Source organism: Diceros bicornis, unplaced genomic scaffold, assembly GCF_020826845.1.
Source record: "Diceros bicornis minor isolate mBicDic1 unplaced genomic scaffold, mDicBic1.mat.cur scaffold_78_ctg1, whole genome shotgun sequence".
NCBI lineage: Eukaryota > Metazoa > Chordata > Mammalia > Perissodactyla > Rhinocerotidae > Diceros > Diceros bicornis.
This window is the reverse complement of record NW_026691667.1, coordinates 1,574,038-1,646,126: the sequence shown is the minus strand read 5'-3', so window position 1 is coordinate 1,646,126 and position 72,089 is coordinate 1,574,038. Positions and strand designations below refer to the sequence as shown.

Genomic DNA, 72,089 nt, shown 5'->3' with positions numbered 1-72,089 from the left:
CACATTCCCTTCTGTTTCCTATACTTGCAAATCTTATGGCCATGTCCTTGAGTAATATGAACTTTCAGTCACAGGAATCATTTCCACAAAGGCTGTGCAGATTCCATTCCGGTCCATCTCTCCTCTCAATTCTGAGAGAAGCTCAACACCTTTCTTGTCTTCCGAGATGATCAGCCCCACCCAGATCCAACTGAAATGAAGCAGCAAAGAGTTCATGCCAAGGGCTACAGATGTGTCCCTGGGGGCCATCTAATAGAGAGATGGAAACTGCTCATCATCATTCAGGATAAGAGCAAAAGGACCATAGGTAAGCTAAAAGGAAAAGACAATTGGAAGCAATATGAGGAAGGGGATTGGCAAAAATCACACTCTCAGTCCTGAAGGCTGTTCAGCAACACCTGGAGTGGTAGAAGGGGACAATTGTTCATTTCATTTTCTAATCATTTTCCACTCCCTGAAAGCTTTCTATAAAATAAGATCAGTCAGAGTTCCAGGAAACTGCTTTGTCTCCTTCCACCTCAACCTTCTCTCTACTTCAAATAAAGGAAATGTCAGACTTCATCGAGGTCCTGTACACGGACCCTTTGAGATCATATCCTTTGAGAGATGCACAAACCCAGTCTCCTCCTCGCTTCCTTTTTAGGGCCCTGAGAATGGCACCAAAGGAGACGTGGTTTCATCTCTCCCCATCCCACCCAGTCTTACCTGTGGAAATTTGTACATTTCCAGCAGTGTTCCAATCTCCGCAGAAATTGCCCAGGTGGTTCCTGTTAGGACAGCTAGAGACTTACTCTCTCTCCTGCAGTCGTAATTAGGGATGTCCTTGCCCAACCCTGAGAGCCAAATCACGGAACTCTCCAATGTCCTCATTTCACTGGGCAGGGCATTATAGAGATCAAATCACAGAGACATGTTGGGCAAGATATGAGGGTTCCTGTTGATTTCCTCAATGGCAAAAACCAAGGACAGAACATACTGGTAGTTCTTGTTCTGAAACCTGCATAGAGGGATAAGGATCCTTAGGGAAAATACTCAAAATGATTTCCTTCAAATGCAATACAATGACTTTATTAAAATGAATTTGCTATTGACTCGAATGTCTGTGGCAACAGATGGCACTCTTGAAGCCTTAGAATTTATAACGAAAGAAAATAACATGACTCCAGCTGTGGAACTTCCTTACTGAATTCCACACTCATGAAAGAAACTGGTTAAATACACAGAAGAAAGTACAATGAATGGAAAAACAGATCACATTCAGAGTAGACTTGTAAATGGCTCTTTGGTTCAGGATCCGAATTGCTTGTTTATATGAGCACACCATTAAAACCTTCCTAGAAGAGCAACAATATTAGCATGAGATTGGAGAAAGCACTGGGAAGGAAGAATAATTGCAACTGAAAGATACATGACAAGCATAGACGCATGACATGTGCACGATGAGAATGGTGCAACAGAAGGCTGTCAATCAAATTGCCAACCTGTGTCCCCTCAAACCTGTGCGTCTGCCACCATCAAAACCAGGAAACCAAGGTGAACTTCAGAGATCCAATGAAGGAGGAATCATCAACAGGCAGGAAAAATTGAAAGAATCAAGAAGGACTGAAAGGACTAGCAACACTTAGGAATCTAAGAGACACAGCATTGTAAAGTTTAAAAAGCTTCTCATCCATTTCTTATTTTTTTTTTTTTTTTTTTTTTTTTTTTTTTTTTTTAAAGATTTTATTTATTTTTTCCCCCCAAAGCCCCCGTAGATAGTTGTATGTCATAGCTGCACATCCTTTTAGTTGCTGTATGTGGGACTCAGCCTCAGGATGGATGGAGAAGTGGTGCCTCGGTGCTCGCCTGGGATCCGAACCCGGGCCACCAGCATCGGAGCGTGCGCACTTAACCACCAAGCCACGGGGCCGCCCCCCATTTCTTATTTTAAAAATATAAAATTAAAATTAATCATTAACATCTTTAACGGTACCTATTCCTGATAGCCCATATTGTCTTCATCTTTTCTACAGATTTTCTACACACAAATAACAACTAAGCCAAAGAAAATTCGCTGCATTTCTATTGCCTGGTATTTGTAATAGCATCAGGAATAAAATAGAACAGTCACTTGTACTTATTTCAAGTGTTCTATTATTTGAGGATTGATTAGTACCCTAGTTCATGCTCACTGCTTGTTAATGCTCCCCGTGTCCCTGTGAAGAATAGGTGTTCTTCACTTGTTGGGTATAGGGTTCGATGTGTATCCATTATTGCTAATTTGTTTTTCAAACACTGTATTATTAGATATATGTTATTCTTTGTCTCAGAGGAAAGTTGAATTTCTTCACTATGATGATATATTATGTCTACCTCTCCTCTTCCTCTGCCTCCTTCTCCTGTACTTCCTCCTCCTCCTCCGACATTTTCTTCTTGTCTTCTCCTTCTTCTCCTCTTCCTTCTCCTCCTTCCTTTCCTAGTTGAGGCTATATTATCTTCACATGACATCGTGTGTAGTATAACGACTATATCTTCATGATAAGTTGAACTTATATACCATTGGGGATTAACCACTTAATTCCTAATGATGCTTTTTCCCTCATCTTTTTTATCTCATATTATTATAGCTACTGTGGGTTGATTTTTGATTGATATTTTCCTAGCATATCTTTATATCTTCTATTCTGTTTTGAATTTCTAGTTTTCCATGTTTTTTAGTTTTCACAACTCTTGTAAACAATATACAGCTAAATTTATCCTTGTCGCATCAAATTTAAAAATCTGTATTTAACTCGAGAATTTATTCCATTTACATTTGTTGTGATTATTTATATCCTCCTTTTGCTCCCACTATCTATATATTTTCCTACTATTTTTTCCACAAGTTTTATTATGTTATTTCCCTTTGAAATTTGTTGATTTATACTTGTTTTCCATATTCTATTGTATCTCCTCTTTTTGGGTGAGAGTTATATTCTCTACTTCTATTTTACCAGCAGTCCACATTGCCTGAAGTGGATATAGATTCTCATCTCCTGAGAAGTTTATAGACCCTTTAACTTTCAGATTTACCCTCATGACTCACTTGTTTTTGTTGTACAGTAATTTATTTCTCCTTTTTCTTTACTCTCTCTCATCATCTCCATATCGAAATTATCTTTCATGTTTTTTAGTTCCTTGTCTTTCTATGCTGCATTCTATTTCCTTCAGAATTCAAATTTGGTTTTCTATTCTCTCTTCTATTGTAGGACCTATCTATGAAGTTTTAAAACTCAACAGTTATGTATTTTTAATCTCTTAAAGTTCTTTAAGGCCCTCTGCCAAATATGTCATATCATTTCTAGAGTCTCCTGTTTGATTTTGTTATTCCATTTTTTGTTGTTCCATTTTTTATACACAGTTATTTTATATCTTGAAGTTGGAAAGTCTAATAGTGAAGGGTTTAGTGTTTAAATCTATTGTTTTGTTTTTAATTTTCTTATGTCTTATGACTCTTATCGACAATGGCATGTATTCCTGATTTGTTTGGAGAACTTTGATTATGAGCTCATATTTGTCTGATTTTAATGTGTACAGAATGTAAGGCTTTTGTTTAGATTTCGTTTAGATTCTTTCCTCCAGAGAAGAATGTCACTGGTTTCTGCTCACAGTCATGTGAGATGACACCAAGCTAAATGCCTTTTTTGTGTGAGTCACAACTAATCTGTGAGTCCCATATTCATTCCCTCAAGTCACTAGTGACTCAAAGACAAATCCTTTCATTAGAGGATCATACTGGCCTTTGACCACTGGGTGAATCCAAATTTGTCTAGTGCTTACAATGTCCTTCTTCTGTCCTTTGAGACTTGGCTTACATCATGTGAACTCAAGAATGCAATAACATTATATTTTATGCAAGATAGTGTTATGTGGAGGGAAACCCCTTTGAGGTATCTAGTCCTCCATACTCCTAGTGTTTCATTCTTTTGGATACTTCTCTGCATTTCTTTCTTTTAATAAAAATTCTTTCTTTAACTTGAAAAGAAAATAAATTTTAAAATCAAACGTGTGAACTTGGGGGTATAGAAATAATTTACACGCTATTCAACAAAATAAGTTTAAGATACAGAAAATTTTACAGTAATGTATGTATGGATTAGGTACATTTAACTGAAACTAAGAACCTCTATTTAGAACATATTTAATCAAGTTTTAGGAGAAGAATCATTGAGATGCACACTCCAGGAACATTCTGTTTCTGTGAGGTGCACACATACTACACATATACCTGATCGTCATGTGACAAGCCATGATATGGCCAACTTTAGTTCAACTTAGTTCAGGTGTGATATGATCAATTAAATTTGAAGAAGGGAGAGTGTCCAGAATGTCCTGAAGCCCCATCTGTTTCCAATATTAGAGCATTAAATACTGAGAACAAGGAAGAATGGTGCAGGTGTTGTATAAGTAAATTACAGGTGTTGTATAAGTAAATTGCAATGTCTAAAGAGCAGAGAACAGCAGCCACATTAAACTTATTGCAGATTGTGTCACATTTTGAAAATAAAGCACTCCTTTCAGAAGATAAATGAAGAACGTTTTTGTGTCAGTTGGGGCCTCCAAATGCTGAGGTGTAGTTAGCAGTACAAGAAGATTATTGTGGCAGAACACCTGTGAAAAATCAAAGGATTGGGTAGGGACAGCCTGCACACTCAAATACGGATTTTACTGCCTCTGAAATGAAAAAAACAAGGAATATTAGGCAGAGCAGCTTTGAATCACAATGTGGAGATGCTAGTCTCCCCCCGAGACCTACTGAATCAGAATGTTTGGGGTGGGGTACAGCAAACCTTCTGTGTTTTAACAAGCCTTCCAGATAATTCAGATCCATAATCAAGTTTGAGGTTGACTGCTTTCAAAAAAATCACCGTACCAAAGAAGTGAACACTGAAAAATTAAAACAATTGTCTCAGTACTTTGTGTTAATGTGATTTTTAAAAATTGCAAAACACAAACTACTTTAAAGAATGTGCATATAATTTAAAACCATCTTGAACCAAGAGCTTAATCTATACTGGATTAGGAGAACAGAGACACAGGATTTGGAGAAAAAGATAAGAAGTAAAATCCTAATTAATTTTTCATCTAACATTGAGGAGGCAGTGAGGCAAGACTTCAGATTCTGAGTTCTTCTTATTTCTCAAATTAAAAATATTGTAAAATAAGGGCCAGCCTGGTGGCATAGTGGTTAAGTTTTCACGCTCTGCTTTGGTGGTCTAGGGTTCGTGGCTAGATAAGGAAAATTACTTTAAATGGAACAAAGCAAGGAAAAAAGAAAAAAAGCAAAGTACAAAATTTAAAAATAGAACCACAGAGATAATGCTACATATAGCACTTATACTATACTGAAGTTACTTAAATCACTTTTTCAATATTGTATGTTACTCTACATTCCACGAAGACATAGGAAACTAACACTGAACATAGATGCTGAAAGAAAGGGGATTGTCAGTGATATTCCATACACGTGCTCACAAATGTAAAACCACAACTAATATGAAACTTTTATATATGAATGTGTATAATGGTAAACGTATCTGAAGGCAAAATATTTAGGGACTAAAAGGTGGTTAGCAGTCAAAATGTATATGTTCAATTATAGTATCATATATTTAAAAAAGGATTTTAAAAATATGAAGTAAATTGAACCTAACTACAACCAAAGTAAGAGTATTCAATTAACTTCTCAGTATTTGTCCAAAAAAAGTCAATATAGGAATCATATATATTGTTAATCTTGATTTATCATTAAATATGTTTGTAGCATACACACACACGTGCCCGCATATAAATGTCAAACTTCATACTCCAAAGCAAAGAAAGCATATTATTATAAAATTAGGTCCTATCCTTGTCCAGCAAGCAATTTCGACACAGCAATCAATTTCTGAAGCCGCCAGAAGAGAAATACATGGCCAACCACAGACATTCTGACTCAGTAGCTCATCAGAGGAACGGGCAGATTTGATTCCAGTTCATTAACCAACTTGCACGCAAAAATGTTCATTAACTGCCAAAATATCTTAAACAAATCAGACAATTTATAAGCCAATAAAGACTCTCATGAATAACTGTTTGGTCAAGCAGGAAATCAAACCAATGATTAGAAAGGAGTGGTGATGGTTTGTAATTGGTATTTGAGGGGTGAACACGATGTAATCTATGCAGAAATAGAAGCATAATGATATACACCTAAAATTTATACAATGTTGTAAACCAATGTTACTACAATAAACAAAAATTTATAAAAATAAATAAATAAATGAAGGATTAGTGAGGAGCCCTGGGGAGTGAGGAGACAGAAAGGAAGAAGATAAGAAAACTGTCTGCTCTGTGAGAAAATATCTGAGCAAGGGAAGGGGAGAGAGAGGGGGAGGAAAGGGGGAGAGAGAATCCCCCTCTGCCCTTTCTCTGCAGGTTCTTAGGGCTGGCCAAATAATTAACAAGACAGGTTGGCTGTAGAAAATCAGATACAGCTGAAGAACATGTGTCCATGGGAGAAACCCTGGAAACTGAGTCAATCCACACAATAGCAGAGATTCTCAACTTGCATCCTCTTCTGAGCTAACGACAAAGGTGAATGTCATGAGTGGGCCTGTGGAATGGGAGAGGGTATGAAGATGATTGTTATGCAGAGACACAGATAAAGGTTTGTCCAACCCGTTTCCCCGGCACTATGGTCAGGTCCAGAAGGGACGGCACAGAGGTGACCAGGAACCTGTCTCTCTGTGGCTGGGCTGGCCCCAGGGCAGACGTGGGCGTGATTGGTGGAAGTGGGGTGGCGTGTGAGTTGGCACCAGACAGCGGTGGAGGCAGAGACTCAGAGTTCAGGGATCTCTCTCTCTCTCTCTGCCTTTCTCTCTCTCTCTCTCTGTCTCTGTCTCTTTCTCTCTCCCTCGGGGACATGAGGAGTGTAAGGTGGCGCCACCTGCACACCTCACTTACCTCTCCCATGGGCCCTTCTTTCTCTGGCCACTACGGGAGCCCTGCGGGCTTGGGTTCAACCCCCCACACCCCCGCACAAGCCAAGGGCGCATGCGCGACCACCGGGGCTTGGGCTGCCCTCAGGGGTCCTCAGTGAAGGCCCCGCCCTCTCTCCAGGCTCTGACCGCCTGGCGCCACCTAGCTGCAGCTGTTCCATCGCCGCCCTTCTTGACTTGGCTTCAGCTGTTGTCTCCCTCCCCTCCCCCACTCCTACTCAGCTTGAAGGCTGCTTCTCTGCCTTGGAAGCATTGCTCTGGCCCTGATGGCCACAGGCGTATTGTGCTTCAAACTCAAGGCTCTGCCTGGGCCAGCTGCTACGTCCAGGGGCTCATTTCTTCCTGGAAAGACAAAGCCATGGCCTCACCCCAGGTCTGCACTTTGCCACTGCAGCCAGCCCAGGTGTAGGAAAGGCTCTGTGGACTCAGAAGTGCCGAGACAGGCAGATGGCACCACAGGGCTTGGGGGCCAGGGCCTAACTGTCCAAGCCCTTCCAGCCACAGGTGCCAGCCTCCTCCCTGGAGACAGGAAGGCCTGGTCTTCCTACTGCCTAGGTCATGGCTCCGGGGAGAAATCCGCCATGGAGGGTACACAGGATGCCCTCTCCCTGAGGTCCCAGGTGTCTCGCCAGGGCCACTGCAAGCATGGCTCGGCTTGCCTGCTTTCTCCAAAGGAGCCTGGCCAACCAGCCGAACCTGGCACCTGGACCAGGCCCCTTCCAAGAGGACGAGTTCTAGAGGATATAGCTCTGGGGACGAGTGTCAAGTCTCCTGGGGTGTGTGCTCGGGCCCCGTCAGAGGAGGAAGCAGCCTGGCAAGTGGTGTGCCAGACCTGAGATCTGGAGGCCTCCCACAACTGGGTCCCTGTCCTGCCCAGGCCTCCCGATGGAGGACGATGGTCGTGGCAGTAGCTAGCGTGGTGGGGCTGGCGCCGAGCCTGCCCTTGGATGCCCCGGGAGAGGGCGCCGGGGAATATGCTGCCTCTGGCCAGGTCTCAGGGACCGACCCAGCTCGGGGTTGTCGGCGGCAGAGAAAGAATTGTCCTCCGCCCTTTCCCTTCTGTTCTTAGGGCTGGCCAAACTCTTAAAAAGACAGGTTGTCTGGAGAAAATCAGACACAGCTGAAGAACATGTGTCCAAGGGGAAAACCCAGGAAACTGAGTCTCCTCACACAATAGCAGAGATTCCCATCTTGCAACCTCTCCCGAGCTAATGACAATGGTGGATGTCGTGGGTGGGCCTGCAGAATGGGAGAGGGGAGGAAGTTTATTGTCATGCAGAGGGACATGTAAAGACTTGTCTGAACCTTTTCCCCTTCACTGGGTTCAGGTCCGGAAGGGAAGACACAGAGGTGACCAGGAACCGGCCACTCTGTGGTGGGGCTGGCCCCGGGCAGGCGTGGGGGTGATGGGTGGCAGTGGGATTGCGTGTGAGTTGGCACCAGCCAGCGGTGGAGGCAGAGACTCAGAGGTCAGGGATCTCTCTTCTCTCTCTGCCTTTCTCTCTCTGTCTCTGTCTCTGTCTCTTTCTCTCTCTCTCTCTCTCCCCCCCGGGGACCTGAGGAGAGTAAGGTGGCGCCACCTGCCCACCTCGCCTGCCTCTCGCATGGGCCCTTCTTTCTCTGGCCGCTCCGGGAGCCCTGCGGGCTTGGGTTCAATCACCCACAGAAGCCAAGGGCACATGCGCGAATGCCAGAGCCTAGGGCTGGCCTCGGGGGTCCTCAGTGAAGGCCCCACCATCGCTCCAGGTTCTGCTCGGCTGGCGCCACCCACCTGCAGCTGTTCCATCACTGCCCTTCTTGACTTGGCTTCAGCTGTTGTCTCCCTCCCATCCCCCACTTGCAGTCAGCTGGCCGGCCGCTTCTCTTCTTTGGAAGCAGTGGTCTGGACTTGGTGGCCAAAGGCCGACTAGGGTGCCAGGTCAAGGCTCTTCCTCGGCCAGCTGCTTTTTCCTGGACCTCATTTCTTCCTGGAAAGGCAAAACCACGGCCTCACCCCATGCCCGTACTTCTCGACTCCAGCCAGGTGGAGGAAAGGCTCTGTGGAATCAGAAGGGCTGAGACAGGCTTATGGCCAAGCAGTGAGTTTGGCCCCAGCAGGCCGCCGGCTTGGGGAACCGCTGCCACACGGTCAGGCCCTTCCAGCGACGGGTCCCAGCATCATCTCTGGAGTCGGGAGGGCCTGGCCTTCCTAGTGCCAAGGCCACGGCTCTGAGGAGAAATCCGCGATGGAGGGCATGTGTGAGGCCCTCGGCCTGAGGGCGCTGGTGCCACGCCGGGGGCGACTGGAAGGTTGGCTCGGCTCGCCTGCTTTGTCCAAAGGAGGCTTTCCAAACAGCCCAACCGGCCACCTGGGCCAAGCCCCTTTCAAGTGGACAAGATCCGGGGGAAAGAGCCCTGGGGCCTGCCGCCAAGTCTCCTGGGGCGTGTGCTGGGCCCCCTCAAAGGAGGAAGCAACCCAGCAACCTGTGTGCCAGACCTTAGATCTGGCGGCCTGACACACCCAGCTCCCTTCCCTGCCCAACCCACACCTGCCTCCATCGACTCCACGGAGGACGATGGTGTTGGCAGTGCAAACAGAGATAGTCGTTAGAGACTTCACTTGGAGTTGTAGTCAAAGAGCATCACGTAAGAGCACTGAGCTTGGTCTCTGCCATTTATCCGCTTTGTGCAGAGTCCTGTGACTCTTTGGCTCCCCTCCTGGCTCCCTCCATAGTTGGCATTGTCTGCACGGAGGAGCCCAGCTCGTTACAATCGAATTGTTGAAGTCTCTAGAAGCCAGCTGAAGGATAAGACTGGCCAGAAAGGACATCAGCAAGCAGTGTGCTCCAAAAGTGGGTGGCAGAATCACTCAGAAGAAGAAAAAAACCTTTCTGTTTAACCTGTTTTCTCTTTATCTTCTCTCCCTTTCTTTTCCTTTCCTTGGATGGCACAAAGCCTGTCCACCCCCCATGGTGGTTGTTTTTCTCCTCAGAGACCCAGACAGAGCTGTATCTCTTAGTTGTAGGTTAACCCATGGGGGTTCTTTTCCTGGAGTCCCACGGCAGTTTATTCATATCTCTTTCATTCAAATTATTTCTGTAGTGTAATTTATCTGTTTAGACATATCTGTCTTCCTTGCAGACCCCCAACATTGCAAGACCTTTGGGCACATGGTAGATACTTAAGTACTTGAGTGAATCAGTGAAGATCTTTTGTTCAATAAGATCTACATAAATACAATACCTACTCAGCACACGAATGCAAGCACATGAGAGAGTTTGGTGTCTGCTGAAGCAGGCTGTAGACCAGTTTAGGGGCTCAGTGCCAAAGTGACCCAATAGATTTAGACAAAATGAACGAGATAATTAACTTCAATTTTACAATTCATGGATAACAGGAGCTGGCTGTCTAGGTGTGACTCAGGACTTGATCATTCTTGTTGTATCTTTGGAAAATCCAGTCCTTTGTCTTTCTATGGAAATGTGACTGGCTAAGAGAGTGAACAGAGGAGTGGCTTTTAGAAAGGCAATTTTGTCACAGGAAGTCTGGGAGGAAAATATATGGAAGGAGAGCTGCTAGAAACATGGCAGAGACGTTTTGTCTAGAAACCCTAAAATTTGGGTTTACATGGGTTGGCAGCAGTGGTGGTGGCAGATACTCACAGGTCAGGGATCTCTCATTCTTTCTCTGTCTGTCTGTCTCTCTCTGTCTCTCTCACTGCCTCTCTCTCTCTCTCTATCTCAGGGACCTGAGGAGAGGAGGTGGGCAAGCCCTACCCACCTCGCCTACCTGCCTTCCTCTCCCCTGGCCCCTTCTTTCTCTGGCTGCTTTGAGTGCCCTGTGGTCTTGGGTTCAGCCCCTCAGGCCAAGGGCTCATGCGCCACCGCCAGGGCCTAGGGCGGGACTCGGGGGTCCTCAGTGAAGGCCCCGCCCGCCCGCCAGGCCAGTCATAGCTGAAGAAGGAACACCAACGTCCTGCTTGACTTGGCTTCAGCTGTTGTCTCCCTCCCATTCCCCACTTGCAATCAGCTGGCCGGCCGCTTCCCTTCTTTGGAAGCGGTGGTCTGGACCTCATGGCCACAGGCCGACTGGGGTGCCAGGTCAAAGCTCTGCCTCGGCCAGCTGCTTTTGCCCGGGCCTCATTTCTTCCTGGAAAGGCAAAAGCACGGCCTCACCCCACGCCCGCACTTGTCGACTCCAGCCAGGTGGAGGAAAGGGTCTGTGGAATCAGAAGGGCCGAGACAGGCATATGGCCAAGCAGTGAGTGAGGCCCTAGCAGGCCGCAGACCTGGGGAGCCTCTGTCACACGGGGCAGGCCCTTCTGGTGATGGGTCCCAGCATCATCTCTGGAGTCGGGAGGGCCTGGCCTTCCTACTGCCCAGGCTACGGCTCTGGGGAGAAATCCTCAGTGGAGGGCACGCGTGAGGCCCTCGGCCTGAGGGCAGAGGTGCCAAGCCGAGGGCGACTGGAAGGCTGGCTCGGGTCACCTGCTTTGTCCAAAGGAGGCTGGCTAACCAGCACAACCAGCCACCTTGGCCAGGCCCCTTTCAAGTGGACAAGATCTGGGGGAAAGTGTCCTGGGGCCTGCCGCCAAGTCTCCTGGGACGTGTGCTGGGCCCCCTGAGAGGAGGAAGCAACTTGGCAACCTGTGTGCCAGATCTGAGATCTGGCGGCCTGCCACACCCAGCTCCCTGCCCTGCCCATGCCTACCCCCATCCACGGAGGACGATGGTATTGGCAGTTGCGAGTGGAGATAGTCGTTAGAGACTTCACTTGGAGTTGTAGTCAAAGAGCATCACATAAGAGCACTGAGCTTGGGCTCTGCCATTTATCAGCTTTGTAACCTGGCTGAGTTTTCTAGCCACTGTACCCATTCTCTTCATCTATCAAATGGTGCAAAGAACAACATTGACTACGTCGGGATATTTTCAGGGTCATGTGAGTTAATGTATGTTCAAGCACAGAGTTTACATTCAGAGTGCAGTCCTTGGCTCCGTAGAAGTGTTTGTTGCTCTTCTCATAATTATCATTATTTCATGTCCTTATCTAACTCGGGAGTTCCCTGTAAAACCAACCACGAGCCACCGTGTCAGCAGTTTGATTCCAGGTCCCTGCTTCAAGGCCTGCAGAGGGAGCCTCGTGCTCATAACCTCCTGTTTTTCTCCCAGTCTCTGGAGGGATGAATTAACTGCTTTCTTCTCTGTACTGAGGCACGGAATGGGGGCGCACACCCAACCCTGCATCTCCTCCTTTTAATATCTGATGCTTTGGAAACACTGCTTACTGTTCACTCGGTGGACTGTACTCCCTGACACGAACAACGCACGGGAGAGAGGAGGGAGGAAACTCTGATCCATGTAGGGCTCTGAGTTGACCATAACACAGAGTACAGTTGATCAAGGGCCAAGGTAGAGATGAGTGTGTTCTAATGTGACACCACGTGAAAATAAAGCAAACACATAAAATCATATGTAGTGGTCAAAGGGAAAGCACACAACTAAAAGAATTGATCCCATGAAATACACTCTTCTATTTTTTTATGTATCAAATTACTGATAGGAAAGAGCTAGGTGTAGAGACAGTAGAATTGATCAATGTCATAGAGAATTCTTTTAACAGTTGTTCATGCCTCTTGTTTTACATCATTGATTAGGGTAATATTTTCATATTTTCCTTTCCTAGTGTCTCCATCTTTCTCAACTTTTCCAAGATATATATTTACATTATCCTCTAAAATTTTAGGGAAATTTTAAAAAACTTATGACACATTTTAAGCTGTTGATTTTGTATATGGGAGGAGCCCCAGATTGCAAGTGAAATAGTGATAAATAGAGTTTTAGTTTGGTAAAAGATGGTAGTTGGAATTCATGCCAGGATATTTGTAACCAGGTTTTAACTTCATTATTTGATGTACTTTTCCAAATCTCAGAGCCGGTCATTTTTAATGTAATAACTTGTCTCATTTTAAAATATGTGTTCTTGGAGAGTGTGATGCAGGTAAGTAGAAAATAATTTAATGTAGTGACTTGTTTTTCGCCAATGAATCTGTCATAAACCCAACAGCCATATAGCATTCTTTTGTCCAAAGGACCTGATGGCACTTTCTTAACTTTTCTTGCTGTGACTCTAGCAATCTAGGGTCTCACCACCTTCTCTCTCTTAGTCATACTTTCAGTTGTAAGAGTGACATTGTCAAGAGTATAGTGATTAATTGGCACACACTCTACTCGTTTCTAAGATGGTGCTCAGGACAAGCTACCCCAGGAAGCACCACTCTGGGATACGGATTATTTCGAGCTGAAGACAATAAGGACTCAGAGAACTCAGGAAGAATATTTGAGTTTCCCCTCCCAAACTGTCTAAAGAATTTAAAACAAAAGATCTGTTTCAGGAAGGAGTTATTATCATGACTTTTATAAAGATAATGTAGGATAGAGGTTACAATAGAAAAGGCACCAACAAGCCCATCTTATCGGAAGTTCTGTCTCTCTGGCCACAGGCTCTGGATGGCCCTGCGAGGAGTTACCAGACAATCATTTACAAGGGAAGTCTCCATTTGTAAATGTATCTCCCTCTCTGTATTGGGCAGAGGGGGCATGACCTCATTTCTAGAGACTTATCAATGTAGAAGGTGAGGCCTTAAAACTGCATAATGAACCTTACTCTTGTTTCCAGTGCTTTAGTTATAATCTCCTGTAACTAACACTCCCACACCCAATACCCTCCTTGTCTTTGGTTGGACATGGTATTTAAGACGAGAATCTGCTATTGTATTGAGAAACGCAGTGTCCCTGCTTTCTCCCATGTATACATGTTATTAAACTTGGTATTATTTTCTCCTGCTACTCTGTGTTGTTAATTATTTGGCCAGCCATAAGAACCTTAAGGAAAAGGGCAGCAGGAGATTCCCCCTATTCCCCCAACAGTTTTGGCGTAGTCACCAGGAGCCACACTGGCTGGCAAGTTGGCTTCTCTGGCTGGAAGACCTGCCTTCTCCCTGGACTACTGCAGATGATGAGATACTGGAACGCCTGACGAAAGCCGGCAAAATGTAAGACTTCTTACCACGTCAGCCTCCCGGAATCTCTATCTGCAGAGTCCGGTGGAAGGAAGTGGTGAGAATTTTTTCTCTTTCTAATTTTAGTTTGGCAGGAGAAAATATTTGGGAAACTAGTTTCTTTTTCTTTTAGTGACTCTTGGTTTAAATTTGGTAGAGTACTCTTGGTTTTGATCTTGATCCCTTTTCCTCCCAGAGGTAGTCTCTGTTTTTCTCTTTTGTCTCTGTCTTTTGTCATAAGAAGGAAATACCATAGGGTAGGACAAAAACATAGGCCCTATAAGCCTGCTGTCCGGGCCGACCCCACAGACTGGTGAGTTTGCGGGTCTCACCAGACCGGCGTCTACAAACTTTGCTGTGGGTTAATATGCACATGAAGTGAAAGTCATTGCCAAGGGCATCTTGGAAGCCAAAAAGTCCTCAAATTTGGTGGGCACGGGTCGAGCAGTTAAGAGCCATTAGGGCGCTCGCCACTTTCAGAAGACTCCCGTGAAAGGATAAGTTGGGTCACGGAACAGGGTAGATGACACAGGTCCCTCGCCAAATGCAAGAAAATGTCCGTGCAACGACGAGGTACTCTGTAAAGCACAGAGTCCCCAACCCCGCGGCACCTCCCCCCCTAGGTATTATTCTGGCTCCAAGAGACCTAAGGCGTGGCTAAAGCTGTCATTGTGCACATAAGAAAAAAAGACCGGATGAGGTTTTTCCTTCTGTCTTGTTCTGTGTCCTGAGAAACCTTAGCTTTGTGACCAGTGAGACTATTTTCCTTGGTCTCCACCATACGGAAGGTGCATTTACCGGGGTGCAGCTTGGTGGCCAGTCAAGTAGACTGGGGTTCTGAACTGTCTCTTTGTCCAGCTGTGCCAAGCTCTCAGGGGAGTTTGTCATAAAGGGCCCAGTCCATAAGGGCTTTTGTCGTCTTAACCTTTGTTGCTTGTTAGTGCTGGAAAAATCCCATTCCAGTATCGCCTGCCCGGTGTCACAGATTAGCGGGTCTGTGACTGGAGGCATCCCACACTATTGTGGGAGACCGGAGATACTGTTTTCACTACACCATCCTTACCGCCTGTGCAACGAAAGTCTCTACTTTCTCTGAATATCTTTGGGAGTGAATTCTGTGGATCATGGGGGCTACATCATCTGCCCCCTCACCAGGGACACCTCTTGCATCCATGGTAAAGATTTATTCTAAGCGTGGAAAGTTACCTCCGGGTCTTTCCTTAAAAAGTCTTATTGGATTGAGTCACTATTGGAATAAATATACAAATGAAGATCCTACTTGTCAATGGACAAACGATGGATCCTTTGAATTGGAAAAACTTCTATATTTGAAAAATATTTTAGAGAGCTCTCATCCCAAGCAGCTGCCTTATTGGTATTTATGGGAAGAACAAATTGAAAAGAAAACCCAGAAAATTATAACAGCTAGCCTTAGGGAATCTCTTAATAAAATGAAAGAACAAAAGTCGGAGTTAGAACAAAGATTGAAAGTCACATTTACTGAAAATTCCCTGTCTCCGCCCCCCTACACTCCCTTATATCCCCAACTACCTGTCCCTGACTCCCCAGAAGATCTTTTGGATCTCTGGGCCCCTGGCCCAAATCCTGGCCCTCAAGACTTAACTCCTCAGCCACCTCCTCAGCCAGTCCCCTTAGGTCCCAGGACTCCAACTTCTCCGAAGGGCATTCAGCTGCCTGTTTTAACTTATCTCACTATTGAAGACTTACAGGGGGCGCTTAGGCCTGACCTCCAAGCAAGGGGCATACAGGTTACTTGTGTAAATGGTGAAAACCAAGAAATAAATTTAGTAGAAACACCCAGGAAGGGCAAGAAGGTTCATTTTGCTGTGTCTTACAACTCCTCCTACTTTCCAGGGCTCTGTAACCAGGCTCTGTCAGCTTCAGACATTCCTATACAGTGTCCATTGCGGATGTGTCCTGGACCTCCACTGCAGAGAATTCATGTCCCCTGGACAGCAGCTGATCTTTTAAATTATAAAACTCTCTTGCCTCCATTGTCAGAAGACCCTACTAAATTTAGAGAAGAATTAGAAAGATTAGTGGCTATTCATAGCCCCACCCACCGAGACCTTGACTGGCTGCTAAGGGGCGTTCTTCCAGCCCATGACTACACTGTAGTTATCAGACAGGCCAGACGGACCCCTGGAAAAAAACCCCCTCATAGAGGAAATAGATGGCCAGACCCTCTCCCAGGCCCTCCTGCAGATGACCAGGAAGTGGCAGAGCTACAGGTTGATATTCAAGGTTTAATAGGAGCGATTCTAGAGGCGTTTCCTCCTAAAGATAATCAGTCAAAAATTGAATTATGCATTCAGAACGAGGGGGAACAACATAAAGCTTCTGTTGAACGATTTATTCAGACTTTCCAAAGACACACTGCATTGAATCTGGAAGCTCCAGAGCATAAGAATATCCTAATTTCTGCTTTAGTTGGAAATTTTCTTCCTGATATAAACAAATTCAAAACAGTGTGGTTGGTTGGGCAGGGCAACCATTAAGTGTAATAATAGAGGCTGCTACACAATTCTTTGAAAATTGTCAGCAAGAAAGCAAAAAAAAAAAAAAAAAAGAATTAAAGACAACTCTTCTTACTTTGCAAATTGAATCTTTTGAAAAGCAAAAATTCAACCCTGAAAGTAAACTAAAGCCCACACAGAGGTCTCCCTATTTGCCTTCGGACAATTGTAGGTATTGCAAGAAACCAGGGCATTGGAAAAGGGCATGTGCTGCTCTTAAGAGCGGTATATAAAAATTTAAAACATTTAAAAAATGTTCCCGCTTGGCCTCAGCTCCCCCAAAAGTCTCATTTTCTCCACCTGAGGGGCATTTCTCCCTCAAATGATGGGGTCAGCCGATCCTCAGTCGCACCCCTGAGCCTACAGTTAAACTTAAAACAGAGGATCGGAAACTGGATTTCTTAATTGACACTGGTGCGACATTCTCTACTACCGGTTCAAAGAATTTATCTCTACCTGTTACCTCTGATTCTATCAAGCTGTTAGAGTCTCTGGACAGCCTATTTCACTGCCCATATCTAAGCACACTCCAATATCTTTAGGCCCCCTTAACACTCATCATGCTTTTTTAGTTTCTGACTGTTCACCAGCAAACCTCTTTGGCCGAGATTTGTTATGTAAATTCAATGCCACTATAAATTGTAATGAAAAAGGTGTTTTTATCTCCTTGTCTTCTGACCAAGCCCCAAGTATCCTACTTTCCATGATGGAAACTTGTCCTGATTTAAATCCTTCTGAGGAAGATGAGTCTTTAAAGAATGTCCCAACAAGTCTTTGGGCTACACATGCAAATGAGGTAAGATTGTTGCCTAGTGCTGAGCCCGTGCATGTTATTTGGAAAAAAAATAAACCGTTTCCATCAGTAGCCCAATACCCGCTCTCCAGAGATGCCGAGCGAGGAATTCTACCCATAATAGATTCCTTTTTGCAACAGGGTGTACTAGCTTTTACTTCCTCGCCCTGTCACACTCCAATCTTGCCAGTAAAAAAGGAAGGCAAATTTGACTCAGAGGGGAACCAAATCTATAGATTTGTACAAGACCTCCTAGCCATAAACTCTTTTGTAATTCCTCGGCATCCTGTGGTCCCTAATCCAGCTGTCATCCTGACCTCAATACCTGCTGATGCAGCCTGCTTTACAGTAGTTGACCTCTGCTCAGCTTTCTTTTCAATCCCATTACACCCTGACTCACAATTTCTTTTCACATTTACATTTAAAGGGAGACAAGTAACATGGACTCGAATACCTCAGGAATATTGTGAGTCCCCCTCAATATTTTCCCAGGTCCTTAAAACTGACTTGGATTCTGTAGTCTTTACTCAAAGGTCCACTCTTGTTCAATATGTTGATGACCTTTTACTCTGTAATCCAACTAAGCAGGGGGCTCTTACAGATTCTCTCATTCTCCTGAAAGCCCTAGCTGAACGAGGCCATAAAGCCTCCAGGTCTAAACTTCAGTGTGTGCAAATGATTGTTACCTACTTAAGGCATGAGATATCTCAAGGCATTAAAAAGCTAACCCCCAAACGCCTTGAGTAAATTTTATCCATCCCTCTCCCCAAAACAAAGAAACAGCTACGTAAATTTCTAGGAGCTGCTGGTTACTGCTGCCAATGGATTCCTAATTTTGCAGCCCTTGCTAAACCTCTGTATTCTCTTCTCCCAGATATCGCCCCAGAGCCTATTTCCTGGCCCTCAGAGGCATTAAAATCCTTTGAGGCCTTAAAAATAGCTTTGTCCGTGCCTACGGCCCTTGACTTACCTAATTTTGACAAGCCTTTTCATCTATACTGTCATGAAAATAATGAAATTGCTACAGGCATTCTAGGGCAATCTTTTGCCTCTCAAATACGTCTTATAACATATTTCTCATCCAACTAGACCCTGTGGCATCAGGCATGCCCCCATGCTTACGTGCGGTGGCTGCAGCTGCCACCCTGATTGATAAGGCCAGTACTCTTACATTAGGCTCTCCCATTCACCTCTATGACCCACATTCTGTGTCAGCTATTTTGCAAGTTCATAGGACACAACACCTCTCTACACGGCGACAGACCACCTATGAGCAGGCTCTTTTAACTAACCCTTCCATCATCATACATCGTTGTAACACTTTAAATCCAGCTACTTTACTGCCCCTTCCTGATGATGGAGAGCCCCACTCCATTCCACATGATTGCCTTGCAACTATAGAAATGGTCTCAAAGCCACGAAAGGATCTCTCAGACATCCCTTTAGACAGTCCAGACTTACTTCTGTTTTGTGGCGGCTCCTGTAAACGAAATTCCCGGGGAAGCATTATAACTGTTTATGCCATAGTTTCCCCACATGAAACTCTTGAAGCTTATTCTTTGCCCACCATAAGATCAGCCCAAGTTGCTGAACTCATAGCTCTTACTAGGAACTGCACATTAGCAAAAGAAAAACTGCCACTATTTACACAGATTCCAGATAGGCTTTTGGATTCTGCCATGTTGTTGGCACAATTTGGAAATCCCGTAGATTCTTAACCTCTGCAAGAACTCCTATTGCTAATGGACACTTAATTACAGCCTTATTACAAGCTATTCACTTTCCTTCAAAAATTGCCATTGTTCATTGTTCAGCCCATACTAAGGAGGCTGATGTCATATCTTTAGGGAATGACAGGGCTGACAGAGCTGCTAAACATGCAGCTCACTAGGGACCCCCTTATCTACTTTCCACACAATTTTTAAACCTGCCTTTATCCCTGACTGATGTTATTAACTATCAGGCAAATACCCCACAATCTGAAAAAGACAATTGGATACAAAAGGGTGCCAAACAATTATCAGATGGATTATACATTGGACCAAATGGACTTCCAGTAGCTCCTTTTCTTTTGACTTTTTGGCTTGCACTTATCTCCCACCAAATGGGACATATGTGCAAACGGGGGATAGTTAAAGAACTAAAAGACAATTGATTTTGCCCTGGCATCCATAAAATTTCTGACCAAATCACCTCCCAGTGCACAACTTGCAAATCTTATCAAGTTTCTGGGAGAAATCGGTGTGATCCAGGAAGTCCTCCCAGGCCCACGCTACCTTTTGTGGCACTCCAAATGGATTTTATGGACTTGCCCTCAACTTTAGGTTACTCTCACTGTTTGGTTATTGTCTGCATGTTTAGTAGGTGGACTGAATGCTATCCGACCAGACATGCAGATGCCACAACAGTGGTAAAAAATTTAATAACTGAAGTTATTCCTCACTTTGGCATTTCTTTATAGATTGAATCAGACCAAGGAATTCATTTTACAGCAGAGATAAACCACTTGCTTGCAAAAACTCTAGGGTATTCATTAAAATTTCATACCCCATTTCACCCTCAGTCATCAGGGCAAGTGGAACATAAAAATCTAGATATAAAAAGAACTCTGGGAAAAGTCCATCAAGAAACTGGACTTAAATGGCCAGAAGCTTTGTGGTTTGATTCCGCAGGTGGCATCTTCAGAACTCTCAAGGGAATAGTAAGTGATTCTATGACTACTCCCTCTGGCACAAACATTTGCCAAATCACCAAGTGCTCTAGATGGCTTACGAGCCACCCGTGTGCAACTTGGTGTATCGCAGCTATCCTCATGGTTAAGCTGCCCAATGCCACAGACTATATATGGGTGGATCAAAAATCTGGACTCACCTCGTCAGGTGACAAGACCAGGCTTTATAGCTGCCAAAATCAGACTGCAGGCCTCCTGTACCAGTTATTTCGCAATCTGTTCTGTTCTCGCAGACTGACAGGAGCTTATGGGAAATGGAGATGTTTAGGTAGTAACAGTGCAAGTGGCACAGATCGTAAAGTAGTCCAGATCCTAGGAACTACAAACTCAATTCTAACATTGTCTTTAAACTACATTGGTCTTTTCATTTTATGCGACAAAAAAGTATATAAAGGATTCTCACCTAATTGGTCAGGACGATGCGGACTTGGATACCTGGCTCCTTCTGTCACCAAACACTCCACCTGAAATGCCAGCCAAATTACAAACTTGGGCTCCTTTGTTCATAAGATTGTGCCACACAAACACGTCAGTCAAGAAATCGTGGAAAATCCACTTGTATATCACAACTCCAAGTTCTTTTCAGCCTTGAGAGTCCTATTCCCCAGCTTTGGAGATTATGAGTTGGAAAAGGCAATCTTAAATCTCTCTATGGTAATGGAGCAAGAGTTCAACACCACCATGCAAACCTTGAACATACTCCAGTCAGAGATTAACAGCCTAGCATTTGTGGTGCTCCAAAATCGACGAGCTCTGGATGTACTCACTGCCCAGCAAGGAGGAGCATGTGCAATCATTGGAGAAAAATGTTGCTTTTATGTGAATCAAACAGGTCAAGTAATATCTAACTAAAATCTGTTGAAAGGGAAGATTGATATTTTTCATCAGATAAACAAAGCTCACACATTTTATGGGACTGACTTATTTCCAGGATTGAGAGACTGGTTTAATGGAGTGTGGGGAAATTTGCTCCGACTTGTTCTTTTCTGCTTGTTCATCCTCATTTTAGTCTACGTTCTTTTCTTTCTTTGCAGAATTCTTATCACTCGGATACTAACACGATTTCTCTCTCCACAGTTACCAGCTCAGTTATTAATATGTGAAACTTCTAGGGAAGTTTCAGAGGAGGGAACTGATGGTGCTCAGGGCAAGCTACCCCAGGAAGCACCGCTCTGGTATGCAGATTATTTCAAGCTGAAGACAATAAGGACTCAGAGAACTCAGGAAGAATATTTGAGTTTCCCCTCCCAAACTTCCTAAAGAATTTAAAACAAAAGATCTGTTTCAGGAAGGAGTTATCATCATGACTGCTATAAAGATAATGTAGGATAGAGGTTACAATAGAAAAGTCACCAACAAGCCCATCTTATCAGAAGTTCTGTCTCTCTGGCCACATGCTCTGGATGGCGGTACCAGGAGTTACCAGACAATCATTTACAAGGGAAGTCTCCATTTGTAAATATATCTCTCTCTCTGTATTGGGAAGAGGGGGGATGACCTCATTTCTAGAGACTTATCAATGTAGAAGGTGAATCCTTAAAACTGCATAATAAACCTTACTCTTGTTTACAGTGCTTTAGTGATAATCTGCTGTAACTAACACTGCCACCCCCAACATCTTCCTTGTCTTTGGTTGGACATGGTATTTAAGACGAGAATTTCTGCTATTGTGTTGAGAAACACAGTGTCCCTGCTTTCTCCCATGTATACATGTTATTAAAGTTGGTATTATTTTCTCCTGCTACCCTGTCTTGTTAATTATTTGGTCAGCCATAAGAACCTTAAGGAAAAGGGCAGAGGGAGATTCCCCATCTTCCCCTGACAGTGGTGATGCTTGTGGGCTCTCAAGGTTACTCCTATATTGTGGAAGCAAGCAATCAAGTATTTAATGGAAGCATTTCTATGTAAATGAAAGAAAAATAAGGTTAACGGTTGGAGCAAGTTGTAAAGTAGTTTCTGAGTATAGGGGACAGCTAGTTAAGAAGATTTTTAGATGTCAGCATCAAAGCATCTTTTGCAGTTTAATATGTCTCTGATGATGTCATCGGGTAATCTCTTAAGTTTATATCAAGTCAACCAGCTTCAGTTTGTAAGGCTTCAGGAAAAAGGGCAGGTTCACTTTTTAGTGATTCCAAATGAAAATGATGGAAAAAATGAAAAACGTTAGTTTGGACATCTGTAGCCAGACATTTTAGGAGACTAGAAGAAATCAGGATCCAGTCCAGTCAACAGATATAAAACAAAAACCTTAACAGACAATTAACAAAACTAGGATCTAATATCCGCAAATGTACACTATAGTTTTTACTGAAATATAATTTTTTTTTCTAAGATCACCCTCATTGTTATCAAAGATAGACAAATTAAAACTAACTAGTTTGCGAAATAAGTCTAGCTCCAATAGTGTTGGCCCAATTATTTACATAAGTACAACAAGAATAGCAATGGATCACATAGGTTCTTTTAAATCTGCTTTGTTGGAACTTTTTACAAGGAATGTCAAATTGAACTTTAAAGGTATCTCCAGGCCAGAAAAGCCAAGCCAAGGATTTTGTCATCAGACTTTGCCTATAATACCTACAGATTTGGGTGAATTCCTCTCCTCCGAGGTTCCCACAAAATATTTCGAGGTTCCTTGTGTTTGCCAGATAAGTGACATTCTTTACTTATCCTGGTAAGTGCTGCTTGGAACATAAGGTACCAGGCCAATAGTTCCACGTGGCTTTATTCCATAAAGAACAATCTTCATTCCTCAAAAGCTGTATGGTTATATTGCAAATATGATTTTCCAGTCACAGCCTTGGTAATATAACCAGTGTTTCCAATTATGTCCTGTTATAAGGAGAAAAGATTCTTATTGAACTTATGCAAATAACTATATTGCCATGAAAACAACAATACTCACTTAATAAGAGTTATCAAATTCGAGGGATCAGATAGAGAGAAATAGAGAAATATTTCAATTTTACTTACAAAAATATCATTTACCAAATTGTTATAAGTCATATCTAGCTCAGGAGAAAAGAGAAAATGTTTTCCTTAACTCTGAAAAAACAAAATATTAAAAATTCAGCAATACTTCAAATGAAAAATAATAAAAATTATAATTATCCTTATCAGTTCATTCAGTCATGTGTAATCCATTCTTGATCCCAATCTTTCTCTTAGCAGCTTCATGAAGTTATCAGTCTTTCCATCAGATTTCTGTAATTTCTTACCAAGTTCTGTTCTATTATCAGAAAGTTTGTCAGAAACCTGTACTCCAGTGTAAATGTCAGAGTCCTTTCCATGAATTTTTCTGAAGTTGAAATATTTTGCAAAAGCATTAGAGCAAAGAAATAATTCTGTAAACAACAAGACCTCAAAATGGCAATTGACAGAGAAATTTGGTTAATTTTGTGACATACAACACTTTAAAATAATAATAACCAGAATTATGACTGATAATCAGGACAGATCAGAATTTCTGTAACGTTAAACAATTTTAAAACACCTATGTCAATAACATTTGCCCACATAATAGCACCTAAGCAGATTTATCATCACTTGTCTGACAATGCTTTCCATGTAATTTAACATACTGAATAAGCCTAATAAATTTAGTATCTTTCCCCTTATAGGAAGAGAGCAAATTTCTTTAAGAAGTTCCAAGGCCCTTTGAAAACTCTCAAAGAAAAAAAGTAAAAAAAAGACTTTATTTAAGATATGAATTTTGGGGAGCTTGTCAAAAATAGAAAACGTTAAAACAAAGAGAGCATTAACAGTCCAAAAACCTTAATAGAGAGACCTCAGTCTTTTGAACACAGGAAAACATTTTAACAGATTTTTTTTTTCTGTCTTTTAGGTAGACTTACCCAAAGGTAAAGAAAAATATTTTATAACCTCTTTATCAAGTTCAAGAAAATTATCATTTTAAGAGAAATAAGACCAAATAATAATTTTGTATCAGCTTCCTTCTGATATTAAAATTCATTTACTTACTTAAATTCATTTCAATCTTAGCCAACTTGACCATACAAAAACTCCTTTTCCAGAATTCCTCGTCCACAAACCTATAACATTCTTTTTACATTCAGAATTTGTCCCATGTCTTTCTTTTCCCTCCTAGTACTTGAAGAAAAAATTATCTTTCTTCATCAATCAATTAAAATATTTCCATTCTTTGTTCCTTCTTTATACATCTTACTTTCCTTGCACACAGACATATTCTTCTTAATATTTAGTAGCTTCAATCACATATACTAATTAGAAATTTTAACTCTTAGAAACCCCAATTTGTAAGTAAAAACTAAGTAAATCATTATAAACTTTCATTTACATTAGTATATTGTGGCTTAGAAAATTTATAAAGACTTCATAACTTCTAGAAATATGTTACTTTATAGTACAATCTTTTAATAAAATACATGTTTACCAAAAGACCCAAAACACCTTTTAGTTTTCCTGTAATGAAAAGCCAAAAGTAGACAAACGTAAGTTTAGCAATCAATGTCTAATATCTTATCTTATTTGGAAATGATGATACACGATACAAAAGACAAAGACAAAAGAGAAAAACAGAGACTATCTCTGGGAGGAAAAGGTATCAAGATCAAAACCAAGAGTACTCTACCAAATTTACCAGAGTCACTAAAAGCACAAGAAACTACTTTCCCAAATATTTTCTCCTGCCAATCTAAATTTAGAAAGAGAAAAAATTTCTCACCACTTCCTTCCACCAGACTCCACAGGTAGAGATTCCGGGAGGCTGACGTGGTAAGAAGTCTTACATTTTGCGGTATTTCATCCCCTGCAGCCAGAGAACACCCACGTTGGGTGCAAAAACTGTTGAGGGAGTGAGAGAATCTCCCTCTTCCCTTTTCTTAAGGTTCTCATGGCTGGCCAAATAATTAACAAGACAGGTTAGCAGGAGAAAATAACACCAAGTTTAATAACATGTATACATGGGAGAAACTCAGAAATGAGCAACTCGTCCCTCTTTCTAAGCTGCCCGCTTAAGTATTATAGCTAAAGAGGAGGAAGGTGTTGGGGGTGGGTAGTGGTCTAGGGCCACAGAGGGCAAAAAGACAACTCACATGGAGATAGAAATGCAAATGATTGCCTGACAACTCTTCTCAGGGTCATCTATAGATAATGTGGTCAGGGAGAGATAGAGTTTTTGATAAAAGGGGCTTGGTGCCTTTCCTGTTGTAACCTCTAGCCTACATTATCTTTACAGCCATCATGATAATAACTCCTTCCTGAAACAGAACTTTTGTTTTAAATTCTTTAGGCAGTTTGGGAGGGGAAACTCACATATTCTTCCTGAGTTCTCTGAGTCTTTATTGTCTTCAGCTCGAAATAATATGCATACCAGAGTGGTGTCTCCTGGCATAGTTTGCCCTGTGCACCATCACCTCCATTTATAAGGATGCACTCATTGTATAGATTCTGTACAAAATTGCGAAGATCACTTTTTGCTTTTCAAAATTTTTTTTTTTTAACTTTTAATAGTGAGAACCTTAGTGTTGGGTAAACTGCTGCACAATTACTGGAAATGCTGAAAGTCTTTTTGAAAAGTGTAGAAGTCTAAAGATAATGAAAAGTACATTTCTCCAATGTTAAGTCCCTTGATGATCTGTTAGGCCTCTGTCTAGTTGTACCGGAAGAGATGGAAGATTGAACACCAGGACAGCACACAAGGAAACAGGCTGCCAACTTGAGGGCTTCCCATGGACCACAGAGTGCCTGGCTGACTCTTGGAGATTAAATCTGGGCTTTGTCCATTGGTTGGTCCTGAGAGGAAGATTTTGCTTAAATGACCAGAGAATAGACAACGTATTTTGTTCATAATAATTCTTACCATGTAAATTACTTTATAAATCTCTGAATAAAATAAAAAATATAATCCTCATAGAAATATTCTCTTACTGACAAGCCCCACATCCTTCTCTAGAGAGCTCAACAGAAAATGTCTCCGCTGACTGTGAATTGCTCTTCTCTGAAAGACAGCCAGCACTTCACTGATAGCTCTGGATAAGGAAGGTCAGATATAATTCTTTGAAGATATTTAGCTGAATTCAGAACCAAAAATCCTACCTCCAGTTGGCTCCTCTGTGAGAATGGATGGCCGGCCTTGTTCCACAGCCTGAGCTGTTGAGGTTTCAGATGAGATAAATTGCTCTGTTCTCCAGGGATGGAAAAGCTGGACTGTGACATCGATTCAGGGCTGAGATTTTGCAGGTAAAGATTGGGTCATAGAGGGGAATAAAGATTTCAGCAAATTGTTTTTTTGTTCTCTACAGTGGAAATAATTTAAGAAGCAGATAGTCTCTCACTCCAACTTCTCTTCCCTGTTCTCTATCTGTCATATGACTGTAAAAATTCTCTATATGAAAATTTCAGACTTTTTAATTTGTAGTGTGTTTATTATCATCTTTATGAATTCTTTGACTTCACCACCTTCTTGGCACGACAATGCTAGCCATTGAGATATTATTATAGGTTCAGTTTTGCAATTTTATCCCCTTATATCTATTTCCTCTGCCATTTTGTAGTTTTAGTTCTTATTTTATCTTATGCTTGAAAACATTTGAAGCTTACAGTGTGTATCAGTTCCATATTTTCTCAAATTTTTATTATCTAAGTGCCCTCAACTATCACTTTTTTTAGAAAAGAAGTGAAATACATAACAGAAAAATACACTGTAATAAATTGACCACTTATAAAATTAAGTTCAACCTGAAATCCCTCCCCACTTAACAGAGACCATCTTTTATAATTCACAATGCTTTAGTGTGGGCAGGGTGAGTTTATCAACGATTTTTGGATGTTTTAAACCACATGAGATATATACAGTATAAGGTAAAATTGTTAATCTTGCAGAAGTTGTAGAATTTCCTGATGCTTAGAGAGATTGGTGGTGGAGAACATGAATCATATGAAAAGTAGTTGATTAATTAGCACCTGAGTTTGTTAATTTCGTAAGGATGATGATGAGATATACATGTTGAAAAGATAACTTTGCATATCAGAGTATTGTTGGAGGCCGCTGGGAAAATTCATAATATTCTCAAATACTACAAAAAATGACCATTTTTTCATAAAAGATGTCACACATGACGGCATCATATACTTCTGTCAGAAAACTTGCAATGAAGAAAATTAACACTTGAGTCATTTTAATTTAAACAATTTGTTCATGCTTAGTAGTAGGTTAAAAATATTTTGAGACATAAAGTGATAAGTGATGTACTTGCTAAATTTTTAAATTTTTTTAGTAAAAAACTTTTTCATATTTTTAAAAAATATTTATTTGTATTTATTTTATGCTGAATTTATTCCTGGGCCCAAAGACTTTTTTTTTTTAATTAACTAATACCAATTCTTTTCAAACTCTTTCAAAAAGTTGAAGAGGAGAAAATACTTCTAAAGTCATCCTATGGGATTAGCACTATCCTGAAATCAAAGCCAAAGACACTAAGAGAAAAGAAAACTATAGGTCAATATCTTTGTTGAATATTGATAGAAAAATCCTCCATAAAATAGTAATAAACTAAATTCATCAGCATATTAAAAGGATTATACATCATTTTTAAGTGGGATTTATTCCTGGAATACAAGGATGTTTCAATATATGAACATGAATTAATGTAATAAACCACATTAACAGAATGAAGGGAAAAAACAAATGATCATATCAATGGATGCAGAAAAAGCATTTAACAAAACTCAACATGCTTTCATGCTAAAATAAAAAAAAACACTCAGAGTAAAAGGAAACTGCTTCAACATAATAAAAGCCATATTTAGAAATCCATAGAGAACATCATATTCAAGGGTGAAAGACTGAAAGCTTTTTCTCTAAGATCAGGAACAAGACAAGAAGGCCCATTTTCACCACTTCTATTCAACAAAGTATTAGAAGTTCTAGCCAAAGCAATTAGGCAAGAAAAAGAAAGAAATAGCATCCAAATTGGAAAAGAAGAAGTAATATTATATTTGTTTACAAATAGTATCTTATATGTTGAAACCCCTAAAACTTCCACCAAAAATTTGTTAGAACTAGTAAAATCTGCAGAGTAGTGGGACACAAAATCAACAGGCAAAAACTAGTTGTTCTGCTATACATTAATAATAAGTAATCTGAAAAAGAAATTTAAAAACTTTACATTTTTATTTACAATAGCATTAAAAAGAGTAAAATACTTAAGAATTAACTTACTCAAAGTGCTAAAAATTCCAGGGATGGTTTTGCAAAAATAGAAAAATCTATCCTAAAATTCATATGGACTCTCAAGGGACACTGAATAACCAAAACAATCTAGAAAAAGAAGAACAAAGTTAGAGAACTCACACTTCCTGATTTCAATACTTACTATAAAGTAATCAAAACAGTGTGGTACTGGCATAAATACACACACAATACTAATGAAATAGCACAGAGAGCCCAGAAATAAAACTTTGCATATATGGTCCAATGATTTTTGACAAAGGTACAAAGATCATTCATTGGAGAAAAGATCAATTTTTCAACAAGTGTTGTTGGGAAAACTGGATACTCACATGCAAAAGAATGAGGTTGGACCCTCACTTTACACCATATACAAAAATTAACTCAAAATGGATCAAAGATATAAATGTTAGAGTTGAAGCTATAAAATCCTTAGAAGAAAACACATGGTAAAAGTTGCGTGTCATTGGGTCCAAATGCCATTGCAAAAATGATTTCTTTAATATGACACCAAAGACATAAGTAACAAAAAAATAACAAATTGGACTTCATCAAAACGAAGAAGTTCTCTGTATCACAATATACTATCAACAGAGTAAAAAGGCAAACCATGGAAGGGTTGAAAATATTTGCAAATCACAAATCTGATAAGGGATTAATATCTAGAATAAATAAAGAACTTCTACAACTCAACAATAAAAAAACAACTCAATTTAAAAATGCACAAAATTCTTGAATAGACATTTCTCCAAAGAAGATATAAAATGAACAGGAAACACAAGAAAAGATGCTCAACATCACTAAATATCAGGAAAATGTGAAAAAAAATCACAATGAGCTACCTTTTCACACCCATTAGGATAGTTACTATCACAAAATCAGAACATAACAAGTGTTGGCAAGGATGTTGAGAAATTGGAACCCTTGTGCTCTGAGTGTGAGAATATTAAACTGTGGAAAACAGTATGGCAGTTCCTTCAAAAATTAAAAATAGAATTACTATATGATCTAGAAATTCCACTTATGGGTTCTGAAATAATAAAAAACATATTTATCTATCTCTGCGTCCAGTTCTTGGCACAGAGCTCCTAAAACCTTTGTAATTTCCCCAGTGATAAGAACACAAGGAGAATCTTTTGTTCTATTGAGGCAACTCTGGGTGGGCTCCTGGATGGCTCCTGGATGGGGGTTGGTCACCAGAAAGACCAAGTCCTGATTAGAAGCTTGAAATTTTTAGCCCTACCCCTTATCCTCCAGAGAGAGGAGAGGGGCTGGAAACTGAGTTAATAATTGATCATGCCTATGTGAGAGAGCCTCCATAAAAATCCCAAGAGAAGGCGGTTCAGAGAGCTTCCAGGTTGGCAATGACAAGGACTGCCTGGAGAGTGGTCCACCTGGAGATGGCATGAAAGCTTTGTGTACTATCTCCATACCTTTCCCTATGCACCACTTCCAAGAGGCTCTTCTTGAATCATATCCTTTTATAATAAACTGGTGATCAAGTAAATGTTTCTCTGAGTTTTGTGAGCCACTAGCAAATTAATCAAATCCAAGGAGGAGGTTGTGGGAACCTCTGGTTTATAGCCACTAAGTCAGAAGTACAGGTAACAACCTGGGCTTGTAACTGGCATCTGAAGTAAAGGTGAGGTTGGGTGGGTGTGCAGAATTATAGGACGGAGCCATAAACCTGTAGAATCTGTTGTATCTCTGGGTTGACAGCATCAAATTGATTTGAATTATCTGGTAATCAGCTGGCATTCCAAGAATTGCTTCTTGGAAGTTTGGGGAACCCTGTTATATGTGAAAAAGTGAATCTGAGAACACCATTTATGGGTATACACCCAAAAGAACTGAACGCAGATGTGTAAAGACATATATGTATACCTATGTTCTTAACAGCATTATTCAAAATAGCCGGAAGCTGGAATCAAGACAGGTGTCCATCAATGGATGAACTGACAAAAAAAATGTGGTGTATACACATAGTGGAATACTAGTCACCCTTAAAGAGGAAGCAATTCTGACACATGCTATGACATAGATGAACCTTGAGGAATTTATGCTAAGTGAAATAAAGCCAGTCACAAAAGGAAAAATACTGTATGATTCCACTCATATAAGGCACTTAGAATAGTCAAATTTATAGGAATAGAAAGGAGAATGGTGGTTCCCAGGGGCAAGAGGGAGGGATAACAGGGAGTTGTTGCTTAATGGGCACAAAGTTTCTGTGCAAGGTGACAATAGTTCTGTGGATGGTTGGAGGTTATGGCTACACAATTATGTGAATGTATTGAATGTCGCTGAACTGTACACTTAAAAATGGTTAAAATTTTATGTTATGCATATTTTATGACCATTAAAAAATTAATTATTTTCAACAAATGAACAAACACTAGCTACATACAATAGCATGGAGGAATATCACAACCATAATGCTACATAAAAGAAATTATATTCAAAAGGCTATATATTTTATAATTCCATTTATATAAAATCCAAGAAAGAAACAAAACCGAGGTCTGGCTTCTAGTAATGGTGGAGTAGTTTGTTGAACTAACACTCTCACAGATAACAATGATAAAATCTGCACAAAATGTTATATATATTTATACAGACTCGTGTAGCTATATCTAAAACACATATAATAAATGTGTATTTGTGTGTATGTTTAAATCACTTCCAAAAGCAAGCTGAACTGAGAGGGAATCTTCCCTTAAATGATGAGAATTACACCAGGAGATATTTGCAAGCTTGAGTCTTTTGCCTCAAATCATTCCAAAATCTGCACATGGCCTAGACAGGGGAAAAACTACAGTTTTACTTGTAATGTTAGAGGATGTATTTTTGGGATGGCAGAGTAGCTGGAAAGTTAGGGGAGAAATTCTGGAAGGGAGGGAGACACAAAGAGGAAAATCTCAAAATATATATGTAAGTCTCTCCCCCACACACACCAAATTGGCAGATCTTTGAACAACACACATGCAGGGTGGGCCCCAGAAGGCCTAGTGTAAAAACAGTAGTTGGAAGATGAAAGAACTGACTGAGGATTTCAGCTATGCCTACTGTAAAGGAGATAAGATTGGAATTTCAGTCCAGCCAAGTTGATTCCCTGCTAGAAAAGTAACAGCACTCTTCAAAGAAATACAATAGAATCCCGAGCCTCTAAACGTATCTTTCATGATTTCTAGTACACAATTTAAAAGAATCATGAGATTTGAAAAAATAGGAAAAGGTAATCCATATCTGACCAAAAGCAGGCAGTAGAAACTCTCCCTAATGTGTTGCAATTAGCAGTCAAGAATACGAAAGCAGCTATTATAAAGATGATCATTGTGCTAAAGAAAAATATTCCCATAATGAATGAACAGATGTGGGAACTCAGCAGAGAAGTGGAAATTACACAAAAGAACCAAATAGGAAGATGAAATAAAATAAATACTTTTGAGTTTACCAGTAGATTAGAAACAGTAGAAAAAACATGAAGATACAGCAATAGAAATTATCCAGTCTGAAGAAAAGAATGTAAAACTTTTGAAGAAAAATGAAAAGAGCCTTATGACCTGTGAGATGATTGAGTCCCCAGCAGAGAGGAGAAAGACAGAAAAATTAAATGAGGAAGAAAGGCAAATCAATAAGTAATAGCATAAAACTTCCAAAATTTGGTGGAAAATCTAAAATTTTAGATCCAAGAAAGTCAGCAAACCCACAAAATAAAATATAAAATAAAAGCATACTTAGGTACATGATAGTCAAGCTACTAAAATCCAAAGATAAAAAGAAAATCTTGAAAGCAGTCAGGGAAATACATATATACAGGGGAAGACACTACATACAGGGAGAAATAACGTGAATGATGGATGATATATTATCAAAAACAAAAGAGACAACTCAACAACAAAATGACATCATTCAAGTGCAGAAAAAAAACCCAAAAGTCAACACAAGATTCTATATTTAGCAGAACTCACTTTCAAAAAGGAAGCAGAAGCCACAATAAGATACTGCACGCCTATTAGGTGACTGAAATAAAAAATAAAATTGCAAATACCACATGAGGAGGTGGGTGAGGTGTAGGAGCAATTAGAACTGGGAATGCAACATGATAGTTGCATTCAGAAAACAGTTGAGCAGGTTCTTATAAAGCTAAACATACACTTATTATATGACTCAGATATCCCACTCCTAGGTATTTACTGAAGAAAATTGAAAACTAATGTTTAAACAAAAATCTTTGTGGGAATCTTTATAGCCATTTTATTCATAATTGCCAAAAGCTGGAAATAAACTAAATGTACTTCTTCAGGTGAATGGAGAAAGAAATTGTGATGCATCGGTACATTAGAATACTACTTGGTAATAAAAAGGATAAACTCTTTTCTGTGTGTGTGTGAGAAAGATAAGCCCTGAGCTAACATCCATTGCCAATCCTCCTCCTTTTTTCCCCCCAAATCCCCAGTAGATAGTTGTATGTCATAATTGCACACCCTTCTAGTTTCTGTATGTGGGACACGGACTCAGCATGGCCAGAGAAGCGATGTGTCAGTGCGTGCCCTGGATCCGAACCTGGGCTGCTAGTAGGTGAGCGCACGCACTCAACCGCTAGGCCACGGGGCCAGCCCCAGGATAAACTCTTGATTCACACAACAACATGGATGAATCTTGGATGCATTTCTCTAAGTAAAGGAAGTCAGATTCAAAAGGCTGTATAATATATGATTCAATTTATATGACTTTCTAGAAAAGGCAGAATTACAGGGATGGAAAATGATCATTGGTTGCCAAGGGATGGAGTAGGGAAAGGGGTTGAATACAAAGGGATAGCATGAGAGAAGTTTGGGGGTGAAAAACACAGCTCTGTATGGTACTGTGGATATGGATGCATGATCATAAAGTCAAAACCCTTAGAACTGTACACCGCAAAGTGTGAATTTTACTCTGCAAATTTTAAAAATCAATCAGGATGCTGGGGAACCCAGATGGAATGCAGTGACAAATGAATCTCACTGTATTACAAGCATGTACATAACCATACAGAAGGGGTGGGGATGACAGGTCCTGACCTAAGTTACTTTGGAAGACAGTGATTTGACGGGATACTGTAGAACTAAAGTACTGGACAGAAACACTGTACTCTAGGTGGCAAATTTATTTTTCATAAGGTTATGGATTAGCAATTCTGAAACTAGTTGACACGGTAAATATATTGTAGCTAACTGGAGTTAAGTTTGTCACTGTTGGTCAAAGAAGTTACAAATAAACAAAGGGAGAATGCTAGAATAAACTCTGTGGTGCTGGATTGGAGTTGGAAGTATCAGTATGAATCCATGTCTCTTTTAATATATCTATCCAAATAGATAGATAGATTGATATATAGATGGATAGATCGATAGACAGATGTGTCTACCAGAGTTTATATTCATACATACATTTCCAATCTCTGCTGAGAGGGTCTAGAAGCAGTGACACTCTAGTATTAATGAGCACACCTAGCTCCCAGATCTTGTTTTCTAAATATCATTCTCCAATAAAATAAAGCAGATTTTCTTGGAGAAATGGCTAATTCTAGGGCAGGAGATGGAAAATACAAGATGAGCCTGGATCATCTTGTAGTGTCAGAAAGTAAGAAAGTGCTTTCAAAAAAAAAAATACACAGAAAATGATGGGACGTGTCAAAAGGAATCAATCTGAAAGAATTTCCAATGAGTCAAGCTGGAAAACTGTGAGCAACAAAATAAATAATAATTACTCAGAGAATAAAATAAATATCCACGAGGCTATACTGATATAAAAAAGATTAAATAAGAAAGGAAGGGAAGGAAAAAAGAAAAAAGGGTAAAAAAATAGAATGAGAGAAAGAAAGGAAGAAGGAAGGGGGGGATCTTCCTCACAGAATTCCAAATAAAAAAAGCGTGAGATAGCATGAAATAGAAAATCGCCACTTTAACACTACAGTAATAATTACTGTTGGAAATAATGACTGATGAATGCAAAAACTGTGGATGAATCTTAAAGAAGAAACAGTACATTTGTAGAGTTTCAAAGCATTTCCTTTCCAAAAACTTAACTTATTTCTCTTATTTTTTTATGATTTTATTTATTTACTTATTTTCCCCCCAAAGCCCCAGTAGATAGTTGTATGTCATAGCTGCATGTCCTTCTAGTTGCTGTATGTGGGACATGGCCTCAGCATGGCTGGAGAAGTGGTGCGTCGGTGTGCGACAGGGATCCGAACCTAGGCCACGAGCAGTGGAGTGCATGCACTTAACCGCTAAGCCACGGGGCTGGCCCCTCTTATTTCATTAAAATACCTATGACTATCTAAAGCAAAAATTATAATACTGTATTGTGGGATTTATAACATGAGTAGATGTAAAATTTATGACAGCAATAACTCAAAGGACAGACAGAGGTAAATGGAACTGTTCTGTAGCAAGGCTTCCATACTTTACATTGATTAAACTGGTGAACTATTAAGTCTAGGTAGGATGTGATATCTTAAAGATGCATATTGTAATCTGGACCAACCAAAAAATGCAAAGGTTTGTCACTTAAGTGCTAATAAAGGAATTAAACAGCATGCCAAAAAACGTTTTTACAAGACTGTTCCCAGGAGATGACCTGCACGTCCCCAGGAGGAAGCTGAGCGCACTTTGGGGCATCCACAGAGCAGAACGTCCTCAGCCGTGCCGAGGAGCAAACGCTGACACACACATGCTGAGAGAGAGTCATCAACGTCATGCTGAGGCAGGCAAGCTGGACAGAAAACAACACACATAGGATGATTTCAGCCAAGATGAACCTGAAAAAACCAGAACAGGGGTTGCATCGGGAGAAGGGAAAAATTGCCTGGGAAGGAACAGGAAGGAGTTTTCTGGGGGTGATGGAAATATCCTATTCTTAAAGGGATGAAAGTTGTATGGGCATGTTTATTTGCCAAAACTGTACGGTTGAGATTTGTGCCTTTCAGTGTGCATACATCTTACTCACCACACACGCACAAAGGCTTAAAAGAATAATAAAGTGAGGTGGGAATGGGATGGAGTGTGGATGAAACAAAAATAGCAGATGATTAGTAGTTGCTGAAGCTGGGAGACGGGCCTACTGTGCTATTTGTTTATTTAGTATATTTAAATTGTTCTGTAATAAAACACTTGTATAAGAAGACAAACTTGACATACAGTGTTCGCTGGTAAGATATCAGTTACCTTTGGGGAGGAAATAGGGAGGAAGCGCTTGTCGGGGCCTGAGTGAAGCTGGTGCTAGTTCTTGGTCATACAAGTGTGTTCACTTTGTAATAATTCTTTGTGATTTTCGTGGATGACTTCTGCATATATTGTTGTAGGCATGTTATATGTCAATAAACATTTTAAATCCTGCATATTTGCACAAAGATACTAACTCAATATCTCAGAATAACAGCAGTGTTTTGTGTTAAAGTGGAACACATTCACTCATGACACCATCAGATGGATTTTAATACTCCCAAGTATCTATTAATGCCCTCAACCTTGCGTGGCCCCTTGGGTCTTTCCATTTTTGCCTCAGTTTTTTAAGTGGCATGGATTTGAGATTTTATGATGTCATCTTTCTCCAGCAAGGTCCAACCCCACCACGATGCTCACCAAGGCCTCGACACCTGGCACAGTGCCGTGTTCACAGCATGCACTCAAGACCTGTGGGACTGGGTTGAATGAGGAACAAAATGAGGAGCACACGATGTTCGTAACTTATGTCTAGGTGCCATATTGTGACTTAGGAAATTGGTAGAGTTTTTCAATAGATTTGCTATGCCTTCTAATTTTTCCTATTTAAAACAATGGGAAATAGGGTGTCAAAGTTCTTTCTCAGAGAAAGTCTGACATTTCAGGCACAGATTATTGACAATTATTAATGGCTTATGACTGTCCCACCTCATCTTAGTGTTAAGTTTTTAATTCCTTACCTTGGAAATGACCTAACTTTGCTTCTTCCAAATCTTGTAGTAATACCGATGCCCCAGAAATTCAGGCCATGGATAGTCTGCTGTTGTGCGTTCTCCCTGAAAGAAGTGGAGCTGTGCATCCACCAGTCTGAGAAGCGTGTGGTGCTGTAGTATTTAGAATCAATCAGAAAAGCTAAATGGAAAAACGACTTCAGAGAATTATCATCCTAACCCTCCACAGCAACAAATTATTTTGCTTAATTATTTTGTGATTCTGCAGGTATATTTAAACAGGGATATTAAAACTAGTTCCCAAGGAGCCAGCCCCATAGTAGAGCAGAAATTGCATATTACCTTCCTGCACAAACTTGCCTAACATTGTGGGAAGGACCAATGGGAAGTTTCGGTGTTGTTGCTTATGTTAACAAGGCCAAGAGGTCCACACTGGGATAAGGAAGTCCAGTGAACCAGCCTGTGTGCAGCGTGGGAGTAGGGGCATGCTTGTGTTCCCCTGAAGTGGCTTAGGGGTCACTTACCAGTGCACCTGTGTTTCCTGTCTGTATAATGCAGGAATTGGGGCTGTCCAATGTGATGTTTTCTCCTTTTTATGACATGGCTCAGGGCAGTCCTTCAAAGACTCCTGACCAAGGTATGGGCCATTCAGGCAGATTGGGTCCAAAGGGAGGATCTCTGCAGCGACCCTGACCACGGGGTCCAGAGGGAGGATTATGGCAGCCTGGAGAGATAGGGGGCATGGTAGGACAGGTGGCATTGAAAAGGTAAATTCCAGGATCCCAGGCACCTGATATTTCCATTTTAGATATTGAATTTACATTTCAAATACTGGCCAGGGGGCTTCGACAAGGGCTGCAAGCAACCTCAGCAATAGCCAGGCTGGTGAGCCCCACCCCTACCTGAGTACCGGCCTCAAGGGATGCAGCCCAACCACACTGCACATACTCTGAGGGGTGGGCAGGGCATGGAGATTGGGCGTGGTATAGAGAAGAAGTGGGGAAGAGGGTGGGATGGAGAAGCAGAGGGGTGGGGCCCATGGGTCGAAGGACAAAGCAAGAGTTGGGGCCATGAGCTGTGCATGCTGGGAGCTTTTCTCTCTTAACCGCTCCCAGCTGGCAACCTGTAGGGTTGCAGGACAAGAATTCCTAGGATGCTCAGGGCACGGGGCGGTGCCTGGCCCTGGGGGAAGGAGCAGGGCGGTGTGAGCTTGGCCGAGGGCCAAACCATTGACTCAGGACTCAGGTCCTGCACCCGCTCCATGTGGACTGATTCCCAGAGAGATGTGACAGGACGAAAGGGACCAGGGAGTTAGGAGGGTGTGGCAGCTGCATGGGAAGCCTCGGGCCTGCAGCATGCAACTGCTTTTGTCCAAAATTGAAGCCCAGACTGGCGCCTCTTCCCCACCGCCCCCCTCCTTTGCTTGATTCCTCCTCCCCCCTGTGTACCTGTGGGTCTTTTCACAGCCTCCTACCTAGTCCAGGGCCAGGTGCTTCTCTAAACTGCTTATGGGAACTGGTTTGACATCCCAGAAACTTTCCACTTTGCCTGCTGCCCTCTGTCTTCTCCAGCCAAAGTGCCATCATTTCATCAGCTTTTGGGAGAAATTCGCCCTTGTTGTCCCTCTTGGAAGCACAATTTTGGAGTTTTGCAAGGTGGTGACATTGGCTGTTGCTTGCCTTTTTCACAGATGTGGAAGTTGAGGAATCCTTGGGGTTAATCATGGGATTCCCCAGGATCTGCTATGGGCAGAGTAGAACAACACAATTCCCAGGCAAGTATCTAGTAGGCTATTTTCACTAACACATCCCAGTAAAGAGGCCTCCAAAACAGCATCGTTAGGATGAGAATAGCTTAAGGATTTTGCCCTTTAGATTGATCACCTAATCTCAGCTCAGGCCTGAGTGGCCAGTCTCTCAGGGACATGAGTGATGACTCTGATCCCTCAAGAAGAGACCGGTGGTCCGGCTTTGGGAGAGGCATTTTCGTGGTAGACAGCACCTGGGCAGCACTTGAAAACCGTCAGTTTTAACATCTCTGCTTTGGATTCCGGCAAGGTTCCAGGATAAACACGCCCAGGGATAGTCAGATGTACCGTATTCTTTAAAAATTGATTAGAGTAGTGAAAGGAACAGAGCATAAAATATCCTGATTATTTGCAAAAGATGAAATGCAAGCAAGACCTTCTTGTTAATTTTTTATGCTCATTCTCTTGGTTGTACTGTACTTTTGAAGGCAGAAAAAAAATTTGAATTGAAAAGTTCTCTTTTCCTGAGATTGGTAAATTAACTTAAAAGTCTTATTGAAACCTGTGGAGGAATGTTTAGCAGCTTTCACGATTCACGTCCTCCCTAAAACTTTGGGTGTTGATCTCCATGAAAAAAAGTCCTTGTTTATATTAGACATCCCAATAGGTTACATTTTTAATTCTTGAATGTGGGATATTATCAAAACAACTGAATAAGCTGGTCATGGAAACTGGACCCTGTCACTATGTGAAGAATTTGCCTCGTTATAAATTAATGACATGAATTCTTTAACATTTTTTTAAAGAACGGACGAGAGACTCTGCAGTGTCTCTGAATGTGTCAAGACGGGGAATTCTCGTTAGACTACATCCTCGGGCTCTTCTCTCGTGTTCAATAGACCCGGGTGATAGTCCTTGTGGTCAGGTGCAATGCCACTCCCCCACCCCTAGTGTTCCATCCTACTCTGGCCTGTGACCTCTTCAGGGGGTTCTGATGACACTTGTCCACAAGGGTTGGAAGGAGACATTGTAACATGAGGATATTCTTCATTTTGAAACAAGGATTAATGAAGAGGAAAGTCTCGGGGTCTGTGTGCTCCGATGCAACTGCTGTTGGGGTGTGGCTGCAGTGACCACTGTGCTCCTGGTGCAACCACAGCAGCTGTTGACAGAGCTGAGCGCTCGTGTGTCAGTGTCTTCTGTCAGATTTTGTGGCTCTGACCCTCCTATGCTCACCCCCTTCCCATTCCTATCTGCTGAGTTGATTGCTTTGTAGTTGTTTCCTAGGAGCCACTGTGTGTAACTGGATTTCACAGTGTCTTTAGGGACACACCCTCACTACACAAGTTACTGTACAACAGCGACTTATCCTGGTGTAGCCCGTGTTCATCGTCTCCAGTGGAGCTGTGAAGAACCCTGCTTTCTCGGAGCTCCTCTCAATCTCATGCTGCTGGGGCTGCTTACAATGTTGAGCATCCCGTCTTTGGTCTCATTAGCATTATTCTTTTCATCGATTATTTTGAAGTCGGATATGAGTTTGTTAATAATGTGGACACTTGCTGTCACAGGAACTTTTATGTATCTTTCCCAACAGCTCTGTGAAGTAGACCTGTGATCCACACATTACAGGGGGGACACCGAAGCTCAAAGAGATGGAGTAGCTTCCTTCACTTCACACAGTTTCTTGGTATATTTTGTGTCTCCACCTGGAGCTCCACCTCTCAGGTGTGAGCACTTAGCTGGTGTTCCACTTTATGCCTCTCTGCCAGCCTCCCCAAAGGCACACGTCCCATCCTGAGTCCATTGTCTGCTTGATGGCAGTCGCCCTGCACAAACAGGCTCCAGGCAGGGAGTGGACTAGCGGGCATGGTCCTCTGGCTTACCCTGGGCAGGTTCTAGGTTCATTGCCAGAGCTGGAGCAGTGGAAGATACTTACTGTCAGTCACCTGGAAGGTTTGTTATGTAGAAATACTCCACTGACTTTTTGCAGGAGTCATGTCTTCTTTGTCTTCATTGCTCCTCTGGGCTTTCTCCTACAGTCCATGCTGTGCAGTAACATAAAGAACAGAGACTGGCGAACATAATACTGTTGCCCTGCACCAAATGGTCACATCACTCATTTTTCTAATTATGAAACAAGTACACACTGTAAAAAAAGTCAAATTGCACTGATCTATGTAGAGTAAAGTGAAACATTCCCCTTTCATCCCCTTCCCTGAAAACTCACTCTCCTACTCAGAAGGAACTATTGTTAAGAGGTTGTGGCTTATTCTTCTGGAAATTTCCTATGAACTTGTAAATACACAAAGTTTTTTTTAAACATAAATTGCATAACTACATCGTTTTTCAATTTGCCGTTTCCCAAACCATATATCATAGACCTCTCTCCTTATCAGTGCACATCATACTAACTTACCTTTTTAAAAGTTTTAGAGGTATTCCAAAGCATAGGCATACCATGATCTGTTTATATCTTCTTTGATACTAAAGGGATTACATCCAGTTACACTATTATACATAATGCTGCTATAAGATCCTTGTGTGGAATTTATTACACTGCTTTCAACTGCCCAATTTGCTTTGTTTCCTTTTAGTCAGAGACTATGATATATTTGTAACAATTTTATGGTAATTATTTTACAGGGAAATTAATTTTATCACTGATTAACGACATGTATGGGGAAGCTGGACTTCAAGGTTATCCATCTCAGTATTCTGGAGAAAAATCATGAAACTTAGAAGGTATTATGCTTGCTCCATCACATTCTAACAAGTCATGTTAACAATTTAAAGTTGAATCTTTGAATAGTCTCTACTCTTTCTGTTCAAATGAAGGATGACTTTTTCTTGCCTTGAAAACTTCTCACTCCAGGGGCTCTCAGTTGTACTTCAGAGAGTGTAAGATATTGGTGTTGTATCTATTTCTCTTCAGCTATAGGCTGCGTCTTCTAAAGCTCATAGAATTGAACATGGTCCAATCGATATATATGATTTGGTTCAAAAATTCAAAGTAAGGAACCCAAGATAGGAATTACTTTACTTGTCATTACTTGTAAAAACTTGTACAAATTTACTTGTAAAAACTCACCTGTGGGTGAAGAGATGTGATTCTGCTGGCAATGTCTGGCTTTAACATCCATAGTTAATCCTGCCACATCTGTAGGTAGATTAGACTTGACCTCATGATGACCTCTTCCCTGGGTCTTTGAGCTGGGAAAAATAAGAATTTAAAAAAGCTGCTGTTATTAGCACTCAATGTTAGAAACGCCCATTAAAGAGTGAGTTTGGTTTGGTAAACCAAAGGGAGTATAAGCAGAACAAAGTCTTTACTATCTCTAAAATTTCAAAAAATTCTAATTTTTAAAAATATAACTCTAGTTTTGCCACAGTGCAAACTGTGTGTATATGAATGAAGTATCGCTCTGTCTATTTCTTAAGTTGTTTCCATTGATTTGATGGATTTATCTTGTAACCCGGATTCCAAGTGTGAAAGAACATCTTGGTCCTTCAAAGAAAAGAAACCATTGAAATTTAATTTTCTTTTAGCTCGGCATGCCACAGGTTTGAGGAATAAATGATCATGTAATGATACAATGATTTTGAAATCTAATTGTTAATTAGGGGGGTGTAAGGGATGATTGAATGGTGGTTCCTCACCATGGTCAGGGGTATTGTACACATGGACATGTAAACACGATTCAGGAAGCTGCTTCAGTTCCGTGACATCCCTAAGAACCACAGTGCAGGAGGATCTAGGTACACAGCCGTCTGCCTCGATATCCTGGGTTACATGTAGATCCAGGTGTCTTGACAGTGGCTTCAGAGCAGCTAACTTTTATCTATTTCTCCCCTTCCTTATCTCCAGTTTGTCTCAAACACTCCTGACTACCATATTTTAAAGTAAGACCAATTATAGTTATCTACATGAGTTTCTTGTTCAATATTTCAGAGTAATAATCAAGGATACCATTAAATATCATTTAATTGAACTTATCAAATTTGTTGTACCTTATAATTGATTAGAACACTGCGTTTAGTTTGGCGTTTGATATTCACCAAGCGTGTTAATCTGCTTACAACTACTATGTGCCTCATTCCTCTTAGAAGTGTATCTTTGGCCCATCACAAGATTTTAATGACTCTAATCATCATAAATTAAGATAATGTACTGTATTTTGGATGATAGGGAGGCATATGGGTCCATTTTGGAAATATGCCCATCTGTCTTTGCTCCCCATGAGAAGTTTCTGGTCACTAGGTCTCCAGGTGGCTTGCACAAGACCTAGGTTTGTAATAGCTTGGTGCCTCTCCTTCTAATTGGGGTAGAAATAAAGGAGATTAGAGAGACTTATTGAAGTTTTGGTTGCATGAAGTCTTCTATGAAGACCACCCATGCATATTGTTCTGGATACCTCTCTGTTCCTAAGACTACAAGTTACTTTAGGGGCTTGTCGGGAACTGTGAAAGGTCTGATATTTTACCTTACCTGCAAGCTAATAAGTTAGCCTACAATGGTTTAACAGATGCTGACAAAAGACACGAGACCCATGGGTCAGAGACAAAGGACTTAATGACACAGCAATAGCAGTGGCCAGAGTATCAGCATTTACACCGGTTCAACAAATCTCACTTCCTACAGGGTGATATACAGTGGGCCAGGTGACATGCAAAGGGTTGCAAGATCTCAGAGCCTAAGGAACTCAAATATTTGATAACGGGCACGATGTCTGCTAACCTTTGCCCTGGGGGGTTGTTAGTTTTATTATACTGGGCGGTAAACAAACCTGCCCTTTGTTCCAGAGGAGACCACTATTTCTATCTTCCAAGGCTGACAGCTCTACACACATCCTTGAAATGATAACCTGGTCTTACTGGCTTTCAAAGATAAGCTTGAATGAGACTTGATCATCATTCAGTTCTTCCGTTTCCTTTATTGAGATTGTGCAAATATGCTCTTTTCTCTGTAAAGTTCACTAACTTTATTCATACATAAGGGATGCTTTTGGTTTTATTTATTAAGTTGAAATTGTCTTATTAGAGCAAATGATGAAACTGTTATGGGTTGGATCTGAAAGTATGATTTCCAGGAAAAATGTGAAAGAAGATTGGTGCTCACGGAACTTTGCCACAAGGAGCAGATAGCAACTTAAATGATTTTAATTTGAATACAGTTTTTTACAACTTTCTTCCATTTACTTCATCCTCTCTGCTTCCTGTAACTCTCATATGGGAATGGGGCACTTTCAGGGATTCACTGAACTCATTTACAACATTCAAATAGTTTTGTCTGTTGTGTTTTTTTTTATTGAGGTAAGGTTGACATACAACATTATATCAGTTTCATAGGTACAACGTAATGATTCAATGTTTGAGTATATATTGAAATGATCACCACAATAAGTCCAGTTAACGTTCGTCCATACATAGTTACAAATGTTTTCTCTTGTGATGAGGACATGGCATATTTCAAGGTGCAGAAGAATCAACGATGGTGTCATACTTTTCTATATACAGCTTGATGAATTTGGACACAAGTATACACCCTTGAGTCTGTCACCACCATCAAGGCCACAAACATATCCATCACTTTCCAAAGTTTTCTCTCACCTCCTTTATTACTATCATTCTGTGGTAAGAACTCTTAGTATCTACTCAAGTAGCAAATGTGACGTATGCAATAGAGTTTTGTTAGCTGAAGACACTTCGCCATATCCTACATCTCCAGAACTTATTTATCTTGATAACTGAAACTTCGTATCCTTTCATAATCAACTCCCCATTTCCCCATCCCTCCAGCCCCTGGCAACCACCATTCTAACCTCTGCTTGTATGAGTTTGACGATTTTACATTCCACATATAAGTATTTGCCTTTCTCTGTCTGCCTTATTTCACTTAGCATAATATCTTCTAGGTCCCTCATGTTGTCAAAAATGGCAGGAATTCCTTCTTTTTTCAAGGTTGACGAGTATTCCAATTCTTTATCTATTCATCAATCAATGACGTTTAGGTTACTTCCATATCTTCGCGATTGTGAATTAGCTGCAATGAACTTTAGAGTACAGGTATCCCTCTGAGACCTTGATTTCAATTCCTGTGGGTATACACCAGAAGTGGGATTGCTGGATCATATGCTAGTTTTCTTTTTTGGAGGAACCTCCCTACTGTTTTCCATAATGGCTGTACAGGTTTACATTCCCACAAGGTTTCCTTTTCTCCACATCTTCACCAATATTTGTCATCTTTAGTTTTTTTGATAATCGCCATCTTAACAAGTGTGAAGTGATACCTCCTTGTGGGTTTGATTTGCACTTCCTGATGATTAACGATGCCAAACACCTTTTCATACACCTATTGGCCACTTGTATGTCTTCACTGGAAAAAGTCTATTGTGGTCTCTTGCTCATTTTTTAAATTGATTTGTCTTTTTGTTATTGAGCCAACAGAAAATAAGTAGAACAAAATTCCCAGGCATTATAGGTGATTCCCAGTTGATGCAGACGGTCTTGTGTTTACAGTGGTACCAAAAGGTCATGTTTCGTGCTTTTTCTTCAGCTTGTCATAAGACCAGCAGTAGCTGCGGCATGGCAGATAATCGGGATCTTCTGGGTTTGGAGGTTTACAAAGTAAGTAAGTGGTAAGGAATTTTTTATATTTCCAAGGAAATTATTGTGATCATAGTCCATGGAATCCAGGATTAGTTAGATGTAGGAGGAAATTAAGGTTAGGATTGGTGATCTGGCATTACTTCTGACCTTTAGGGACAAGTATCTACTGTATGAATGTTTGAATAAAAATATTAGAGATCAGGAATTTGTGGTGAGTTAATATGTTTTCTGAATTATTTACTTTTGAACATAACCACTAAGATTATGTGAACATCTGGGTGATTGGAGGAAGTCGTTAACAGAGGGTGGTTGATAATATCACTATTGATTTAACCTCTATGAACACCACGTGGTCAATGGATTAAGCAAATGAGTAGACAGAAAACACAGAAATAGTAAGATTTGGGTTTTAGTAAAGGAATGCGGACTGACTGTCTTGAATGGGAGTGCCAGGACTTGTGCGGTTGAGAGTGACAAGGACAAGAAGAGAATAGAATCACACTCAAACAAGGAGGGGGTGTTAACAGGATGGAGGGGGAGAAATGATCTGGAGTAGCCTTGAATTTTGACCTTGAGCTTTCTGTTCTTGATGCAAATCTGCCTGATGACATCCCAGGACACAGGTCAGATCTATCCCCAGAGGATAGAGGGGTGGTGAAAGTACAAAACAGCCAGGATAATTGTCCTAAAAAGGCAGGCTTCTTTTATCATTTGACCCACTTTCATGATTGGTTTTTGTAGGGTAAGAGGAAAAGAAGTATGATAAGAAGGATGACAGTCACGTCTTCGCAGAGGAAGCAGCATAACTGTGAAAACCAGTCCAAAGCAAAGCCTGAGTTAAGCATCTCCATCCCTTTGAGGATGTCCAGTGACATATTCAAGAGGACGGTGACTAGAATCCCATCACATCCTCGCAATGACGGGTCTCTGGAAGGAGTCCTTGGACCAGCCCCACCAAGTCTGCTGGGCCGAGAGACCGCAAGGACTCCAGGTCTGCAGTAGTGCAGGAGAACTCGTAAGTCCTTTCAATCTCGGCAAAGCATTGCAAAAACTTGCACTTAGTCACACAGGTGAATCCCTGCCAGGTGTGATCTCAGGTGGTCTGCATTCCAGGTCCCTTCAGCACTCCTGCTGGTCTTCAGATTTGGCAGAGATGATTCCAGGAGCTGATATGGGCATTCCACAGCTCGACTGCCAACAATCTCTGACGACTGAGGAAGGTATCAGGAAGGAGGACAGGGCAGTGAAGAGCACAGGAGCGATACTGGTGATAGCACTGATGGCGGACAGACTTGCTAGCGAGGCAGAGAAAGTGAGGGGCCAAGAAGTCCGTCCTGACAGCAGATGAAATGGAGCAGGCACCTCAGTGAGGTCTCATTGCTGTGTCCCTAATGTTTCCTTGCTTTGAGCTCTTGAACTTTTAAAATATACCAATACTTTTCTTTTATTAAACTCTGCTGCATGACATAGAAAATATAGATAGCGGTTTCTTTCTGAGATGAGAGGTTGAGTTTCAGGTGAGGAGAAAAAGATCTTCCTTTTTCATGCTGTTTTCACATTTTCCTTTACTATGTACAATATTTATTTGTACTTTAAAGTCAGCAGCCAGTTATCAACGTCACGGGATGATTCAGCTTTTCCCATCACAGTCACAGTAAAACCTACATAAAGTGGATTATTCGTTTTGTGTAATATTCCAATAGATTCCAAAATATTATTTCAAAAGCACTTTTGTGTCTATGTTCTCAAATTAGATATTTACTTCTAGATCTCCGTTTTTCTGTTCTCTGTTGCATGCCAATTCAGAGTTGCATCTAAGGAAATACCAGATTTCCCACAGTTTTTTAGATCCATATGTGTTGGAAATGTGATTCATGAAAATGGACATGGCAGTTGGGGGATCATGTTATTATTGAAAGAGATCTTTTTAGCATCAGTAATACTGAAAGAAGCCAGTGCTTGTTGGGATTTAATTGTCTATTTGAGGGATCAAGTTTTCATTGTTGGCACTTCTCTTTCTCTTTGCAGGGAAAGTACGGCCTTCCCAGTATTTCCATTACCAAATCACTTTCCTGGGTGGCTGTGCCATGTCAGAAAGGTCTTGAGATGACGGGAACCAGGCTTCATCCTCTACTTCTGGCTGTCCTGACAAGGCTTCCCTGGCAGAGTGTAGCCTGTGTGTCTGGGTGACACTTGCAGCCATCAGAAAGGAGGGGATAACTCACAAGTGCCAAGCGATTCATCTGTCCCTTGTCTTACAGGGTGTTCCCAAGGGAGGAGGTTCAAAATGCCACTTGGTAACCATTTGAAATCTCCTAGTCATGGGATGGGTTCTCTGTGTGAGCTCAGAGCAGTGTCTGTTCACCACCAGATGGGAAGAATTTCAGTATTTTAATTGGTAAGGCTGTGTTCATGCACGTCCATGGACCATCAGTTCTGTGACATTCCCTGCTGGAGCCCCCCACACCCATGTCATACCTCATCTTTCAAAGCTCCAAACAGTCTTCACACCCCAGGAGGTTGTGGTAATGTAATCACTGCACAGGATTGGAGGAAAAAACACAACCACCCAGGGGTGACTCAGTTTAAGGGCTCGGGCCCAATTGCCCCATTTGGACGAGTTGGTAACACCAACACTTAGTGTGTAAACTGGAGGATTGTCCAAGATGATGGACCTAAGAACGACACGGGCTCAGATGTCACCGTGGACAGCAAGGGACAGTGTGGGGTCACTCACTGGCCAGGATTATGGCCCCTTATACTGTCAAAGTAGAGCTCACCGGGGATCCTCTGGCCAAGCCAGAGAGGAGGCTTGGGACCTTCTAGGGAATTTCTGCCCTAAAGGGAATTGCTTAAGGAAGGCAGGGGTGCTGAAAATCCTAGTTGACAGGGAGCAGTCATGTTTATGGAACGAGGCCCAGCAGTAGCCTTAAAAGCTGCGTCACAAATCTTTCCTCCTGGATACAAAACAAGCAGGAAAATGAATTCAGAGTCTTGGACAAGGATCACAGCAGCATTCAAATCCAGGTCAGGGGTGAACAGGGAGCCCCTAGAGTGGCCTCAGGAGCGAGGTCTTTCCTGCCTTTAGTCCATTTGCAAATGAGCTTCCTTGGGTCTTGTCCTCTCCACGTGTACGTTCTGATCTTTTTACATTGTTTTCCCCACTTAGAACTGATGCAATTCCAGAGATTGAACTAGAAAACTACAAGTTCCTAAAATTTAGTCAAAAGAAATCTCAACAAGAGAAGCAGAAAACGTTCCCTGTTCCTCAAGAATGTAGAAAGGCAGCCCCTGCCTGTGGCACAACATGGTCCTAGGTAGTGCTGTTTTAAAGACACCCACATTTCAGTGGTTGTTGCTCTGCCTGTGAAAGTACCATCATCATTTAAATCCCAAGAGAATGGGTGGGGGTACACGTCTGTTCCTAGAGGAGCTGAATGATATTGAAAAACTTGTCTTTGGAATTAGAGGGACTTGGGTGTGTCCCCACTAGCCAGGGAAGGGGCTGGCCCTTCTCTCTTCTCCCACATACAATAAGCTGATGACACAGAAGAGTTCGTGATTCAAGGAGAAATGTGAGATTCAGTGTCTCACTTACATGCCTACAGAAAGCAAGAGAACCACACCACAACTCCCATACTGTAAAGGGAACAGGACTTTAATATAATATTCAAATACGCCATTTATTGTTTACAACAAATAACTTCTGTGCCTCGCCAGTTGGTGAATAGTTGCTGGGGTAGAGATGTCAGGGAGCTGAGGTGGGTGTGTCCCCTCTCTCTTGGGTGTCAGGGGTCACAGGAATCAGCTTACAATGCTCCCCTTCCTGTCAGGTGCGAGGAGCTGGCCCTGTCCATGGAAAACCTCCCAGCTGTGTCCCAGCTGCTGAGGATGGGGCTGTGATCGGCCACTGGTACGGGGCTCAGTTTTGGGGCCTGGGGACTGAGTAGAAGAGTCGGGTTATCTTGGTGGCCTGGAAGAATCATGGTCCTCCTCCCTGTCCCCACTGCACTGAGTGCTCCAGACCCTGTGCTCAGTGCTGTCAGCCAGCAGTACCCCATTTGTCCATGCCACGCGACCGATCATTTAGTATCACCTATTTCACAGAGGGGGAAATGGAGTCTCAGGAAGCTGAAGAGAGTCTCCCCAGTCACAGGACTGCTCAGTAGTGGAGCTGGGATCCCATTGCCAGCTGTTCGACTACCCAAGGCCATGTTTAGCCCGAAGTCTTCCTGAACACCTAGGAGTCAGTCACCCCGGCCCAGACACTCACTCATCCCTGAACTGGATGATGGCAGGTTCTTCTTGCCCTTGAGTATTCTGCTGGCCAACTAGGACTGGAGGTCCAGCTGGCAGGAGAGGCTGTAGCTCCAGTATAGAGAGGCTCCTGTGAACCTAAGAGAAACCACACCTCAGGTGTCCCCCCACTGCCTGCCCAGCAGCTGGAGTCTGAGTGTCCCAGAGATCGCCATGCAATAAGGTATGGGGCTGAGTGGGGGGCCTCGGAGACAGGATCTCTGGACTGGTCAACGGGGAGAGTCCACCCCTGCCTTCACCCAACTCCTGCCCGGCCTGACTTATCATTCTAGTTGAGCAGCTCCATGTCCTGGAACAAAGCCCCAAATCGCTCCTCGGGCTCTAGGTTGTAATTCTTTGTGGCCACCTGGAACAGCAGGATCTCCCTCATGACTGGGCATTCCTGGGACCAGAGGGAAGGAGAGGCTGCAGTTAGGGCCTGGGTGAGGGATGCTGCATGGGCCTTGTCGGGTGTCAGGGGTGGTGCAAGGACCAGTCCTGGGAACCCTCCTTCCCTCCAGTTCCTACCAGGTTTTACCGGTTCTCAGAATTGGAATAAGCAGTGCCTCCTCCAGGAAATCTTCCTTGATGCCATCCTCCCCTCAAACCACCCGCCAATTGGATGGGTCTCCCACTTCTATGTTATCAAACTCTTCCACTCAATGTAAGATACAGGGGGTGGAGCCAGGGACTGTTCTTCCCAGAGGGTCTCTGATTTCCTCCTCCTTCCCCTCCCCTGCAGGGTGTGCGGCAGCTGTTCACTTCAGTACTCTTCTCAGGTTCATGTCATTCCCTTGGAAGGCAGAGAGCCAGAGTCCATCAGACAGAGACTCGTAGCCTGACTAGACCCCTATGCCCATCCCTCCACAAGTTGCACTACTGCCAGGTCCCCAGAGGGGGCCGGGCATGCAGAGAAAACAGGACTTGGACCTAGGCCTGGCTCTGGGTTCCAGAGAAGGAGGACATGGGGGAGAGGCTGAGGGACCTGGCAGCACAACCCTCTCTGATGACAGACTTGGAGGCTGAGGTCTCAGGCGGAGGGGACTGCTCAGCCACTTATGTGCTGCCTGATTTGGAGGGGCCCGAATCCTCTCTCCCTCCACAGGCAGCATGGGAGGGAGAGGCTGAGTCCAGCTCAGATCAAACTTCACGCAGCTGTGCCCTCAGGCAACTCTGAGCTTCCCCAGCCTGAGGAACCGGAATGGGTGTCTCAGGTGGAACCACTGTTCACTCATCCCTAAGATGTGCCTTGAGCTCCAGCTCCCAGAGGCGGCTGTGAGGCTCTCAGGAGAGATGTGCCAAGTGCTGAGAGCTCAGAGGTCAGTTCGGGGGCTCCCACATCCCAATGCTCAGGATCCTGGTCCCCAAAGCCTGGTCCTCAGGTGCACCCACCTCGAGATTATCACCCATCAGCAGGTGCAGCATAAACAGATGACCAAGGAAAGTGCCAATATAGGGGATGACACTCTGTGACATCGGAGTGTGGGTGGGATGAGCCCTTGCTCTCAAGTTGGTTCCCTGCAGACCCTCCCATGAAAAGTCCTTACCCTCAGCCTCCTGGTCCACCCCATGGTTCCCACGGGGAGCAGCCTAGGACCCTTAGCAGCCACCCCTAAATTCCTCCTCCCTACACACCCCAAGAATACCACACTGCTCCTCCTCACCTCCCAGGAACGGCTTCTGGCAAATCACAGTTTATGCGGTCCCTGGCCCTCCCCACAACAACCATCCTGAACCAGATCTCCCAGGCCCTCCTCCTGGTCACTTCTACTGGGGGATTCAGGCACTTTGGCAGCAAGAAAAAGGGCCGTCCTCTCTTGATTTGAGGCCTCCAGCTGGGAGGACAGAGCCCCTCCCCCACAAGCACACTCACCTGCTGCTGCTGCTGCTTCTCCTGCACTCTCTGGGGGTTGATCTGCGGGGGCGCAAACATGGAGGGCACCTCCAGCCAGGGTCAAGGAGAGTGTCAACGGGCCATACTCCCCTCACCCTATTTCTCTCCAGCACCACTGGCCTCCGAACCTGGACATCTGACTCGAGTCAACTGGTACCAATGCCACTCCATCCGCCAAGGTGTTGTGATTCTAGAACAAGCCCAGCTCCAACTTGCACTATGGGTGTGAGCTTAGGCTTTCGCTCTGGCCTCCCCAAGCCTGTTTTCTCTTATGGAAGGTGTGAGAACTCCAGCTACCTCACAAGTACTCCTGAAGACTCAGTGTCACATGACTGTCATCATTGTGCTCGCACTCACCCTTCCAGGTGGAGCAGGCAGAAAGCTCCCACCGTCCTTTCCTCCCTCTTAACTCATCACCACCCTGTGAGGCCTGCACCACACAATCACCATCCCTCCCTTCCCTGATGAGGAGACAGAGGCCCAAACAGGGGCAGTGAGTTGCTCAGGGGCCCAAAGAGGAGAGGCTGCTTGAGCCTCCCAGCCAGATGCCCTGTTCCCACATCCTCAACTAGCCCGCAGCCCCACCACTGACAACAGTCTTGTCCTCTGATCTCTCAAAGCTTGGTCATTGGCCGAGCAGTGGAGAGGACAGGGTGTCTTGGGAGTCTGGTTGCATGGCTCCTGCCTGCCCCAGTCTCGTGGAGTGTCTGGCCCCCAGGCTGGGACAGAGGCAATGCCAAAGCCTTCTCCTCCCCAAGGAACCCCTCAGGACATTCTCCTGCCCTGAACTCTTTCTTTATCCACTCAGGAACTGAACCCCCAATGTACCACCTCTGATCCACAGGGAAGGTGGTGACAGGACGCTTTGCTTCCTCATTTACATGAAGCTCCAAACGTCCTTTCAGCAGGATCCACTAAGAATCCATGAGTTGCCTAGACGTTTCTCATAAGCCCCTGGGAACATATGTCATTGCCAACCAGGCACTCAGGTGAGACTCTTGTGGTTGACACTAGTGACTGCTCTAAGGGTCCGGGGGGGGTCCCCGAAAGCACACACATCTGTCTCTGGTCCAGCCGTTCAGGCCCAAGGATGAGCAGCCTGTTTGTCCACCTGGACCATGGGAATCCTCTGCCATGCATGTCCCTGGGACAGGCAGGGTGCCCTGCCCTTGGAGACATGGTGAAGACAGAAGGAGCAGCAGGGGCCTGGTTTCCTGAGGACAGGATTAGGCTGAGGGCTAAACCCACTGCAACAGCCTAGAAGAAGCTACATCCAGCAGGATGGAAGTGCACAGAAGCCAGAGACCTACTGATGGCACCAGCTCGGCAACTCCTCCTGGAACAGCCCAGCCAACACCACTGTGTCCCATGACCAGGGCCTCCTGCCCAAAAATGGCACCCTGCTGCCCATGAGCTGAACAGATCCCTCTGCTTGTTAACCTGGACAAGATAGACTGGAATGTTTCAGAGAAAGTTCAAGTGAGAAACTATCAAAACCACAGCCTGCCCAGTACCGCTGCCCCTCTCCCCTCTCCTCTCTTTCCAGCCCCACGGCCTCCACTCTATCTTGGTCATCACTTCTCTGCTCAAGGACTCATCTTGGCTATAGAGTTCCTTAAATTTTTCAGAGCTTTACCCGAGGGGAGGGGAAAGAGGGAAGGGTAAATTTAGGGATAATGTGAGGGGTCTGAGTGCAAATCTCTTTTCTTTGACAACCCAAGAGATTCAACCTGCCTGGAGAAGTGTTCTCACTGGGCTCCTCTGAGCGCCAAGGTCTCATGGGACTGGGAGGGGACTCTCCTGTTGGTCACTGGGGTCTCCACTCCCCAGCTCTACAGAGCAGCTCTGTTTTGACAACTATTAGTTTCAACTGGCCATAGAGTTCTGTTGCTATAAACACTTCAAAATCTCCAATGTGGCTCAACCCAGTAGCTGACATTTAGGGAAACCGAGTCCTGAAGCAGAACTGGTGCACTAAGGACAACCAGGAGACTTAGAGACCAACTACCCACTCCCAGGCCCTGTCCCCAGCATTTGCTGTCTCCCAGGAGTTCCCGGCTGACTGACGCACCAATGGCAGACATACAGGAGATCCCCCATCCATCCTGGTCCTCCTATGGAGAGAGGCCTACCCACAGGGAAACCTCTCCCCTTGTGTTCTTCAGGTGGCTTGTGGAGGTTTTCTGCAGAGCAGAGATGAGAGTGCAGGGCGAGGAGAAGTTCTTCCAGATCTCGCATTCCTGGGGAAGGGAAGAGAATGAGGTGTGTGTTTGGGCACTGGAGCCCCGCTTGCTCTAGCTTCAGTCCCCTTCTATTTACGTCTCCCATCCTGGATGAGACAGATGCTCAGGGAGCCCCAGAAGGTCATTTAGGACCCAGAAAGTAACACTCACAAGGAGGAGGAGTTTAGCTCAACCCAGGGAAGAAGCCAGGTAGGAAGTGAGCATCCTCCCACTGGGACCTGGAGTCAAGGTCAGCGGGGCCCCTGGCAGGAAGGGCCTAGGGACTTGCAGGAGCTTAGACCACACACTTCAATCCTGGGAGCTGATAAAGGTGGAGAGGAAGTTCCCAAGTCTCCAGAGAGGTTCTCTACTGGGCCTCCCATTGCACACCTAGGCCACCTAGACCCAGTGCTCTACCACCCTTGCCCTGTCCTGGGCTGTCATACTCTCATCCCCGAGGCAGGTGGTGATGACGATGCTGGCCACCCTCCTGAACTGGTCTATGGTGGCCTGGATGGTGGGTGTCTAATGCTCACTGCCAGGATTGTTCTTCTTGTGCTAGGTGGATCCCAGGCACTGAGAGGGCACCACCTTCCAGAAGAGCTCCTGGGGAACAGGTGGAGTGTTATCCAGCCCTGCCACAGGCCACCTCTGTGCCCACAGCCACTAAAGTCCCACACAGTTGTCACAGTTTAGAGCTGGAGCTCAGGAAGCTCAGGATGTGACCTGAGCCTTGTGAGAGTCCCTGGGTTTTCATCTCTGTCCACCGAGGGTACGCAACACAGGATGACCCAGGACCCAATCCCGGCAGGGAAGGGAGAGGGGCATTTGCACTCAGCCCGTCATGGCTAACTCTAAGCTCCAGATGGTGGCTCAACTCTGCTCATGCCAAGGGGGCATCTGCCACCACCCTGAACTCCGCTCTGGTACCACTCCCCATTCTGATGCACATTCCCCCATGGCAGCTACAACCACTGGCCTTGTCTGTCTCCTTTGTAGTGAAGCACACATCAGATGTCAAGTCCTGAGGCTGTAGAGCCTCCTGAGGAGACGTCTGGGCCACCATAGTCCTGTCTGCACACAGTGAGTTCCCCTCCACCACTGATGGGCCAGGGCCTGCCCAGTTTTCCATCTTTTCTACCTCATGGAGCCGGCACAGCCACTCTGTGGAGCAGATACTATTAGTGTCCAACTCTACGGTCTGCAGGTGGACAGCAAAGGCTTGGGGGTTCCGAAAGTTGCCCAGGGCATATGGTTGGTAAGGGGTGGAGCTGGGATTTGGGCCCAGATCATGGGAGTCTGGATCAGGTCTGGGGCAACGATGGCAGAGGGAAGGCCTGTCCCTCCCCGCCCTGAGAGCCCAACTGTTCACCACATCCATCACGGTCAACTGCTCCACCACCAGCTTAGGAGAGAAGGCCGTGAGGTTGGGCTTCTTCTCACGCTCCTTAACAGCCACAGGTGGAGATGGACTTCCCACTAGAAATGATGGTGTAGGTGACTTCAGCTCAGCAGCTCTCACTCCTGCTGGAGCCGATGTTGGCCCTTGCTCCAGCTCCAACACTGCTGATGGAGGGGACGCTGGCATCAGCACTAGTAGTGGTGATGTGAACGGAGCTGTAGCCAGCTCTACCTCCACCACTGCCCACTGCTCTGCTCCTGCCACTGGCTGGAGCTCTGCAGCTGGTGCTACAGTGGAATAAAGAGAAAGATTCATCTACATAGCTGACTTTCCATTTGTCCTTCTAAACACAGGAAAGATCCCACTTCCCTTCCAGGAATATCGAGCCTGCAGTCCCCCTTACCCTCTGCCTCTGCCTCAGTGGCCTCCAGAAGCTCACACCGGACAAGAGTAAGAGAGTCATGGCATCTCAGCTCCGAAACAGGCAAGGTTACCTGCGTGTACATCCCCTTTAGCTTGAAAAAGGGACAGCCCCAGTCTGGTCACACCCTAGTTCTGGTCCAACCTGGTCATCTAAAGGTCCTGAATGTGGAGACCCTCTGTTCCTGTTCTCATCTCAGAGCAGCACTGGATGGTGTTTGTGGCCTCAGGCACCTTCCCCTTGCCTAGTGAGTTGGTGAAATTGAAACCACAGGGCAGCTCCTCAATGACCTACTGACTGGAGTTCTACAAAGACTGCTCTGGAGCTGGGCCAGAAGGAATCAAAGGCTGCCTGCACACTGCCACTGGGGTCATCCCCCAAGAGAAAGTCTGCTCCTCAGTTCAGGCACAGAGGGATATCCCTGCAAGGAACTGTGGTCAGGCAGGAAAAGAGATGAAACCTCTATGGCTCAGTAACATAAGAGTAGAGGAGATCAAATTCTTATGCTGCCAGCCATGACCTGGGCTATGAATATGACAGGCCCACCATGATTCCGACACCTGACAACCAGCTCCTGCCCAGGAATGGCTTGCCCCTCATACCCTGCCTTCTCCCCTCCACACAAACACACACAGACACACACACACACGATGAGGAACAAGGGGTGTGGGGCTGATCAGGTGAGATCACAGTTGTGTCCTGGCCTGCACTAGGCTTTCCTGGGCTGCCCCGTGTTACCCTTCATTTCCTCCTGCCAGACGCCCAGAGGCGTTGGGGATGAGGGCTGAGCCAAAGTCGGCAACGACCAAAAAGTTTCTCTTCCTGTGATTTTTGTGCCTAGATCCTCCAAAAGTTGGGATACAACAACAAAATATTTTTTCCTGTTGACTGTCTCCAGGCAAGTGAGCTGAATGGGGGGCTGTGGGTGCCTGGTTACCAGAGTTCTAAGATTTGTTGATGTCTATGACCAAGGAAGTGAGGTCATTTTTCAAGATTCTTTTACCTGGGCCCCTTACCTCAATCAGACTTGTCCAGAGCTGCCCCCTGTGCCCTGGCTGCTAACCCTCCTCCCCCATGTCATCTCTTGAACTGTACACAAGGAGCCTACACAGCCCTAGCCACAGGTCCCTGGAAACCTAAGTCGGGTCTTAGCTTTGAGGAGACAGAGATGAATGTAGACTTCTTTTATCTTACCAGTTCTTCATCCTGAGAAAGTCCCTGTACCTCTCAGGTCCTCCCCAGTCCCTAAACCTGCACCATGGGGATCAGGCTAGAATCTACTTCCTAGGGATGTCACATGGTGTATATGACATAATATATATTACCCCTGTGGGCTGGTGTCCCATGTACCTAAGGCACAAACTTAGAGATGGAAGAATAACAAGAAGGGGTGACAGGTAGCACAGAACACCACTCAAAACAGGCCTGGGTTCTAGCAATGTGATATTGGAACAGTCGCTTCCAACTTGGCCTCATTTTCATGTCAGCATCATGATGAGGTTGAAACTAATGGAAATTTAGATACTGCCATCCTGTGGCATAAAACCATTCAATTGTTTCCTGTTTAAGGGAGAATGCCACCCAAGTGCCTTGTCTTGGCCTATGAGGTGGGCAATCTCCACAGTGGTACCCAGTAAGCACCACCCATGGTATAGCCATCCCAGTGGAACCACTAAGTAGTTAGTAACTGGCTTCTTAACATAATAACAGCCAAAGTGATGGGATGTCTTGTCTAAATTTTAACTAAAAAAGTCTCTCACTTCCTCTTACTCCCTCTTTCATGTTCCATCTCTCTCTCTCTCACTCTGTCGAATCCCTGTAACTGAGGAATCAAATACCAGTGTTTTGGGGCTGCCTAATGTGGACGCCTATAGAAGAGAGAAGCACGAGATTGCCCAGGCCAACAGACAGAAAGAAACTCAGGCTCTCAGTCCAAACTGAATCCTGAAAGCTGAGAGTGAACTTGGGGGCCAGTCCTCCCCTAGTTAAGCCTCAGTTGCAGGCCACACAGGGTGATGATGAGGTAAGAGGGAGGAAAGGAATGTGGGAGCTTTCTGCCTGCTCCACCTGGAAGGGTGAGGGCGAGAAAAATGTCATGTGACACTGAGTGCTCAAGAGAGACTGTGAGGTAGCTGGAGTTCTCACACCTTCCAGATGAGGAAACAGGCTTGGGGAGGCCTGGCCCAAAGCCCAAGTTCACACCCAGAGTGAGAGTTGGAGCTGGGTTTCTTCTAGAATCACAACATCTTGGAGGATAGAGTGCTATTGGTACCAGTTTCCTGGAGTCAGATGTCCAGGGACAGAGGCCAGTGGTGCTGGAGAGAAATGTGGTGAGGGGACTATGGCCTTACTAACACTTTCCTTGACCCTGGCAGGAGGGGCCCTCCACGTTTGCCCCCCCGCAGATCAGCCCCCAGAGAGCGCAGGAGAAGCAGCAGCAGCAGCAGGTGATGTTCCTGTGGGGGAGGGCCTCTGCCTTCCCAGATGCAGGCCTCAAATCAAGAGAGGATGGCCCTTCTTCTTGCTGCCACAGTGCCTGAATCCCCCAGTAGAAGTGACCAGGAGGAGGGCCTGGAAGGTCTGATGCAGGTTGGGTTGTTGTGGGGAGGACCAGAGACCGCATACCCTGTGATTTGCCAGAAGCCGGCCCTGGGAGGTGAGGAGGAGGAATGTGGTGTTCTTGGGTTGTGAAGGGAGGAGGAATTGAGAGGAGGCTGCTAAGGGTCCTAGGCTGCTCCCCGTGGGAACCCTGGGGTGGGCCAGGAGGCTGAGGGTGAGGACTTTTCAGGGGAGGGTCTGGAGGGGGCCGACTTGAGATCAAGGGCTCATCCCATGCACACGGCGATGTCACAGAGTGTCATCTCCTATATTGGCACTTTCCTTGGTCACCTGCTGATGCTGCACCTGCTGATTGGTGATAATCTCGAGGTGGGTGCACCTGAGGACCAGGCTGAGAGGACCAGGATCCTGAGCCTTGGGCTCCGGGAGCCCCCGAACTGTGCTCTGAACTCTCAGCACTTGGCACATGTCTCATGAGAGCCTCGCAGCCACCCCTCGAAGTTGGGACATCAGGCACATCTTAGGGATGAGTGAACAGAGGTTCCACCTGAGACACCCATTCTGGTTCCCCAGGCTGGGGAAGCTCAGAGCTGCCTGACGGCATAGCTGCGTGAGGTTTGATCTGAGCTGGACTCAGCCTCTCCCTCCCATGCTGCCCGTAGAGGGAGAGAGGATTCGGGCCCCCCCAAGTCAGGCAGCACATAAGTGGTTGAGCAGTCCCGTCTGCCTGAGGCCTCAGCCTCCATTCTGTCATCAGAGAAGGTTGTGCTACCAGGTACCTTAGCCTCTCCCCCATGTCTTCCTTCTCTGGAACCCAGAGCCAGACCTAGGTCCAAGTCCTGTTTTCTCTGCATGCCCGGCCCCCTCTGGGGACCTGGCAGTAGTGCAACATGAGAAGGGGTGGGCATAGGGGTCTAGTCAGGCTAGGGGGCTCTGTCTGATTGACTCTTGCTGTCTGCCTTCCAGGGGAATGAGATCAACCTGAGAAGACGACTGAAGTGAACAGCTGCCGCACCCCTTGCAGGAAGGGGAAGGAGGAGGAAATCAGAGACCCTCTGGGCAGAACAGTCCCTGGCTCCACCCCCTGTATCTTACATTGAGTAGAAGTGTTTGATAACATAGAAGTGGGAGACCCATCCAATTGGCGGGTGGGTTGAGGGGAGGATAGCATCAAGGAAAATTTCCTGGAGGAAGAGCTGATCATTCCCATTCTGCTAACAGGTAGAACCTGGATGGAACTGGAGGGAAGGACAGTTCCCAGGACTGGTCCCCTGCCCAACTCCTCACCACCCACAAGGTCCATGCAGCATCCCCCACTCAGGCCCTATCTGCAACCCCTCTTTCCCTCTGGTCCCAAGAATACCCAGTCATGAGGGAGATCCTGCTGCTCCAGGTAGCCACAAAGAATTACAACCTAGAGCCCGAGGAGCGATTTAGGGTCTGGTTCCAGGACATGAAGCTGCTCAACGAGAATGATAAGTGAGGCCGGGCAGGAGTTGGGTGAGGGCAGGGGTGGACTCTCCCTGTTGGCCAGTCCAGAGATCCTGTCTCCGTGGCCCCCTACTCAGCCCCAAGCCTTATTGCATGGCAACTTCTGGGACACCCAGACTCCAGCTGCTGGGCAGGCAGTGGATGGACACCTGAGGTGTAGCTCCTGTTAGGCTCACAGGTGCCTCTCTGTCCTGGACCTACAGCCTGTCCTGCCAGCTGGACACCCAGACCTAGTTGGCCAGCAGAATACTCAAGGAGAAGAAGGACCCACCATCATCAAGGTCAGGGGTGAGTGAGTGTCTAGGCTGTGGTGACTGACTCCTATTGGTTCAGTAAAACTTTGGGCTAAACGTGCCCTTGGGGAGTCGGACAACTGGCACTTGGATCCCAGCTCCACTACTGAGAAGTCCTGTGACTGGGGTGACTCTCTTCAGCTTCCTGAGACTCCGTTTCCTCCTCTGTGAAATAGGTGATACTAAATGATCTCTTGCGTGGCAGGGACAAATGGGGTACTGGTGGATGACAGCACAGAGCCTGCAGCACTCAGTGCAGTGGGGACGGGGGGGGGCCATGATTCTGAGGGAGGCCCCCCAGGATAACCCGACTCTTCTACTCAGTCCCCAGGCCCCAACACCAACACCCGTACCAGTGGCCGATCACAGACCCATCCTCAGCAGCGGGGACACAGCTGGGATGCTTGGGACGCACTGGGCCAGCTCCTCCCTTCTGATGGGAAGGGTAACATTGTAAGCGGATCTCTGAGGTCCCCTTAAACCCAAGAGAGAGGGGACGACATCACCCCAGTTCCCTGATGTCTCTACACCAGCACCTATTCACACATTGTGGAGGGACAGTAGTTATTTGTTGTAAACAATAAATGCCATATTTGAATATTATATTAAAGTCCTGTTCTCTTTACAGTCTGGGAGCTGTGGTGTGGTTCTCTTGCTTTCTGTAGGCATGTAAGTGAGACACTGAATCTCACATTTCTCCTTAAATCACGAACTCTTCTGGGTCATCAGCTTATTGAATGTGGGAGAAGGGAGAAGGTCCACCCCTTCGCTGGCTAGTGGGAACACACCCAAGTCCCCCTAATTCTGAAGACCAGTTCATTTCAGTATCATTCAGCTCCTCCAGGAGCAGACATGGCCCCCCGCGTGTTCTCTTGGGATTTTAAGGTTGAAGGTACTTTCACAGGCAGAGCAACAACCACTGACATGTGGGTGTCTTTAAAACAGCACTACCCAGGACCATGTCGTGCCACGGGCAGGGGCTGCCTTTCTACATTCTTGAGGAAGAGGGAACGTTTTCTGCTTCTGTTGTTGAGATTTCTTTTGACTAAATTTTAGGAACTTATAGTTTTCCAGCTCAATCTCTGGAATTGCATCAGCTCTAAGTGGGGAAAACAATGTAAAAAGATCAAAACTTGCACGTGGAGAGGACAAGGCCCAAGGAAGTTCATTAGCAAATGGACTAAAGGCAGGCAGGACCTAGCTCCTGAGGCCCCTCTAGGGGTTCCGTGTTCACCCCTGACCTGGATTTGAATGCTGCTGTGATCCTTGTCCAAGACTCTGAATTCCTTTTCCTGCTTGTTTTGTATCCAGGAGGAAAGATTTGTGACGCAGCTTTTAAGGCTACTGCTGGGCCTCGTTCCATAAACATGACTGCTCCCTGTGAACTAGGATTTTCAGCACCCCTGCCTTCCTTGTGCAATTCCCTTTAGGGCAGACATTCCCCAGAAGGCCCCAAGCCTCCTCCCTCGCTTGTCCTGATGGATCCCCGGTGAGCTCTACTTTGCCAGTATAAGCGACCATAATCCTTGCCAGTGAGTGACCTCACACTGTCCCTTGCTGTCCAAGGTGACTCCTGAGCCCGTGTCTTTCTGAGGTCCATGGTCTTGGACAATCCTCCAGTTTACACACTAAATGTTGGTGTTACCAACCCGTCCATATGGGGCAATTGGGCCTGAGCCCTTAAACTGTGTCGTCCCTGGGTGGTTGTGTTCTTGTCCCCAGTCCTGTGCTGCGGTTACATTACAACCACCTGCTGGGGTGTGAACACTGTTTGAAGCTTTGAAAGATGAAGCATGACATGGTTGTGGGGGTCTCCAGCAGGGAATGCCACTGAACTAATGGTCCAAGGACGTGCATGAACACAGCCTTACCAATTAAAATACTGAAGTGCTTCCTATCTGGTGGTGAAGACACTGCTCTGAGCTCACACTGAGAACCCACCCCATGACAAGGAGCTTTCAAAGGGATATCAAGTGGCACTTTGAACCTCATCACTTGGGAACACCCTGTAAGACAAGGACCAGATGAATCGCTTCACGCTTGTGAATTGTCCCCTCCTTTCTGATGGCTGCAAGTGTCATCCAGACACACAGGCTGCACTCTGCCAGGAAAGCCTTCTCAGGACAACCAGAAGCTGGAGATGAATCATGGTTCCCGGCATCGCAAGCACTTCCTGAAATGGCGCAGTCACCCAGCAAAGTTATTTGGTAACGGAAAGACAGGGAAGGCTGTACTTTCCCTCCAAAGAGAAAGAGAAGTGCCAACAGTGAAAGTTTGATCCCTCAACTACACAATTAAATCCCAACAAGCAGTGGGTTCTTTCAGCATTACTGATGCTGAAAAGATCTCTTTTGATAATAGCATGATCTCCCAACTGCCATGTTCATTTCCATGAATCAAATTTCCAACACATATGGATCTAAAAAACTGAGGGAAATCTGGTATTTCCTTAGATGCAACTCTGAATTAGCATGCAACAGAGAACAGAAAAATGGAGACCTAGAAGTAAATACCTAATTTGAGAACATAGACATAAAAGTGCGTTTGAAATAATATTTTGTAATCTATTGGAATATTATATAAAAAGAATAATCCACTTTTAGTAGGTTTTACTGTGACTTTGAGGGGAATAACTGAATCACCCCGTGACGTTGATAATTCACTGCTGACTTTAAAGTACAAATAAATAATATACATAATAAAGGAAAATGAGAGAACAGCATGAAAAAGGAAAATCTTTCTCTCCTTACCTGAAATTAACCTCTCACCTCAGAAAGAAACAGTTGTCGATATTTTCTATGTCTCGAAGCAGAGTTTAATAAAAGAAAAGTATCAATATATTTTAAAGTTTCAAGAGCTCAAAGCAAGGAAACATTAGGGACGCTGCCAAGAGACCTCACTGAGGTGAAATGGACCTCACTCCATTTCATCTGCTGTCAAGACGGCCTTCTTAGACCCTTACTTTCTCTGCCTTTCTAGCAAGTGTGTCCGCCATCAGTGCTATCACCAGTCTTGCTCCTGTGCTCTTCACTGCCCTTTACTCCTTCCTGATACCTCCACAGTGGAGCTGTGGAATGCACAGATCAGTTCCTGGAATCATCTCTGCCAAATCTGAAGTCCAGCAGGAGTGGGAATGGGACCTGGAATGCAGACCATCTGCGAGCACAGCTGGCAGGGATTCACCTGTGTGACTAGGTACAAGTTTTGGCAACGTTTTGGCAAGATTGAAAGGATTTACGAGTTGTCCTGCACTGCTGCAGGCCTGGAGTCCTTGCGGTCTCTCGGGCCAGCAGATCTGGTGGGGCTGGTCCAAGTTGTCCTCTCAGAGACCAGTCATTGCCAGGATGGGATGGGATTCTAGTAACTAGCCTCTTGAATATGTCACTGGACATCCTCAAAAGAATGGAAATGCTTAAACCTGGCTTTGGTGTGGACTTGTTCCCACAGTTACGCTGCTTCTTCTGTGAAGACGTGACTTATCATTCTTCTTTTCCTCTTACTCTATAAAAACAAATCATGAAACTGGGTCAAATGATAAAGGAGGCTTGCCTTTTTAGGACAATTATCCTGTCTGTTTTGTACTTCCACCCTCCCTCTATCGTCTGAGGATAGATCTGACCTGGGTCCTGGGATGTCATAAAGCAGATTTGCATCAAGAACAGAAAGCTCAAGGTTAAACTCAAGCCTCCTTCAGATCATTTCCCCCCTCCATCCTGTTAACATGCCCTCCTTGTTTGAGTGTAATTCTATTCTCTTCTTTTCCTTGTCACTCTCAACAGCACAAGTCCTGGCACTCCCTCTCAGGACAGTCGGTCCCCAGTCCTTCACTAAATCCCAAATCTTACCATTTCTGTGTTTTCTGTCTACTCATTTGCTTAATCCATTGACCACTTGGTGTTCATAGAGATTACATCAGTAGTGACGTTATCAACCACCCACTGTTAGCAACTTACTCCCATAACCCAGATGTTCACAAAATCTAAATGGTTATGTTCAAAAGTAAATAATTCAGAAAACATATTCACCCACTCCAAATTCCTGATCTTTAGTATTTTTATTCAAACATTCATACAGTAGATACCTGTCCCTCAAGATCCGTAGTAATTCCAGATCAACGATTCTCACCTTAATTTCCTCCCTACCTATCATTCCTGGATTCCATGGACTATGATCACAATAATTTCCTTGGAAAAATAAAAAATTCCTTACCACTCATTTATTTTGTAAACCTCAAAACCCAGAAGATCCTGATTATCTGCCATGCCGCAGCTACTGCTGGTCTTATGACAGACTGAAGAAAAAGCACGAAACATGATCTTTTTGTACCATTGTAAATACAAAGCCATCTGCATCAACTGGGAAGCACCCATAATGCCTGGAAATTTTGTTTTCTTTTTTTGTTTGGCTCAAAAACAAAAAGACAAATCAATTTAAAAAATGGTCAAGAGACCAGAGTAAAATTTTTCCAGTGAAGACATACAGGTGGTCAGCAGGTGTATGAAAAGGTGTTCAGCATCACAAATCAGGAAATGCAAATCAACACCACAATGAGCTATCATTTCACATCTGTTATGATGGCGATTATCAAAAAAACTAAAAATGACAAATGTTGGTGAGGATGTGGAGAAAAGGAAACCTCGTGGTAATGTAAACCAATACAGCCATTATGGAAAACAGTATGGAATTTCCTCCAAAAATGAAAACTAGCCTATGATCCAGCAATCCCACTTCTGGTATACACCCACAGGAATCGAAATCAGGGTTTCAAAGAGATACCTGCCCTCTAATGTTCATTGCCGCAAATTCACAATAGCCAAGATATAGAAATAACCTAAACGTCACTGATGGATGAATGGATAAAGAAATGGAATATTCGTCAACATTGAACAAAGAAGGAATTGTTGCTATTTTTGACAACATGAATGCACCTAGAAGACATTGTGCTAAGTGAAATAAGGCAGACAGAGAAAGGCAAATATTTCCTTATTTGTGGAATCTAAAATAGTCAAAATCACACGAGCAGATGTTAGAATGTTGGTTGCCAGGTCCTGGGGAGAAGGAGAAATGGGGAGCAGATGTTCAAAGATACAAAGTTTCAGTTATCAAGATAAATAAGTTCTGGAAATCTAGGATACGGCATAGTGCCTACAGCCAACAAGACTGTATTGCATGCGTTACATTTGCTAATAGAGTAGATATTAAGAGTTCTTACAACAGAATAATAGTAATAAATGAGGTGAGAGAAAACTTTGGGAGATGATGGATATGTTTGTGGCCTTGATGGTGGTGACAGTCTCAAGGGTGTATGCTTATGTCCAAATTCATCAAGCTGTATATGGAAAAGTATGACATCATCGTTGATTCCTCTGCAACTTGAAATATGCCATGTCCTCATCACAAGAGAAAAAATTTGTAACTCTATATGGGGAGGGATGTTAACTGGACTTATTGTGGTGATCATTTCAAAATATATACAAACATTGAATCATTATGTCGTACCGCTGAAACGAATTTAATGTTGTATGTCAACTTTATCTCAATTAAAAAAACACAACAGACAAAACCTTTTGAAAACTGTATATGAGTTCAGTGAATCTCTGAAACTGTCCCAATCCCATATGGGAATTACAGGAAGCAGAGAAGATGATGTAACATGGAAGAATGTTGTACAAAACAGTATTCAAATTAAAATCATTTAAGTTGTTATCAGCTCCTTGTGGCAAAGTTCTGTGAGCACTGATCTACTTTCACATTTTTCCTGGAGAAACATACTTTCACATCCAACCCATAATAGTTTCATCATTTTCTCTAATAAGGAAATTTCAACTTAATAAATAAAAAGAAAAGCATCTCTTATGTATGAAGAAAGTTAGTTAACTTTACAGAGAAAAGAGCATATTTGCACAATCTCAATAAAGGAAACAGAAGAACTGAATGATGATCAAATCTCATTCAAGTTTATTTTGAAAGCTAGTAAAACCAAGCTATCTTTTCAAGGATGTGTGTAGAGCTATCAGACTTGGAAGATAGAAATAGTGGCCTCCTCTGGAGCAAAGGGCAGGCTTGCTTACTCTCCAGTATAATAAAAATAAGACCCCCCCCCAGGGCAAAGGTTAGCAGACACCCTGCCCGTTATCAAAGATTTGAATCCCTTATGCTCTGAGATGTTGCAACCCTTTGCATGTCACCTGGCCCACTGTGTATAACCCTGTAGAAAGTGGGGTTTAGTGAACCAGTGCAAATGCTGATACTCTGGCCACTGCTATTGTTGTGCCATACTCTGGCCACTGCTATTGTTGTGTCATTAAGTCCTGTGTCTCTGACGCATGGGACTCGTGACTTTTGCCAGCATATGTAAGACCATTGTAGGCTAACTTATTGGTTTGCAGGTAAGGTAAAACATCAGACCTTTCACAGTTCCTGACAAGCCCTTAAAATAACTAGTAGTCTTAGGAACAGAGAGCTATCCAGAACAATATGCATGGATTGTCTTCATAGAAGACTTCATGCAACCAAAACTTTAATAAGTTTCTCTGATCTCTTTTATTTCTACCCCAAGTAGAAGGAGAGCCACCAAGCTATTACAGACCTAGGGCTTGTGCAAACCACCTGGAGACCTAGTGACAAGAAACTTCCCATGGAGAGCAAAGACAGATGGGCATATTTCCAAAACGGACCCATGTGACTCCCAGTCATCAAAAAGACAGTGCATTATCTTAATTTATGATGACTTGAGTCATTAAAATCTTGTAATGGGCCAAAGAAACACTTCTAAGAGGAGTGAGGCACATGGCACTTGTAACCAGATTAACACACTTGGTGCATATTAAACTCTGAACTAACTTTAGTGTTCTAATCTATTAAAAGGTACAACAAATTTAATTAGGTAGATTAAATGATATTTAATGGTATCCCTGATTAGTACTGTGCAATAATGAACAGGAAGCTCATGTAAATAACTATAATTGGTCTTACTTTAAAACATGATAGTCAGGACTGTTTGAGATAAGCTGGAGAGAAGGAAGGAGAGAAAGAGTCAAAGTTAGCTGCTCTGAAGCCACTGTCAAGACCTCTGGATCTACATGTAACCCAGGAGATCGAGGCAAAGGGCTGTGCCCCTAGATCCTCCTGCACTGTGGTTCTCAGGGATGTCACGGGGCTGAAGCAGCTTCCTGAATCTTGTTTACACCTCCATGTGTACAATACCCCTGACCATGGGGATGAACCACCATTCAATCATCACTTACACTCCTCTAATTAACAATTAGATTTCATAATCTTGTATCATTACATGGTCATTTATTCCTCAAACCTGTAGGATGCCGAGCTAAAAGAAAATCAAATATCAATGGCTTCTTTTCTTTGAAAGACCAAGATGTTCTTTCACACTTGGAATCCTGATTAGAGGATAAATCCATCAAATCAATGGAAACAACTTAAGAAATGGACAGAGGGATATTTCATTCGTATATACATTTTGCATTGTTGCAAAAATAGAGTTACATTTAAAAAAATTAGAACTTTTTGAACTTTCATAGATATTAAAGACTTTGTTCTTCATGTACACCCTTTGGTTTACCAAATCAAACTCACTCTTTAATGGACATTTCTAGCATTCAGTGTTAGTAACAACAGTTTTTTTTAATTCTTATTTTTCCCAGGTCAAAGAACAAGGGCAGAGGTCGTAGAGAGGTCAAGTTTAATCTACCTAGGGATGTGGCAGCCTTAACTATGGATGTTCAAGCCAGACATTGCCATCAGAACCACATCTCTTCATCCATAGGTGACATTTTAGTAGTAATCACAGAGACTTGAGGATATCAAAAGAAATTCTTCATTAAGAGCCAAAGTTATAGATTCCTATCTTGGGTTCATTACTTTGAATTTTTGTCCCAAATCATATATATCGATTGGACCATGTTCAATTCTATGATCTTTAGATGATGCAGCCTACAGCTGAAGAGAAACAGATACAACACCAACATCTTATCCTCTCTGAAGCCAAACTCAGAGCCCCTGGAGTCAGAAGTTTTCAAGAAAAGAAAAAGTCATCCTTCTTCTGAACAAAGACTGGAGAGGCTATACAAACATTCAACTTTATTTATTTTGTTTTTTATTTTTGTTTTGTGAGGAAGATCGGCCCTGAGCTAACATATGACAATCCTCCTCTTTTTGCTGAGGAAGACTGGCCGTGGGCTAACATCCACGCCCATCTTCCTCCACTTTATATGGGATGCCGCCACAGCATGGTTTGGCAAGCTGTGCTTCAGTGAGTGCCCGGGATCCGAACCCATGAAGCACGGGCCGCAGCAGCAGAGCACGCGCAATTAACCGCTTGTGCCACCAGGCCAGCCCAAACATTCAACTTTAAATTGTTAACTTGACTTGTTAGAATGTGATGCAGCAAGCATAATACCTTCTAAGTTTCATGATTTTTCTCCAGAATACTGAGATGGATGACCTTGAAATCCCGTTTCCCCATAAATGTCTTGATTCAGAGATAAAATTAATTTCCCTATAAAATAATTACCATAAAATTGTTAAAAATATATCATAGTCTCTGACTAAAAGGGAACAAAGCAAATTGAGCAGTTGAATAGCAGTGTAATAAATTCCATACAAGTATCTTACTGCAGTATTATGTATAATAGTGAAACTGGAAATAACCCCATCTCTATCAAAGAAGAAATAAACAGATCACGGTATTCCTTTTCTTTGGAGTAGCTCTAAAACTTCTAAAAAGCTAAGCTAGAGTGACGTGCACTGATAAGGAGAGACGTCTATGATATATGGTTTGGGAAACAGCAAGCTGCAAAACGATGTAATTATGTAATTTATGTTAAAAAAAACTTTATGTGTATTTATAAATTCATTGGAAATGTCCAGAAGAATAAGCTACAACCTCTTAACAATAGTTCCTTCTGAGTAAGGGAGTGAGTTTGCATGGAAAGTGATGGAAGTGGAAGGTTTCACTTTACTCTACATAGATCTGTGTAATTTGCCTTTTTTTTACAAAGTATGTAATTCTTTCATGATTAGAAAAATGAGTGATGTGACCGTTTGGTGCAGGGCAGCAGTATTATGTTCACCAGTCTCTGTACTGTATGTTACTGCATAGCACGGAATGTAACAGAAAACCCAGAGGAGCAATGAAGACAAAAAGACATAACACCTGCAAAAAGTCAGTGGAGTATTTCTACATAAGAAACCTTACAGGTGTGTGATGGTCAGTATCTTCGACTACTCCAGCACTTGCAATAAACCTAGAATCTGCCCAGGGTAGGCCGGACGACAACGCCCTGCTAGTCCACTCCCCACCCAGGGCCTGTTTGTGCAGGGTGACTGCCAACAATCAGACAATGGACTCAGGATGGGCCGTGTGCCTTTGGGGCGGCTGGCAGAGAGGGACAAAGTGAAACACCAGCTAAGTGCACACACCTGAGAGGCGGAGTCCCAGGTGGAGACTCAAAATGCACCAAGAACTGTGTGAAGGAAGCTAGTTGACCTCTCTGAGCCTCAGTGTCCCCCCTGTAAAATGGGGATCACAGGCCTACTTCACAGAGCTATTGGGGAAGATACAGAGAAGTGCCTGTGACAGCCAGCGTCACATTATTAACAAAGTCGTATCTGACTTCAGAATATTCGATGAAAAGAATAATGTGAAGAGACCAAAGACGAGATGCCCAGATTCATAAGCAGCCCCAGCAGTATGAGAATGAAAGGAGCTCCGAGTAAGCAGGGTTCTTCACAGCTCCACTTTAGAGGACAAACATGGGCTACACCAGGATAAGTGGCTGTTGTACAGTGACTCGTGTAGTGAGGGTGGGTCCCTAAAGACACTGTGAAATCCAGTTACACACAGTGGCTCCTAGGAAACAACTACAAAGCAATCAACGCAGCGGTTAGGAATGGGAAGGGGGTGAGCAGAGGAGGGTCAGAGCCACAAAATCTGATGGAAGACACTTCACCACGACGAACGCCCAGCTCTGTCAACAGCTGCTGTGGTTGCACCAGGTGATCAAATGTCTGAGGCAGCCGTTGTGGGGACTGCTGGGAGTACAGTGTTCACTGAAGCCACACCCCAACAGCAGTACATCGGAGCACACAGACCCAGAGACTTTCCTCTCAATTAATCCTTGTTTCAAGATGAGGAATATCCACATGTTACAATGTCTCCTTCCAACTCTTGTGGACGAGTGTCATCGGAAGCCCCTGAAGAGGTCACAGGCCAGATTAGGATAGAACACTGGGGGCTGGGGAGCTGCGCTGCACCTGACAACACGGACTATCACCCGGGCCTGTTGAACACGAGTGAAGAACACGAGGATGTGGTCTAACGAGAATTCCCCGTCTTGCCACATTCAGAGACACTGCAGTGTTTCTCATCCTTTCTTTACAAAAATGTTAAAGAAATCATGTGTCATTAATACATAAAGAGGTAAATTCTTGACAAAGTGACAGGGTGTAGTTTCCATGATCATGTTTTCCAGTTGTTTTGATAATATTCCACATTCAGGAATTGGAAATGTAACCTATTGGGATGTGTAATATAAAGAAGGACTTGTATTCATTTAGATCAACGCCCAGACTTTTAAGGATGACATAAATTAGGAAAACTGCTAATCATTCCTCCACACGTTTCAATAAGACTTTTAAGTTAATTTATCAATCTCAGGAAAAGAGAATATGACAATTCAAGTTTTTTGTTTCTGCATTGAAGCGTACAGTACAGCCAAGAGAATGAGCAGAAAAAAATTAACAAGAAAGTCTTGTTTGCATTTTATCTTTTGCAAATGAGCAGGATATTTTATGTTCTGTTCTTTTCACTGCTGTAATCAATTTTTAAAGAATACGGTACATCTGACTATGCCTAGGCGTGTTTATCCAGGAACCTTCTCGGAATCCAAAGCAGAGATATTAAAGCTGACGGGTTTCAAATGCTGCCCAGGTGCTATCTACCATGAACATCCCTTTCCCAAAGCTGGACCACCGGTCTCTTCCTGAGGGATCAGAGTCTCCACCCCTGTCCCTGAGAGACTGGCCACTCAGGCCTGAGCTGAGATTAAGTGATCAATCTAAAGAGCAAAATATTTAAGCTATTCTCATCTTAAGGGTGCTGTTTCGGAGGCCTCTGCACTGGAATGTGTTGGTGAAAACGGCCTACTAAATATTTGCCTGGGAATTGATTTGTTCTACTCTGCTCTTAGCGGATCCTGGGGAAAACAGTGATTAACCTCACAGATGCCTCAACTTCCACATCTGTGAAAAAGGCAAGCAACAGCCAATGTTACCACCCTGCAAAATCTTAAGATGTGCTTGCAAGAGGGGCCACAAGGGCGAATGTCTCCCAAAAGCTGATGAAATGATCACACTTTGGCTGGAGAAGGCAGAGGGCAGCAGGCAAAGTGGAAAGTTTCTGGGATGTCAAACCAGTTCCCATAAGCAGTTTAGAGAAGCACCTGGTCCTGGACTAAGTAGGAGGCTGTGGTAAGACCCACAGGCACACAGTGGGGAGGAGGAATCAAGCAAAGGAGGGAGGCGGTGGGGAAGAGGCGCGAGTCCAGCTTTAATTTTGGACAAAAGCAATTGCACGCTGCAGGCCCGCGGCTACCCATGCAGCTGCCACACCCTAACTCCCTGGTCCCTCTCGTCCCGTCACATGCCTCCGGGACTCAGTCCTGTTGGAGCCTGTGCAGGACCAGAGTCCTGAGTCAAGGGCTGTTTGGCCCTCAGGCAAACCTTCACCGCCCTGCTGCTCCCCCCAGGGCTAGGCACCGCCCTGTGCCCAGAGCGTCTTGGGAGTTGTAGTTCTGCAGTCCTTCAAGCTCCCAGCCGGGAATGGTTAACAGACAAAAGCACTCAGCATGCACAGCTAGAGGACCCAACTCCCACCTGTCCCTCCACCCCTGGCCCACTCCCCTCTGCTTCTACATCCCACCTTCTACCCCGCCTCTTCTCTATATGATGCCAACTCTCCATGCCTTGCCCATCCGCCAGAGTATGTGCTGTGTGGTTGGGCTGCATCCTTTGAGGCCAGTACTCACATAGGAGTGGGGCTCACCAGCCTGGCTATTGCTGAGAATGCTTGCAGCCCTGGTGGATGCTCCCTGGCCAGTATTTGAAATGTAAATTCAATATCTAAAATGGAAATACCGGGTGCATGGGATCCTGGAATTTGCCTTTTCAAGGCCATCTGTCCTACCATGCCCTCCATCCATCCAGCCTGCCATGATCCTCCCTCTGGACCCCGTGATCAGGGTCGCTACAGAGATCCTCCCCTTGGAACCCACCCACCTTAAGGGCCCATACCCATCATAAAAACTCAAAGTCATGCCAGTTGCCAAATTGAGGCAAAAATGGAAAGACCCAGGGGGTCACTCAAGGGTGAGAGCATTACTAGATACTTGGGAGTATTAAAATCAATCTGATGATATCATGATCAAAACATGATATCATGTTTAAAACAAAACACAGCTGTTATTCTGAGATATTGAGTTAGGATCTTTTTGCAAATATGCCGGATTTAAAATGTTTATTGATGTATAACATGCATATAGAAATATACGCAGAAGTCATCCATGTAAACCTCAAAGAATTATTACAAAGTGAACACACTTGTGTGGCCAAGAACTAATACCAGCTTCACTCAGGCCCCGACAATCCCTTTCTCCCTCCTTCCTCCCCAAAGGTAACTGACATCTTACAAGTGAAAACTAAATATAGAGTTTGTCTTCTTATACAAGTGTTTTATCACAGAACAATTTACACAATATACAATATAAACAAAACTGCATAGTAGGCTTGTCACCCAGCTTCAACAACTACTAATCATCTGACATTTTTGTTTCTTCCACACTCCATCCCATTCCCACCACACTTTATTATTCTTTTAGTCCTTTGTGTGTGTGGGGGGGTAAG

General features: G+C 43.7%; 1 long non-coding RNA gene across 1 annotated transcript; it reads right to left on the bottom strand.

Moving 5' to 3' along the window:
- Positions 1-35,057: 35,057 nt before the first annotated feature.
- Positions 35,058-41,151, bottom strand: LOC131403688 (uncharacterized). The gene is made up of 3 exons (XR_009219480.1): positions 41,076-41,151; positions 39,934-40,032; positions 35,058-35,106 (listed from the first exon to the last, which is right to left on the bottom strand). It is a non-coding gene; the product is annotated as an uncharacterized LOC131403688 (long non-coding RNA).
- Between the last annotated feature and the right edge of the window lie 30,938 nt (positions 41,152-72,089).